General features: G+C 46.2%; 32 non-coding genes and 1 pseudogene across 32 annotated transcripts; all 33 read left to right on the top strand.

The window, feature by feature from the left end:
- Positions 1–40031: 40031 nt before the first annotated feature.
- Positions 40032–40195, top strand: LOC135016954 (U1 spliceosomal RNA). The gene has a single exon (XR_010214920.1). It is a non-coding gene; the product is annotated as a U1 spliceosomal RNA (small nuclear RNA).
- Positions 40196–40347: 152 nt separating this feature from the next.
- On the top strand, positions 40348–40510 carry LOC135016971 (U1 spliceosomal RNA). Its single transcript, XR_010214936.1, has one exon. It is a non-coding gene; the product is annotated as a U1 spliceosomal RNA (small nuclear RNA).
- Positions 40511–41156: 646 nt separating this feature from the next.
- Positions 41157–41320, top strand: LOC135016956 (U1 spliceosomal RNA). The gene has a single exon (XR_010214922.1). It is a non-coding gene; the product is annotated as a U1 spliceosomal RNA (small nuclear RNA).
- A 152-nt stretch (positions 41321–41472) lies between these two features.
- Positions 41473–41635, top strand: LOC135016934 (U1 spliceosomal RNA). Its single transcript, XR_010214903.1, has one exon. It is a non-coding gene; the product is annotated as a U1 spliceosomal RNA (small nuclear RNA).
- Positions 41636–42306: 671 nt separating this feature from the next.
- On the top strand, positions 42307–42470 carry LOC135016958 (U1 spliceosomal RNA). The gene has a single exon (XR_010214924.1). It is a non-coding gene; the product is annotated as a U1 spliceosomal RNA (small nuclear RNA).
- A 152-nt stretch (positions 42471–42622) lies between these two features.
- Positions 42623–42785, top strand: LOC135016963 (U1 spliceosomal RNA). The gene has a single exon (XR_010214929.1). It is a non-coding gene; the product is annotated as a U1 spliceosomal RNA (small nuclear RNA).
- Positions 42786–43456: 671 nt separating this feature from the next.
- LOC135016962 (U1 spliceosomal RNA) lies at positions 43457–43620 on the top strand. Its single transcript, XR_010214928.1, has one exon. It is a non-coding gene; the product is annotated as a U1 spliceosomal RNA (small nuclear RNA).
- Positions 43621–43772: 152 nt separating this feature from the next.
- On the top strand, positions 43773–43935 carry LOC135016967 (U1 spliceosomal RNA). The gene has a single exon (XR_010214932.1). It is a non-coding gene; the product is annotated as a U1 spliceosomal RNA (small nuclear RNA).
- Positions 43936–44607: 672 nt separating this feature from the next.
- On the top strand, positions 44608–44771 carry LOC135016961 (U1 spliceosomal RNA). The gene has a single exon (XR_010214927.1). It is a non-coding gene; the product is annotated as a U1 spliceosomal RNA (small nuclear RNA).
- Positions 44772–44923: 152 nt separating this feature from the next.
- On the top strand, positions 44924–45065 carry LOC135016935 (U1 spliceosomal RNA; annotated as a pseudogene).
- Positions 45066–45757: 692 nt separating this feature from the next.
- On the top strand, positions 45758–45921 carry LOC135016950 (U1 spliceosomal RNA). Its single transcript, XR_010214916.1, has one exon. It is a non-coding gene; the product is annotated as a U1 spliceosomal RNA (small nuclear RNA).
- Positions 45922–46073: 152 nt separating this feature from the next.
- Positions 46074–46236, top strand: LOC135016937 (U1 spliceosomal RNA). Its single transcript, XR_010214905.1, has one exon. It is a non-coding gene; the product is annotated as a U1 spliceosomal RNA (small nuclear RNA).
- Positions 46237–46909: 673 nt separating this feature from the next.
- Positions 46910–47073, top strand: LOC135016945 (U1 spliceosomal RNA). The gene has a single exon (XR_010214911.1). It is a non-coding gene; the product is annotated as a U1 spliceosomal RNA (small nuclear RNA).
- Positions 47074–47225: 152 nt separating this feature from the next.
- LOC135016940 (U1 spliceosomal RNA) lies at positions 47226–47388 on the top strand. Its single transcript, XR_010214908.1, has one exon. It is a non-coding gene; the product is annotated as a U1 spliceosomal RNA (small nuclear RNA).
- Positions 47389–48059: 671 nt separating this feature from the next.
- LOC135016953 (U1 spliceosomal RNA) lies at positions 48060–48223 on the top strand. Its single transcript, XR_010214919.1, has one exon. It is a non-coding gene; the product is annotated as a U1 spliceosomal RNA (small nuclear RNA).
- A 152-nt stretch (positions 48224–48375) lies between these two features.
- Positions 48376–48538, top strand: LOC135016933 (U1 spliceosomal RNA). The gene has a single exon (XR_010214902.1). It is a non-coding gene; the product is annotated as a U1 spliceosomal RNA (small nuclear RNA).
- Positions 48539–49209: 671 nt separating this feature from the next.
- LOC135016949 (U1 spliceosomal RNA) lies at positions 49210–49373 on the top strand. The gene has a single exon (XR_010214915.1). It is a non-coding gene; the product is annotated as a U1 spliceosomal RNA (small nuclear RNA).
- Positions 49374–49525: 152 nt separating this feature from the next.
- LOC135016939 (U1 spliceosomal RNA) lies at positions 49526–49688 on the top strand. Its single transcript, XR_010214907.1, has one exon. It is a non-coding gene; the product is annotated as a U1 spliceosomal RNA (small nuclear RNA).
- A 671-nt stretch (positions 49689–50359) lies between these two features.
- Positions 50360–50523, top strand: LOC135016952 (U1 spliceosomal RNA). Its single transcript, XR_010214918.1, has one exon. It is a non-coding gene; the product is annotated as a U1 spliceosomal RNA (small nuclear RNA).
- Positions 50524–50675: 152 nt separating this feature from the next.
- LOC135016932 (U1 spliceosomal RNA) lies at positions 50676–50838 on the top strand. The gene has a single exon (XR_010214901.1). It is a non-coding gene; the product is annotated as a U1 spliceosomal RNA (small nuclear RNA).
- A 671-nt stretch (positions 50839–51509) lies between these two features.
- Positions 51510–51673, top strand: LOC135016948 (U1 spliceosomal RNA). Its single transcript, XR_010214914.1, has one exon. It is a non-coding gene; the product is annotated as a U1 spliceosomal RNA (small nuclear RNA).
- A 152-nt stretch (positions 51674–51825) lies between these two features.
- Positions 51826–51988, top strand: LOC135016965 (U1 spliceosomal RNA). The gene has a single exon (XR_010214930.1). It is a non-coding gene; the product is annotated as a U1 spliceosomal RNA (small nuclear RNA).
- Positions 51989–52659: 671 nt separating this feature from the next.
- On the top strand, positions 52660–52823 carry LOC135016959 (U1 spliceosomal RNA). The gene has a single exon (XR_010214925.1). It is a non-coding gene; the product is annotated as a U1 spliceosomal RNA (small nuclear RNA).
- Positions 52824–52975: 152 nt separating this feature from the next.
- LOC135016970 (U1 spliceosomal RNA) lies at positions 52976–53138 on the top strand. Its single transcript, XR_010214935.1, has one exon. It is a non-coding gene; the product is annotated as a U1 spliceosomal RNA (small nuclear RNA).
- Positions 53139–53809: 671 nt separating this feature from the next.
- LOC135016947 (U1 spliceosomal RNA) lies at positions 53810–53973 on the top strand. The gene has a single exon (XR_010214913.1). It is a non-coding gene; the product is annotated as a U1 spliceosomal RNA (small nuclear RNA).
- Positions 53974–54125: 152 nt separating this feature from the next.
- On the top strand, positions 54126–54288 carry LOC135016969 (U1 spliceosomal RNA). The gene has a single exon (XR_010214934.1). It is a non-coding gene; the product is annotated as a U1 spliceosomal RNA (small nuclear RNA).
- Positions 54289–54961: 673 nt separating this feature from the next.
- Positions 54962–55125, top strand: LOC135016944 (U1 spliceosomal RNA). The gene has a single exon (XR_010214910.1). It is a non-coding gene; the product is annotated as a U1 spliceosomal RNA (small nuclear RNA).
- A 152-nt stretch (positions 55126–55277) lies between these two features.
- LOC135016938 (U1 spliceosomal RNA) lies at positions 55278–55440 on the top strand. Its single transcript, XR_010214906.1, has one exon. It is a non-coding gene; the product is annotated as a U1 spliceosomal RNA (small nuclear RNA).
- Positions 55441–56111: 671 nt separating this feature from the next.
- LOC135016951 (U1 spliceosomal RNA) lies at positions 56112–56275 on the top strand. The gene has a single exon (XR_010214917.1). It is a non-coding gene; the product is annotated as a U1 spliceosomal RNA (small nuclear RNA).
- A 152-nt stretch (positions 56276–56427) lies between these two features.
- Positions 56428–56590, top strand: LOC135016972 (U1 spliceosomal RNA). The gene has a single exon (XR_010214937.1). It is a non-coding gene; the product is annotated as a U1 spliceosomal RNA (small nuclear RNA).
- A 671-nt stretch (positions 56591–57261) lies between these two features.
- LOC135016946 (U1 spliceosomal RNA) lies at positions 57262–57425 on the top strand. Its single transcript, XR_010214912.1, has one exon. It is a non-coding gene; the product is annotated as a U1 spliceosomal RNA (small nuclear RNA).
- Positions 57426–57577: 152 nt separating this feature from the next.
- Positions 57578–57740, top strand: LOC135016968 (U1 spliceosomal RNA). Its single transcript, XR_010214933.1, has one exon. It is a non-coding gene; the product is annotated as a U1 spliceosomal RNA (small nuclear RNA).
- A 370-nt stretch (positions 57741–58110) lies between these two features.
- On the top strand, positions 58111–58184 carry TRNAN-AUU (transfer RNA asparagine (anticodon AUU)). The gene has a single exon. It is a non-coding gene; the product is annotated as a tRNA-Asn (tRNA).
- Positions 58185–67842: the final 9658 nt, after the last annotated feature.

Here is a 67842-nt window from a genome sequence, read left to right as displayed (position 1 = left end):
TTCTTTTTTTCATCATTCCTCAGTCTCCTCGCTTACCTTAACCTCCCATCTCAGAGCCATTTGGAAAAAGGTGCACCTTGCTCTCAGAAAAGCGGCCTTTCGAGAGAAGAAATTTTCTGACAGGCTCCGACGTCCTTGCACTTTTAAGGTGGGAGATAGGGTGTGGTTGTCGACTCGCAACATCAGGCTTCGACAATCCTCAGCTAGACTGGGACCCAAATTTATTGGGCCATTTCTTATTATTAAAAGAGTCAACCCAGTTGCCTTTCGGTTACGTTTACCAAGATCTCTCAGGATTGGAAATACGTTTCATTGTTCCCTGTTGAAACAATACGTTTCTTCCAGTAGATTTCCTCGGAAGATCTCTCAGGGTAGATCTCCAGTGGATGTACAGGGACAACAGGAGTTCTTGGTAGAGAAGGTTCTCGATTCCAAATTGTCCCGGGATCGGCTGTATTTTCTGGTTCACTGGAAAGGCTATGGTCCGGAGGAAAGGTCTTGGGTCCTGGATAAGGATCTTCATGCCCCGAGGCTCAAGAGGGCATTTTTTCGGGAATTTCCTCAGAAACCTGGCTTTAGGGGTTCCTTGACCCCTCCTCAAGGGGGGGGTACTGTTAGGCGCCGGGGTCCGCTTGATGGTCTGCGCGGCCCGGCGCCTAGCAACTAGAGATGCCGTGCATGTACAGCCGCCGGCTCCCTAGCAACGCTAGACGCCGGGCGCGCTGAGCCGCACGGACCCTAGCAACGGGGACGCCACTGGCGGACCGCGTTCCCCGTTGCTAGGCTTTAGGAAATTAAGATATTCACCTGCTCTCTGGCCGTGCAGCAAGGCAGCTGCACGGCATTTATTCTAATCAGCCATTAGCAGCTGATTGGAGGACTCCTTGTTAAATACACTCCCAGGGCTTCTCACAGATGCCGGTAATAGCTTCCTGCATGCTGCCTTTGTTTGCTGAGAGTCTGTTTCCAGTCCTGCTGTATCCGGTCATTCCAGTCCGCAGAAGTCCGGTATTCGGGAGTTGTCATCTCATCCCAAGAGGTCGTTTGGTTCCCTGGAGTCCTGACTGATCACCGTTTTATATCCAGTGGTGTTCGTGAGTTGCGGCTCTGCCGTGTGTTGCGGCTCAGCCGCTTTACCTTTTATATTTTGTGTTTGGAGCATTTGCGGAGGGTTCCGCTTCCACAAGTCCTCTCTGGTACTCGGCGGTGCCGGGTAGGAGAATTGGACAAGTGGATATTTTGGTTGTCCTTTTTCCTGGCGGTTTCTCCGCACATATTATAGTTTTGAGTTTGCTTAGCCCCTGGCCTGGTTGTTTAGTTAGAGGGCCTCTTGTTATCACCCTGTCTCGGGTTTCCCTTTGTCTCTCATTAAGACCGGGGGGCATCGAAGTTGGGCAGACATAATCCGCCCTTCAAACGCGGCTGCCAAGGGCTCAAGAAACCATAGTCTCGCAGGGGATTTCTGACAACACGGGTGAGACAACAGAGTTAGGGCGCCAGGGGCTATTTTCCTGTCCTGCTCCCTTCCCCAGCATTCCGTTCCAGTGCTCCGGTCCTTGCCATAAGATCTTCTCTGACCAGAGTGCTGGAATCATAACACATACTGGACACAGAAGAGGTTTTCTTCCAGTGGAAAGGCTATGGAGATCCAGAGTCTGGTCAAACAAATTCTGAAACCAGCAAGAGTGTTAATCCATCAATGCATTCAGTTGCTGGGGAAGATGGTTGTGGCCTACGAGGCCATTCAGTTTGGCAGGTTCCATGCCAGAGTGTTCCAGTGGGACCTGTTGGACAATTGGTCCGGATCCCACCTACACATGCACCGGAGGATAATCCTGTCTTCCAAGACCAGAATCTCACTCCATTGGTGGCTGCACAGTTCTCACCTCCTAGAGAGGCGATGGTTCGGGATCCAGGACTGGATCCTAGGGACCACAGATGCAACCCTCCGAGGCTGGGGAGCAGTCACACAGGGGGAAAACGTCCAAGGAAGATGGTCAAGTCAGGAAAGTTGTCTCCACATAAATGTTCTGGAGTTAAGGGCCATTTAATAACTGCAGACACAGTACACACTGGGACGGGTGCCCAGCATCCTCAACAGACTAAGAGAAAAGGATTTACCGGTAGGTATTAAAATCCTAGTTTCTCTAACGTCCTAGAGGATGCTGGGGACTCCGTAAGGACCATGGGGATAGACGGGCTCCACAGAGTTCATGATCTTCACTGAGGTAGCGCACAGCACTGCAGCTGTGCGCCATTGCTCCCATACACCTCACATACTCCGGTCACTGTAAGGGTGCAGGGCGCAGGGGGGCACCCTAGGCAGCAATATAAACCTCTTTTTGGCAAAAATATAACATATATACAGCTGGGCACTGTATATATGTATGAGCCCCCACCAATTTTACAGTTTAAGCGGGACAGAAGCCCGCCGCCGAGGGGGCGGGGCTTCTCCCTCAGCACTCACCAGCGCCATTTTTTCTCCACAGCACCGCTGAGAGGAAGCTCCCCGGACTCTCCCCGCTTATACCACGGTAGAGAAGAGGGTTGAAAAGAGAGGGGGGGCACATAATTCGGCGCAAATTACATACAGCAGCGCTACTGGACAAACATTAAGTTACTGTGTTATACCTGGGTTATATAGCGCTGGGGAGTGTGCTGGCATACTCTCTCTCTGTCTCTCCAAAGGGCCTTGTGGGGAAACTGTCTTCAGAACAAGTATTCCCTGTGTGTGTGGTGTGTCGGTACACGTGTGTCGACATGTCTGAGGAAGAAGGCTATATTAGAGAGGAGCGGGAGCAAATGAATGTGGTGTCTCCGCTGACACCTGATTGGATGTATATGTGGAATGTTTTAAATGCTAGTGTAAACTCATTGTACAAAAGATTAGACAAGGCTGAAGCTTTGGGACAGTCAGGGACTCAACCCATGCCTGATCCTATGTTGCAGGGACTGTCAGGGTCTCATAAGCGCCCACTATCCCAGATTGTTGACACAGATACCGACACGGATTCTGACTCCAGTGTCGATTACGATGATGCAAAGTTACAGCCAAAATTGGCAAAATCCATTCGATATATGATTATGGCAATAAAAGATGTTTTGCACATCACAGAGGAACCCCCTGTCCCTGACAAGAGGGTACATATGTACAAGGGAAAGAAGCCTGAGGTAACCTTTGAGGGGGTCACATGAGCTGAACGAGTTATGTGAAAAAGCTTGGGAATCTCCAGATAAAAGACTGCAGATTTCCAAAAGGATTCTTTTGGCGTATCCTTTTCCATCAACGGATAGGTTACGATGGAAATCCTCCCGTAGGATGGACAAAGCATTAACACGCACAGCTACAGTTGGAAAATCAAATTTTTTACCTTATGTTCCCTCACAGCATAAGAAAGCTCCGCATTATCAAATGCAGTCCTTTCGGTCACAAAGCAACAAGAAAGTGCGAGGTGCGTCCTTTCTTGCCAGAGGTAGGGGCAGAGGAATAAAGCTGCACAACACAGCTAGTTCCCAGGAACAGAAGTCCTCCCCGGCCTCTACAAAATCTACCTCATGACGCTGGGGCTCCACTGGCAGAGTCCGGCCCATGTGATGTCATGCAGCTGCTCTGACCACGCCTCCTGTTTCTCCGTTGCCGACCCCATTTTGAAACCGTGCCCCCGCACCGCTCCATCTCCGACTTGGAAATGGAGTGTTGTTGACCCCCCTCCCCCCCCCCCTTCACCGATTCACAGGCAGAGGTGATCGCATTATCTGCGGGGTGCCGCAGAAAATGCAGGCGGATGCGTATGCTCTTAGCAGTTTTTGCAGTTGGATTGCGATCCAACCTGAATCAGGCCCCATTACCTATCACAATGCACTGCGGGTAGTACAAAATGGGGTTAATATAGGAGAAAAAACCCCAGAGCTGTGCTCCTTAACTGTCCCTGGTGGCTAGTGGAGCGGCTGCCCAGTAATCAGTGTCCACGCCAGTGCGCACACGGCCCGCCCCCATCAGCGGCCTCGTGATCCCGGAGGGCGGTGTGTGTGTGACTGACCTTAGGAAGAAACCGGAGCCTCCGCTGCAGTGACCCAGCAACCGGGGCACGGGAGTATACTGCGCCACTGGGAGTGATGGAGCTGCAGTAAAGAGGTCTATTAGACCTAGCCTGCTGCAGCCCTTGTAGATTCTTATAAAAAAAGTTCTTCTTTTCTTGCCAAAATTAATAGCTAAGAATAGGCTGCCTGAGGCAGCCCCCTGTTAAGTGGCCTGCTACTGAAGGCACCAACTACAAACTGAGCTCCCTGTTCATGGAAGCGAGGTTATAGAGGAGGGGGCGCTGAGCATCTTGGGAACAGTCAAAAGCTTTGAGCCTGTTGGTGCCTCAGATCAAGATCCTACTCTGGTGTACATATACAATGTGAATCCTTGTGGAGTCCAGTGTACCCCACAGAAGAAATGAATGCGTCACACCCATTGGCAGCAACATTAGAATAGCTGCTGATGGGCACAATTGAGAAAGGAAGTGGGGAAAACATTTGAATCCAGCACATATATGTAATTTGAATATGTAATTTGTACCTTCCTACTTTAAAATGTAATGGATGAACCTTACCCTTTGAGAACTATCTTCATGATCAAGAGATCTCATATGCAAGATCAGTATGTGTTGGGATAGGGCTGTGGAGGGCGGCTGCTCGGGCACACCCCTGTCAAGTTAAAGAGATTCAACTGAGGAAGCACAAGGGAACTCTCATCTGGGAACAACAACTGCAGGGAGAACACATTTTCAGACGAATGTGGGAGGGCAGAAGGCTGCCTAATACTGAAGCACCCCCAAACAACAAACCAAATGCAACAACTACTGCAAGCATTCCTGGGGGAAGGCCTGCAGCAGATGGATTTGCATATAGTGATGTCATCCAAGCAGTGGGCATAGTTGGCTGCAACCCTCGTCTGCATATGAAAAGAGAAAAGGGTCACGCAGGGCATGGCGGCCTTTGTGGGGTTGCGCTTGGATGACCCCTAAATCGCTTTATACACCCCACCCCCCATCAGTGTGGGCTCATGTTGGCCATGCCCCAGCCCCTGAAGCATTCAAGCTGATTTCTTGCAGCAGCTGGACCCAGAAACAGCTCCAGAGTTGCTCTACAAGACAAGTAAAAGGGTGTGAGCCCTGCAGCACCACCTGTAGTTTGCATACACACATATATAGGACAGCATCTCTTATATGCCCCAGGGTCAATAAAATAGTATCCTAATCTAGGGTATCCATCCCCTCAGATAAGGTATCCGTCCATGCCGCTACAGCACTACACACCCAGGCCGACGCAATTGCCGGTCTGAGTAAGGTACCTGAATGTGTATAAATGGACTTCAGGGTAATCTCCTGTTTGCGGTCAGCAGACTCTTTGAGGGTAGCCGTATACTGGGACGGGAGGGCTACCTTCTTGGATAAGCGTGTTAATGCTTTGTCCACCCTAGGGGAGGATTCCCATCGTAACCTATCCATTGATGGGAAAGGATACGCCATAAGAATCCTTTTGGAAATCTGCAGTCTTTTATCTGGAGATTCCCAAGCTTTTTCACATAACTCGTTCAGCTCGTGTGACCCCCTCAAAGGTTACCTCAGGCTTTTTCACCTTGTACATATGTACCCTCTTGTCAGGGACAGGGGGTTCCTCTCTGATGTGCAAAACATCTTTTATTGCCATAATCATATATCGAATGGATTTTGCCAATTTTGGCTGTAACTTTGCATCATCGTAATCGACACTGGAGTCAGAATCCGTGTCTGTATCTGTGTCAACAATCTGGGATAGTGGGCGCTTATGAGACCCTGACAGTCCCTGCAACATAGGATCAGGCATGGGTTGAGACCCTGACTGTCCCAAAGCTTCAGCCTTGTCTAATCTTTTGTGCAATGAGTTTACACTAGCATTTAAAACATTCCACATATCCATCCAATCAGCTGTCGGCGGAGACACCACATTCATTTGCTCCTGCTCCTCTCTAATATAGCCTTCTTCCTCAGACATGTCGACACACGTGTACCGACACACCACACACACAGGGAATGCTTTTTCTGAAGACAGTTTCCCCACAAGGCCCTTTGGAGAGACAGAGAGAGAGTATGCCAGCACACACCCCAGCGCTATATAACCCAGGAATACACAGTAACTTAATGTTTGCCCAGTAGTACTGCTGTATGTAATTTGCGCCAAATTATGTGCCCCCCCCCCTCTTTTCAACTCTCTTGTCTACCGTGGTATAAGCAGGGGAGAGTCCGGGGAGCTTCCTCTCAGCGGTGCTGTGAAGAAAAAATGGCGCTGGTGAGTGCTGAGGGAGAAGCCCCGCACCCTCGGCGGCAGGCTTCTGTCCCGCTTAAACTGTAAAATTGGCGGGGGCTCATACATATATACAGTGCCCCGCTGTATATGTGTTATATTTTTGCCAAAAAGAGGTTTATATTGCTGCCCAGGGTGCCCCCCCCCCTGCGCCCTGCACCCTTACAGTGACCGGAGTGTGTGAGGTGTATGGGAGCAATGGCGCACAGCTGCAGTGCTGTGCGTTACTTCAGTGAAGATCATGAAGTCTTCTGCCGCCTCTGAAGTCTTCTTTTCTTCTCATACTCACCCGGCTTCTATCTTCCGGCTCTGCAAGGGGGGCGGAGGCGCGGCTCTGGGACGGACGGCGAGGGTGAGATCCTGCGTACCAATCCCTCTGGAGCTAATGGTGTCCAGTAGCCTAAGAAGCAGGACCTTGCAACTCAGAGAGTAGGGCTGCTTCTCTCCCCTCAGTCCCTCGATGAGGGAGTCTGTTGCCAGCAGTGCTCCCTGAAAATTAAAAACCTAACAAAATACTTTCTGTCAGAAAGCTCAGGAGAGCTCCTGAAAAGCACCCAGTCTCCACTGGGCACAGTATCAAACTGAGGTCTGGAGGAGGGGCATAGAGGGAGGAGCCAGTGCACACCCAGAACTAAAGTCTTTCTTAAAGTACCCATGTCTCCTGCGGAGCCTATCTATCCCCATGGTCCTTACGGAGTCCCCAGCATCCTCTAGGACGTTAGAGAAAATAGGATTTTAATACCTACCGGTAAATCCTTTTCTCTTAGTCCGTAGAGGATGCTGGGCACCCGTCCCAGTGCGTACTGTGTCTGCAGTTATTAAATGGCCCTTAACTCCAGAACATTTATGTGGAGAAAACTTTCCTGACTTGACCATCTTCCTTGGATGTTTTCCCCCTGTGTGACTGCTCCCCAGCCTCGGAGGGTTGCATCCATGGTCCCTAGGATCCAGTCCTGGATCCCGAACCATCGCCCCTCTAGGAGGTGAGAACTGTGCAGCCACCAATGGAGTAAGATTCTGGTCTTGGAAGACAGGATTATCCTCCGGTGCATGTGTAGGTGGGATCCGGACCACTTGTCCAACAGGTCCCACTGGAACACTCTGGCATGGAACCTGCAAAACTGAATGGCCTCGTAGGCCGCAACCATCTTCCCCAGCAACAGAATGCATTGATGGATTAACACTCTTGCTGGTTTCAGAATTTGTTTGACCAGACTCTGGAACTCCATAGCCTTTCCACTGGAAGAAAGCCTCTTCTGTGTCCAGTATGACTCCCAGAAACAACAACCGCGTCATTGGGACCAACTGCGATTTTGGCAAGTTTAGGAGCCAACCATGTTGTTGAAGAACTGTCAGGGAGAGTAGATGTTTTGCACCAACTGGTCCCTGGATCTCGCCTTTATCAGGAGATCATCCAAGTACGGCATAATTGTGACTCCTTGCTTGCGAAGGAGAACCATCATTTCCACCATCACCCTGGTGAAAATCCTCGGAGCCGTGGACAGACCAAACGGCAACGTCTGAAATTGGTAATGACAATCCTGAATTGCAAACCTCAGGTAGCTTGATGCAGTGGCTAAATGGGAACATATAAGTAGGCATCCTTTATGTCTACCAAAACCATGAAATCTCCTTTATCCCCCGGACTGGAGATCACTACCCTGAGAGATTCCATCTTGAAATTGAATTTCTTTAGGTAGAAATAAAGGGGTCAGCGTGTTAATGTATAGATGTTGGTGTGTGTATGTCAGTGTACGTACAGATATAGGTGTGTGTGTGTGTATGTATGTATGTATATGTATAGAGGAAGGTGTGATACATACATATAACACATACATGATAGATACATACATATATCACACACACGATAGATAGATAGATAGATAGATAGAACACATACATACAAGATGGATACATACATACATACATGATAGATACATATATATACACACACATACGATAGATAGATAGATAGATAGATAGATAGATAGATAGATAGATAGATAGATAGATACATATATATATATATATATATATATATATATATATCACAAACATATATGATTCATACATATATCACACACACATACATGATACATACATGAGAAAGACCTGGGATGGTGATGAGGCCAGGGCCCCCTGCTGATGTTGCGTTGAGGAAGGCAGTGTTCCAGGGCGGATGCCAGTCGGGGAGAGCGCCGCGCAGCCCGGGAAAAATACTGCTGAGGAGCTACATCTGGAAGAGCCCCTGGGAGGGAGAGTGCCACATGCCCCATCCTGCGCGGCAGACTCTGCAGGCCTGCACATGGGAAGGGAGGTCTCTGGCCACACGTACTCACCCTTCTGCTGAAGCCCCGCTGCTGTCCCCATCAGCGCTCTCCAGCGGGGAGCGGGGCCAGGATGAACCTCAACCTGTGAGAACTATCTTCATGATCAAGAGATCTCATATGCAAGATAGGTATGTGTTGGGATAGGGCTGGGGAGGGTGGCTGCTCGGGCACACCCCCGTCAAGTTAAGGAGATTTAACTGAGGAAGCACAAGGGAACTCTCGTCTGGGGACAACAACTGCAGGGAGACCACACCTTTTCAGATGAACATGGGAGGGCGGAAGGCTGCCTAATACTGAAGCACCCTCAGACATTAAACCATATGCAACAACTATTGCAAGCATTCCTGGGGGAAGGTCTGCAGCAGACGGATTTGCATACGGTGATGTCATCCAAGCAGTGGGCCAAAGTTGGCTGGAACCCTCATCTGTATATGAAAAGAGAAAAGGGGCATGCAGGGCATGGCGGCCTTTTGCGGCGCTTGGATAACCCCAAGTTTGCATTAAACACCCCCACCCTCCTTCGGTGTGGGGCTCATGTTGGCCATGCCCAAGCCCCTGAAGCATTCAAGCTGATTTCTTGCAGCAGCTGGGCACTGTAACAGCTTCAGAGCTGCTCTACAAGACAAGTAAAAGGGTGTGGGCCCTGCAGCACCACCTGTAGTTTGCATACACACATATATAGGACAGCATCTCTTATATGCCCCAGGGTCAATAAAATAGTATCCTTGTCTAGGCTATCCATCCCCTCAGATAAGGTATTTGTCCATGCCGCTACAGCACTACACACCCAGGCCGACGCAATTGCCGGTCTGAGTAAGGTACCTGAATGTGTATAAATGGACTTCAGGGTAATCTCCTGTTTGCGGTCAGCACACTCTTTGAGGGTAGCCGTATCCTGGGACGGGAGGGCTACCTTCTTGGATAAGCGTGTTAATGCTTTGTCCACCCTAGGGGAGGATTCCCATCGTAACCTATCCGTTGATGGGAAAGGATACGCCATAAGAATCCTTTTGGAAATCTGCAGTCTTTTATCTGGAGATTCCCAAGCTTTTTCACATAACTCGTTCAGCTCGTGTGAGGGGGGAAAGGTTACCTCAGGCTTCTTTCCCTTGTACATATGTACCCTCTTGTCAGCGACAGGGGGTTCCTCTGTGATGTGCAAAACATCTTTTATTGCCATAATCATAAATCGAATGGATTTTGCCAATTTTGGCTGTAACTTTGCTTCATCGTAATCGACACTGGAGTCAGAATCCGTGTCGGTATCTGTGTCAACAATCTGGGATAGTGGGCGCTTATGAGACCCTGACAGTCCCTGCAACATAGGATCAGGCATGGGTTGAAACCCTGACTGTCCCAAAGCTTCTGCCTTGTCTAATCTTTTGTGCAATGAGTTTACACTAGCATTTAAAACATTCCACATATCCATCCAATCAGCTGTCGGCGGAGACACCACATTCATTTGCTCCCGCTCCTCTCTAATATAGCCTTCTTCCTCAGACATGTCGACACACGTGTACCGACACACTTCACACACAGGGAATGCTTTTTCTGAAGACAGTTTCCCCACAAGGCCCTTTGGAGAGACAGAGAGAGAGTATGCCAGCACACCCCCCAGCGCTATATAACCCAGGAATAAAACAGTAACTTAATGTTTGCCCAGTAGTGCTGCTGTATGTAATTTGCGAATTATGTGCCCCCCCCCCCCCCCCTCTTTTCAACCCTCTTGTCTAACGTGGTATAAGCAGGGTAGAGTCCGGGGAGCTTCCTCTCAGCGGTGCTGTGGAGAAAAAATGGCGCTGGTGAGTGCTGAGGGAGAAGCCCCGCCCCCTCGGAGGCGGGCTTCTGTCCCGCTTAAACTGTAAAATTGGTGGGGGCTTATACATATATAAAGTGCCCAGCTGTATATATGTTATATTTTTGCGAAAGAGGTTTATATTGCTGCCCAGGGCGCCCCCCCTGCGCCCTGCACCCTTACAGTGACCGGAGTATGTGAGGTGTATGGGAGCAAAGGCGCACAGCTGCAGTGCTGTGCGTTACCTCAGTGAAGATCATGAAGTCTTCTGCCGCCTCTGAAGTCTTCTTTTCTTCTCATACTCACCCGGCTTCTATCTTCCGGCTCTGCGAGGGGGACGGCGGCGCGGCTCTGGGACGGACGGCGAGGGTGAGATCCTGCGTACCAATCCCACTGGAGCTAATGGAGTCCAGTAGCCTAAGAAGCAGGACCTTGCAACTCAGAGAGTAGGGCTGCTTCTCTCCCCTCAGTCCCTCGATGAGGGAGTCTGTTGCCAGCAGTGCTCCCTGAAAATGAAAAACCTAACAAAATACTTTCTGTCAGAAAGCTCAGGAGAGCTCCTGAAAAGCACCCAGTCTCCACTGGGTACAGTATCAAACTGAGGTCTGGAGGAGGGGCATAGAGGGAGGAGCCAGTGCACACCCAGAACTAAAGTCTTTCTTAAAGTGCCCATGTCTCCTGCGGAGCCCGTCTATCCCCATGGTCCTTACGGAGTCCCCAGCATCCTCTAGGACGTTAGAGAAAATAGGATTTTAATACCTACCGGTAAATCCTTTTCTCTTAGTCCGTAGAGGATGCTGGGCACCCGTCCCAGTGCGTACTGTGTCTGCAGTTATTAAATGGCCCTTAACTCCAGAACATTTATGTGGAGATGAAAACATCCAAGGAAGACTTGACCATCTTCCTTGGATGTTTTCCCCCTGTGTGACTGCTCTCCAGCCTCAGAGGGTTGCATCCGTGGTCCCTAGGATCCCGTCCTGGATCCCGAACCATCGCCCCTCTAGGTGGTGAGAACTGTGCAGCCACCAATGGAGTGAGATTCTGGTCTTGGAAGACAGGATTATCCTCCGGTGCATGTGTAGGTGGGATCCGGACCACTTGTCCAACAGGTCCCACTGGAACACTCTGGCATGGAACCTGCCAAACTGAATGGCCTCGTAGGCCGCAACCATCTTCCCCAGCAACTGAATGCAATGATGGATTAACACTCTTGCTGGTTTCAGAATTTGTTTGACCAGACTCTGGATCTCCAGAGCCTTTCCACTAGAAGAAAACCTCTTCTGTGTCCAGTATCACTCCCAAAAACAACAACCGCGTCATTGGGACCAACTGCGATTTTGGCAAGTTTAGGAGCCAACCATGTTGTTGAAGAACTGTCAGGGAGAGTAGATGTTTTGCACCAACTGGTCCCTGGATCTCGCCTTTATCAGGAGATCATCCAAGTACGGGATAATTGTGACTCCTTGCTTGCGAAGGAGAACCATCATTTCCGCCATCACCCTGGTGAAAATCCTCGGAGCCGTGGACAGACCAAACGGCAACGTCTGAAATTGGTAATGACAATCCTGAATTGCAAACCTCAGGTAGCTTGATGCAGTGGCTAAATGGGAACATATAAGTAGGCATCCTTTATGTCTACCAAAACCATGAAATCTCCTTTATCCCCCGGACTGGAGATCACTACCCTGAGAGATTCCATCTTGAAATTGAATTTCTTTATGTAGAAATTAAGGGATTTCAGATTTAAGATTGGTCTGACTGAGCCGTCCGGCTTCGGGACCACGAAGAGGCTTGAATAAAAACCTTCTCCCTGCAAACTAAGGCTGATTTGAACAATCGGTGAGGGGGAACGTCTTGAAACCCCAGTTTGTACCCTTGGGACACTATTTGTAAAACCCACGAGTCCAGGTCCGAATGAATCCAGAACTGACTGAAGAGTTTTAGACGTGCCCCCCACTGGTGCGGGCTCCTGCAAGAGAGCCCCAGCGTCATGCAGTGGATTTGGCAAAAGCAGAGGACGATCTCTGCTCCTGCGATCTTGAAGAGGCTACAGACCTCTTCCCTCTTTTCCTTCCTCTACCTGCAAAGAAAGGGGAATCTTAACTTCTTGCATATCTATTGGGCCGAAATGACTGCGTCAGATAATGATGCGTCTTCATCCGTTGAGAGGGAACATAGGGCAAGAAGGATGACTTACCTGCGGGAGCTGCCGAGATCAAATTAACTAGGCCGTCGCCAAACAAGGCTTCACCTTCATAGGGAAGAGACTCCCTTTCTTCTTGGAGTCAGCATCAGCATTCCCTTGGTGAATCCACAATGCCCTCCTATCCGAGACTGCCATGAAATTGGCCCGTGAGCACTTGTGCCCGGTGTAGGATTTTTAAATATGTGTAGTTTACTGTATGCAAAGGTTTAAAACCTTTTAGGAACTGAGATCTAAGGTGTATTACATGTAGTTTAAAAAAAACAAAAAAGGTTTATTTTATGGCAGTAGTTTCCAAACTGGGGTTCTTGCACTGGTAGCATAGTTTGGTGGTCCAGGACCAATTAAAATTATTTATACTTTATTAAATTGGCAAAACCATTCCCTCACAACATAACTGAACCTGAGGATGACATGCTATAAACACAATTTACTTAATTTTATATTTTTTTCTGAATTTCTCAATAAAAAAAACTTTGGCCTAGGGGTGCCGTGAAACAAATTTTGATACTCTAGAGCAGGGGTGTCAAACCCATGGGCCGCATGCCGCCCCCAATGCATCCTTTTGTGGCCCACAGGCCGGGGTCTGACAGGGGTCCTTTTGTGGCCCGATCACCTTGCTTAGAGCGAGGGCAGGAGAGTGCAGCCAGAGTCTTTGCTTTCTATGTGCGGCACCATCTTCCCGAAGAGATCACCGGGAAGATAGTGCCCCTTCCACTGGCTACAGCACAGGTATACTGGGGTGGGGTAGCAAACTGGGGGCCCCAATGGGCCCCTCCAGCAGTCCCTCTACCAAAACACGTCTTTTGGTGGTTTTGCGGTGTTGTTATAACTACATGGTGACGATACTGTAGCACAGAGATTTTCAACCATTTACAACTCACGTCACACAGAACAAGATTTAAATATTGACAAGGCACACTGAAATATAATGGTGATGCATGGTGCAGTATCGTGTCCTAGGATGTCATGTCGCAGCTTCTCCATAGGTAACGCCTGAACAGGCCCGGTGACAGGGGGGACAAAGGGGACACTTGTTCAGGGCTCCAAGTATTAAGAACAGAAATAATGGGGCCACAGTGCCAATATTGCTTTTTAAAGTGTATCCACCAACTGCTCAATTTAAGCAGGAAAACAATTAACAGGCCAACTAAACCCTCCCCCCTCCTTTTACCCCATCACTTTGTCCAGTCCCTGTGGTCCATACTGTATTGCCATTATTATGCATGTTGCTGTGCTGGCCCTTTTCTGAATGTCCCTGCCACCGCCACCGAAGAGCTGGATAGCCCAGTATGAAAACCACCTGCCGGCCTCACTGACGGTCCGAGTCAAAGGCTCCATTTTTTTTTTAAAGATCCCTCTGCCAAGTTAAGGGGGGGTTGAGGGGGCCCCAGAGATATCAGTGTACTGGGCCCCGAGATTTCTGTTGCTGGCCCTGACCCTCAGGGGCGTATCTACCCCTTGGCCAGGATGGCACTTGCCAGGGGCACCATCCAGCTGTGCCAACCGTGGCTAAGGGATAGAGTTCTGCAGTCTCGGCGTGGGACTGACCAATTAGACGGTGAGGGAAGGATACTGAAATTGTCCCAACCTTGTTACAGTTTGAAACGCCCCTCAACTGCTGTCCACTGCTTCACTCCTAGCTCTGCCCCTTTGAAATTATTAATCCCTACCCCCCGGTAGGCGGAGTTCTCCAGGCCCATACTCAGGAGTCACCACTGCTGTACATTATGTGCCGGTTGTAGAGGCAGAGCGGGGAACATCAGAGAACGCCACAAATTACACAGTGGGCAAGGAGATGGCTGGAGACAGCTGCACAGCCATGCCTTGCAAGTTCGAGAGAGCTGTTGAATTTCAGCACTTCAAGTCAGAGCCTGCCCCCTGCTGCCCAAGCAGTCCGTGACAGTTAGTGTCGAGGAGGGAGGGATTTGTGCATGTGTGCTATCAGTGTGTGTGTGGGGGGGTGGAGGATGTGTGTGACTGTGAGGGAGCTGTCAGTGTCAGTGGGGAGAGGAGCAGGAGGGAGTTGTCAGTGTGTGGAAGTGATGAGAGTTGTCAGTATTGGGGAAATGTGTGTGTGTGTGTACTAGATTTTGGAGTGTGTGTTTGTGAGAGGTTTCAGTTGGGGAATTAGAGTTCATACAGTAATTAAATGTTTTCATATTGAGAACTACATCTCCCAGCATATACAGTGTGCTGGGGATGCTAACAAGCTTTATTTAAAAGTCTAAAAACATTGCTTTTATGACTGCAATGGTTAAAAAGGGAGAGCTATAAATCAATTTATCAGTGAATGATCGCAGTTTGAGCTGTTACATTTTACTGAACCACCTATCCCTCCACACTCACTACCTGTCCTCAGGATACATTTACCATCCCGGCAGACGGTATACCGGCGGTCATTTGACCGATGTTGGAATTCTGACACCACTTGGGAGACTGGTGCCGGCACACAGACAGCCAACATCCCGAAGGCGAGTATTGGAGGGAGGGTTAGGACCGGGGGAGGGGGTGTTAGGGAAGGCACTAGGAGGGGGGGGGGTTAGTCCTAGCTGCCACCCCCTGAGGGTTAGCCCTATCCGCCACCCCCCCAGAGGGTTAGGATTAGGTATCATGTGACTGCTGGAATCCCGAGCGCCGGATGCCATACCCAACCCCCTTTACTTTTTCAGGCATTTCTATCTCTCCTCTCCCTATGGTGTTCCGATTGCCCACTTTCCCTTGTGCTTTTCTCTCTCTCTCTCTCTCCTTTGTTTAGAGCATCAGTTTCTGTAGTCCACTTTATCCTTATTTTTTCCAGTGTTTCACTATCTCTCTGATGTAATGAGGATGTATGGTCTAGAGGGATCAGTAATGCATTGTACTGTATAGAGGCGTCAGGGATGTAGCGTAGGGTATAGAGGCGTCAGGGATGTAGCGTAGGTTATAGAGGCATCAGGAATGTAGCGTAGGGAATAGAGGCATCAGGGATGTAGCGTAGGGTATAGAGGCGTCAGGGATGTAGCATAGGGAATAGAGGCGTCAGGGATGTAGCGTAGGGAATAGAGGCGTCAGGGATGTAGCGTAGGGAATAGAGGCGTCAGGGATTTAGCTTAGGGAATATAGGCATCAGGGATGTACTAGCAGGTATATAGAGGTCAGTGTACTGTATAGAGGGGTCAGTAATGCAGTGATGGTTATAGAAAGGTCAGTGATGTAGTGTAGGGTATAGAGGGGTCAGTTATGTAGTGTGGGGTAAAGAGGGGTCAGTAAAGATACTAAGCTGAAGTACTTAGAACACTTCTTGAATTAAGACACAACCTGCAAGAAAAAGTATGCAATATGGGTGAAAAGGCAAATGTCAGAGGTCTGATACAAGTGACCAGCTCCACACCTTGCACCACATAGCGTTATGTTAAACTGGGATATGTTCTTTTTTGGTGTGTGTGTGTGTGTGTGTGTGTGTGTGTGTATGTGTGTGTGTGTGTGTGGGGGGGGGGGGGTGCCAAAGGAAATTTTTGCCATTGGCTCCTTTGGTCTAGAACCAGCCCTGATCACAAAATATTTTTGTCTGAGCAGACTGGACACTGATCAGCGTTGGCTCATTCTCAGCCCCCCGCCCAGCCTCTGTTGCCAACAGACTGCTATTAGCTAGTTAACCTTCTGCCTTCCCTATCTATGACACAGACTGCTGCTAATGCTACCAGAATGTTCCCAGTGGCTTCACACCAACAGTGAATCCCAGCCGATGATGTAGGGCAGCGTGTGGGGGAGGGGGTCAGTTGCTGTGGCTCCAACATGGTAACCGCCAATGGACTGCAATGCTTTATCAAAAGGGGGGGCGCCAGTCCCTTACTTTGCCAGGGGCGCTTGGACCCCTAGCTACACCTCTGTTGACCCTAACCGATACCCCTAAACTAACCATAATTCCTGCAGTAAAAATCCATGTTTCTATGTATATAGGGGGTCATTCCGAGTTGATCGCTTGCTGCCGTTGTTCGCTGCGTAGCAATCAGTTGAAAAAAAATGGCTAATCTGTGCATGCGCATGCTCCGTAATGTGCATGCGCATCGTACGGGTACAAAGTCCATTGTGGTTTTGCCGCCATTTTCACACGTGCATTGAGATTGATAGGGAGAGGACGTGGCTGGCGTCCTCTCCTTTTAGACTAGAGTACTAGAGAGAGACACAAATTTTGGGGAGCATATTATTAGGAGGAGTACTACTTGCTGCTGATAGTGTGACCAGTGACCACCAGTTTAATTAATCCGTTCTCTGCCTGAAGAAAAACGATACACAGTGTGACACAGTCACATACCATATCTGTGCTCAGCCCAGTGTGCTGCATTATATGTAATACTGTATATCATTATCTGACTGTGCTGAGTGCTCACTGCTCACACAGCTTAATTGTGGGGGAGACTGGGGAGCAGTTATAGCAGGAGTACATATTTTAAGTACAGTGCACACTTTTGCTGCCAGAGTGCCACTGCCAGTGTGACTGACCAGTGACCACTGACCACCAGTATTGTGATTGTCTGCTGACCACCAGTATATTGTGATTGTCTGCCTGAAAAAGTTAAACACTCGTCGTGTGGTGTTTTTATAAACGCATTCTGCAGACAGTGTCCAGCAGGTCCGTCATTACATAATATATACCTGTCCGGCTGCAGTACTAGTGTGATATATATATATATATATATTTTAATTTTATCTCATTATCATCCAGTCTATATTAGCAGCAGACACAGTACGGTAGTCCACGGCTGTAGCTACTAGTGTGATATATAATATATATATTTTAATTTTATCTCATTATCATCCAGTCTATATTAGCAGCAGACACAGTACGGTAGTCCACGGCTGTAGCTACCTCTGTGTCGGCAGTCGCTCGTCCATCCATAATTGTATACCACCTACCCGTGGGTTTTTTTTTTCTATCTTCTTGATACTAGTAGCTTACTTTAGGAGTCTGCAGTGCTGACAGACAGTGTCCAGCAGGTCCGTCATTACATAATATATACCTGTCCGGCTGCAGTACTAGTGTGATATATATATATATTTTAATTTTATCTCATTATCATCCAGTCTATATTAGCAGCAGACACAGTACGGTAGTCCACGGCTGTAGTTACCTCTGTGTCGGCAGTCGCTCGTCCATCCATAATTGTATACCACCTACCCGTGGTTTTTTTTTTTTCTATCTTCTTGATACTAGTAGCTTACTTTAGGAGTCTGCAGTGCTGAGTCTGACAGACAGTGTCCAGCAGGTCCGTCATTACATAATATATACCTGTCCGGCTGCAGTACTAGTGTGATATATAATATATATATATTTTAATTTTATCTCATTATCATCCAGTCTATATTAGCAGCAGACACAGTACGGTAGTCCACGGGTGTAGCTACCTCTGTGTCGGCAGTCGCTCGTCCATCCATAATTGTATACCACCTACCCGTGGTTTTTTTTTCTCTATCTTCTTGATACTAGTAGCTTACTTTAGGAGTCTGCAGTGCTGACAGACAGTGTCCAGCAGGTCCGTCATTACATAATATATACCTGTCCGGCTGCAGTACTAGTGTGATATATATATATATATATATTTTAATTTTATCTCATTATCATCCAGTCTATATTAGCAGCAGACACAGTACGGTAGTCCACGGCTGTAGCTACCTCTGTGTCGGCAGTCGCTCGTCCATCCATAATTGTATACCATCTACCCGTGGTTTTTTTTTTTCTATCTTCTTGATACTAGTAGCTTACTTTAGGAGTCTGCAGTGCTGACAGACAGTGTCCAGCAGGTCCGTCATTACATAATATATACCTGTCCGGCTGCAGTACTAGTGTGATATATATATATATATATATTTTAATTTTATCTCATTATCATCCAGTCTATATTAGCAGCAGACACAGTACGGTAGTCCACGGCTGTAGCTACCTCTGTGTCGGCAGTCGCTCGTCCATCCATAATTGTATACCACCTACCCGTGGTTTTTTTTTTCTATCTTCTTGATACTAGTAGCTTACTTTAGGAGTCTGCAGTGCTGACAGACAGTGTCCAGCAGGTCCGTCATTACATAATATATACCTGTCCGGCTGCAGTACTAGTGTGATATATATATATATTTTAATTTTATCTCATTATCATCCAGTCTATATTAGCAGCAGACACAGTACGGTAGTCCACGGCTGTAGTTACCTCTGTGTCGGCAGTCGCTCGTCCATCCATAATTGTATATCACCTACCCGTGTTTTTTTTTTTTTCTATCTTCTTGATACTAGTAGCTTACTTTAGGAGTCTGCAGTGCTGACAGACAGTGTCCAGCAGGTCCGTCATTACATAATATATACCTGTCCGGCTGCAGTACTAGTGTGATATATATATATATATATATTTTAATTTTATCTCATTATCATCCAGTCTATATTAGCAGCAGACACAGTACGGTAGTCCACGGCTGTAGCTACCTCTGTGTCGGCAGTCGCTCGTCATCCATAAGTATACTAGTATCCATCCATCTCCATTGTTTACCTGAGGTGCCTTTTAGTTGTGCCTATTAAAATATGGAGAACAAAAATGTTGAGGTTCCAAAAATAGGGAAAGATCAAGATCGACTTCCACCTCGTGCTGAAGCTGCTGCCACTAGTCATGGCTGAGACGATGAAATGCCAGCAACGTTGTCTGCCAAGGCCGATGCCCAATGTCATAGTACAGAGCATGTAAAATCCAAAACACCAAATATCAGTAAAAAAAGGACTCAAAAATCTAAAATAAAATTGTCGGAGGAGAAGCGTAAACTTGCCAATATGCCATTTACCACACGGAGTGGCAAGGAACGGCTGAGGCCCTGGCCTATGTTCATGGCTAGTGGTTCAGCTTCACATGAGGATGGAAGCACTCAGCCTCTCGCTAGAAAAATGAAAAGACTCAAGCTGGCAAAAGCACAGCAAAGAACTGTGCGTTCTTCGAAATCCCAAATCCACAAGGAGAGTCCAATTGTGTCGGTTGCGATACCTGACCTTCCCAACACTGGACGTGAAGAGCATGCGCCTTCCACCATTTGCACGCCCCCTGCAAGTGCTGGAAGGAGCACCCGCAGTCCATTTCCTGATAGTCAGATTGAAGATGTCAGTGTTGAAGTACACCAGGATGAGGAGGATATGGGTGTTGCTGGCGCTGGGGAGGAAATTGACCAGGAGGATTCTGATGGTGAGGTGGTTTGTTTAAGTCAGGCACCCGGGGAGACACCTGTTGTCCGTGGGAGGAATATGGCCATTGACATGCCTGGTGAAAATACCAAAAAAATGAGCTCTTCGGTGTGGAAGTATTTCAACAGAAATGCGGACAACAGGTGTCAAGCCGTGTGTTGCCTTTGTCAAGCTGTAATAAGTAGGGGTAAGGACGTTAACCACCTCGGAACATCCTCCCTTATACGTCACCTGCAGCACATTCATAATAAGTCAGTGACAAGTTCAAAAACTTTGGGCGACAGCGGAAGCAGTCCACTGACCAGTAAATCCCTTCCTCTTGTAACCAAGCTCACGCAAACCACCCCACCAACTCCGTCAGTGTCAATTTCCTCCTTCCCCAGGAATGCCAATAGTCCTGCAGGCCATGTCACTGGCAATTCTGACGAGTCCTCTCCTGCCTGGGATTCCTCCGATGCATCCTTGCGTGTAACGCCTACTGCTGCTGGCGCTGCTGTTGTTGCTGCTGGGAGTCGATGGTCATCCCAGAGGGGAAGTCGTAAGCCCACTTTTACTACTTCCACCAAGCAATTGACTGTCCAACAGTCCTTTGCGAGGAAGATGAAATATCACAGTAGTCATCCTGTTGCAAAGCGGATAACTGAGGCCTTGACAACTATGTTGGTGTTAGACGTGCGTCCGGTATCCGCCGTTAGTTCACAGGGAACTAGACAATTTCTTGAGGTAGTGTGCCCCCGTTACCAAATACCATCTAGGTTCCACTTCTCTAGGCAGGCGATACCGAGAATGTACACGGACGTCAGAAAAAGACTCACCAGTGTCCTAAAAAATGCAGTTGTACCCAATGTCCACTTAACCACGGACATGTGGACAAGTGGAGCAGGGCAGGGTCAGGACTATATGACTGTGACAGCCCACTGGGTAGATGTATGGACTCCCGCCGCAAGAACAGCAGCGGCGGCACCAGTAGCAGCATCTCGCAAACGCCAACTCCTAGGCAGGCTACGCTTTGTATCACCGGTTTCCAGAATACGCACACAGCTGAAAACCTCTTACGGCAACTGAGGAAGATCATCGCGGAATGGCTTACCCCAATTGGACTCTCCTGTGGATTTGTGGCATCGGACAACGCCAGCAATATTGTGTGTGCATTAAATATGGGCAAATTCCAGCACGTCCCATGTTTTGCACATACCTTGAATTTGGTGGTGCAGAATTATTTAAAAAACGAGAGGGGCGTGCAAGAGATGCTGTCGGTGGCCAGAAGAATTGCGGGACACTTTCGGCGTACAGGCACCACGTACAGAAGACTGGAGCAACACCAAAAACGCCTGAACCTGCCCTGCCATCATCTGAAGCAAGAAGTGGTAACGAGGTGGAATTCAACCCTATATATGCTTCAGAGGTTGGAGGAGCAGCAAAAGGCCATTCAAGCCTATACAATTGAGCACGATATAGGAGGTGGAATGCACCTGTCTCAAGCGCAGTGGAGAATGATTTCAACGTTGTGCAAGGTTCTGCTGCCCTTTGAACTTGCCACACGTGAAGTCAGTTCAGACACTGCCAGCCTGAGTCAGGTCATTCCCCTCATCAGGCTTTTGCAGAAGAAGCTGGAGACATTGAAGGAGGAGCTAACACAGAGCGATTCCGCTAGGCATGTGGGACTTGTGGATGGAGCCCTTAATTCGCTTAACAAGGATTCACGGGTGGTCAATCCGTTGAAATCAGAGCACTACATTTTGGCCACCGTGCTCGATCCTAGATTTAAAACCTACCTTGGATCTCTCTTTCCGGCACACACAAGTCTGCTGGGGTTCAAAGACCTGCTGGTGAGAAAATTGTCAAGTCAAGCGGAACGCGACCTGTCAACATCTCCTCCTTCACATTCTCCCGCAACTGGGGGTGCGAGGAAAAGGCTCAGAATTCCGAGCCCACCCGCTGGCGGTGATGCAGGGCAGTCTGGAGCGACTGCTGATGCTGACATCTGGTCCGTACTGAAGGACCTGACAACGATTACGGAGTCGGACATGTCGTCTACTGGCACTGCATATGATTCTCTCCCCATTGAAAGAATGGTGGAGGATTATATGAGTGACCGCATCCAAGTAGGCACGTCAGACAGTCCGTACTTATACTGGCAGGAAAAAGAGGCAATTTGGAGGCCCTTGCACAAACTGGCTTTATTCTACCTAAGTTGCCCTCCCACAAGTGTGTACTCCGAAAGAGTGTTTAGTGCCGCCGCTCACCTTGTCAGCAATCGGCGTACGAGGTTACTTCCAGAAAATGTGGAGAAGATGATGTTCATTAAAATGAATTATAATCAATTCCTCCGTGGAGACATTGACCAGCAGCAATTGCCTCCACAAAGTACACAGGGAGCTGAGATGGTGGATTCCAGTGGGGACGAATTGATAATCTGTGAGGAGGGGGATGTACACGGTGATATATCGGAGGATGATGATGAGGTGGACATCTTGCCTCTGTAGAGCCAGTTTGTGCAAGGAGAGATTAATTGCTTCTTTTTTGGTGGGGGTCCAAACCAACCCGTCATTTCAGTCACAGTCGTGTGGCAGACCCTGTCACTGAAATGATTGGTTGGTTAAAGTGTGCATGTCCTGTTTATACAACATAAGGGTGGGTGGGAGGGCCCAAGGACAATTCCATCTTGCACCTCTTTTTTCTTTCATTTTTCTTTGCGTCATGTGCTGTTTGGGGAGTATTTTTTTGAAGGGCCATCCTGCGTGACACTGCAGTGCCACTCCTAGATGGGCCAGGTGTTTGTGTCGGCCACTAGGGTCGCTTATCTTACTCACACAGCTACCTCATTGCGCCTCTTTTTTTCTTTGCGTCATGTGCTGTTTGGGTAATGTTTTTTGGAAGGGCCATCCTGCGTGACACTGCAGTGCCACTCCTAGATGGGCCAGGTGTTTGTGTCGGCCACTAGGGTCGCTTATCTTACTCACACAGCTACCTCATTGCGCCTCTTTTTTTCTTTGCGTCATGTGCTGTTTGGGGAGTGTTTTTTGGAAGGGCCATCCTGCGTGACACTGCAGTGACACTCCTAGATGGGCCAGGTGTTTGTGTCGGCCGCTAGGGTCGCTTAGCTTACTCACACAGCTACCTCATTGCGCCTCTTTTTTTCTTTGCGTCATGTGCTGTTTGGGGAGTGTTTTTTGGAAGGGCCATCCTGCGTGACACTGCAGTGCCACTCCTAGATGGGCCAGGTGTTTGTGTCGGCCACTAGGGTCGCTTAGCTTAGTCATCCAGCGACCTCGGTGCAAATTTTAGGACTAAAAATAATATTGTGAGGTGTGAGGCGTTCAGAATAGACTGAAAATGAGTGGAAATTATGGTTTTTGAGGTTAATAATACTTTGGGATCAAAATGACCCCCAAATTCTATGATTTAAGCTGTTTTTTAGTGTTTTTTGAAAAAAACACCCGAATCCAAAACACACCCGAATCCGACAAAAAAAATTCGGTGAGGTTTTGCCAAAACGCGGTCGAACCCAAAACACGGCCGCGGAACCGAACCCAAAACCAAAACACAAAACCCGAAAAATTTCAAGTGCACATCTCTAATAGAGGGGTCAGTAATGCAGTGATGGTTATAGAAAGGTCAGTGATGTAGTGTAGGGTATAGAGGGGTCAGTTATGTAGTGTGGGGTAAAGAGGGGTCAGTAAAGATACTAAGCTGAAGTACTTAGAACACTTCTTGAATTAAGACACAACCTGCAAGACAAAAGTATGCAATATGGGTGAAAAGGCAAATGTCAGAGGTCTGATACAAGTGACCAGCTCCACACCTTGCACCACATAGCGTTATGTTAAACTGGGATATGTTCTTTTTTGTGTGTGTGTGTGTGTGTGTGTGTGTGTGTGTATGTGTGTGTGTGTGTGGGGGGGGGGGGGGGGGTGCCAAAGGAAATTTTTGCCATTGGCTCCTTTGGTCTAGAACCAGCCCTGATCACAAAATATTTTTGTCTGAGCAGACTGGACACTGATCAGCGTTGGCTCATTCTCAGCCCCCCGCCCAGCCTCTGCTGCCAACAGACTGCTATTAGCTAGTTAACCTTCTGCCTTCCCTATCTATGACACAGACTGCTGCTAATGCTACCAGAATGTTCCCAGTGGCTTCACACCAACAGTGAATCCCAGCCGATGATGTAGGGCAGCGTGTGGGGGAGGGGGTCAGTTGCTGTGGCTCCAACATGGTAACCGCCAATGGACTGCAATGCTTTATCGAAAGGGGGGGCGCCAGTCCCTTACTTTGCCAGGGGCGCTTGGACCCCTAGCTACACCTCTGTTGACCCTAACCGATACCCCTAAACTAACCATAATTCCTGCAGTAAAAATCCATGTTTCTATGTATATAGGGGGTCATTCCGAGTTGATCGCTTGCTGCCGTTGTTCGCTGCGTAGCAATCAGTTGAAAAAAAATGGCTAATCTGTGCATGCGCATGCTCCGTAATGTGCATGCGCATCGTACGGGTACAAAGTCCATTGTGGTTTTGCACTAGTTCTAGCGATTATTCCAATCACAGAACAGGCCACAAGGAGATTGACAGAAAGAGGGCGTTTCTGGGTGTCAACTGACCGTTTTCAGGGAGTGCTTGGAAAAATGCAGGCGTGGCAGAAGAAATGCAGACGTGGCTGGGCATTCGCTGGATGGGTGTGTGACATCAAAAGCCGTCCCTCGGTTGTTAGAATCAACGCACACGAAGTGTAACTACAGTGCTGGTCTTATTTTGAAACGATTTTGCAGGCGCTCTGCTACTCAAGTATTCGCACTTCTCCAAAGTGAATATACACTCTCCAGTGGGCAGCGACAATGCGTTTGCATGGCTGCTAAAAACTGCTAGCGAGCAATCAACTCAGAATGACCCCCATAGTGTATTGCAAGAAAATATCTGTAAATCCAATGGTACCGTAAGTGCGGTATATACTCGCACTTCTTTGCGGGGTGAGAACATCTCCCCTAAGTGAAGTCAGCCCTATGAATAGAGTTTGTGTGATCCCTGTGCAGCAGTCACAGAAAGGGTTCATCTCTGCAGTTTGTCACTCAAATTACATTGCTGCATTTTTTCTAGAAGTGGATCTGAGAGCTGTTACCCGCAGACCAGCTACAATAATTATCCTGGGTACTCACTAGACCAGTGGTTCTCAAACTGCACCCTGGGGTGCCTCAGGACACTTGCAGGGGTGCCTTGGATTGGTGGTCCAGGACCAATTCAAAATATTTATAGTTAGTGTTATAGGCAAAACCAGTGCTGTTGGCTGGCAATCATAACATATGTGCACAAGCAGAAGCAAATCCTGTCCCCTACCAAAGGGCCAGTGCTAGGGTGTTTGGCGCCTCCCTGCAAACTATTAATTTGGGCCCTCTCTCCAATACTTAATAAAGGGACAGTGCGCTCCTTAAAAAAAGAAGGTGTGGTATCACAAGGAAGGGGCATGGCCACACAATAGCACCCCAAATCAAAATACGCCACACAGTAGCACTATCTTATTGTCATTACACCGCATGTAATAATAATAATAATAATACCCACAGTCGCAGTGCCCTTTATACACATAACCACCATATCAGTGCAGCTTACACACATAATGCCAACAGTAGCAGTGCCCCTTCTACACATGCCCACGGTGGCAATCCTTTACATGGCAAATATCAACCTGGTTTTGCCATGTAAAGGATTGCCACTTTAAAAACAAACAATCAAAAAAAAAAAAAACAACAGGAAAAAACACAAAATCTCTCACTTTCTGATTCTCACACCCTATTACATTCCTCCCTATATATTTAAATGTTTCTATTACTGTATGTTCCCTCTTCCCTTCTCCAAACTATACACATCAACATTTTTTAGTATTTCCAGGTAAGTTTTGTGATGTAGGCCATGCACAATTTTAGTTGCCCTAATGTATTTACAGCCTTCTGGAGATATGGCTTCTGGAACTGAACACAGGATTCTAAATGTGGCTGTACCAAGGACCTATACAGTGGCATTACAGGTTGAGTATCCCTTATCCAAAATGCTTGGGACCAGAGGAATTTTGGATATCAGATTTTTCTGTATTTTGGAATAATTGCATACCATAACGAGATATTATGGTGATGGGACCTAAATCTAAGCACAGAAGGCATTTATGTTTCATATACACCTTATACACACAGCCTGAAGGTCATTTTAGCCAATATTTTTTATAACTTTGTGCATTAAACAAAGTGTGTGTACATTCACAGAATTCATTTATGTTTCATATACACCTTATACACACAGTCTGAAGTTCATTTAATACAATATTTTTAATAACTTTGAGTATTAAACAAAGTTTGTGTACACTGAGCCATCAAAACACAAAGGTTTCACTATCTCAGTCTCACTCAAAAAAGTCCGTATTTCGGAATATTCCGTATTTCTGAATATTTGGATATGGGATACTCAACCTGTATTACTTTTTTCTGCTACTGGTTCTTTAACCTATGCAAACAAGCATCTGACTTGCCTTTCCTATTGCTTTGTTACATTGCTCACCTGAAATAGTAATACTTAGATAGCTTTCCTCTTGCCATTATAATGCCCTTAATATTATAGTTAGCCTTTGCATTTTTGAGACGTGTATGATTTTGCATTTTTTGGCATTAAATGTTGCCATGTTCTTGACCATTCCTCTAGTCCAGGGGCGGAACTGCCAGAGACAACGGAGTCAGTTGCCGCCGGGCTCCAGCCCTAAAGGGGCTTCCTCCATTGCCCCCCGGCTGTTACGTGCCCTTCCTACTAAATAGACAAAGGCGCTACCAGCAGGGTCTCGCAGTTTGTACATTCCATGCCGTAACACCCTTCTTTCCACCTTCACAATGAAGCTATTGGTACTTTGCAAAAAAAAAATTATTAGCATTGCAACTCAGCAGATCAATGCAGTGTGCAGCCACACACTCCATATATCTGCTCAGCCACAAAGCTGATTATTTCTTCACAAAGTACAAGGTGAGCTCCAAATAGAATTCTCTAGCTTAGATTATACCTTTCTATGCAAGGGTAAATAGCTCAATTGTTTGACTGCAATGCCACAGGAAATGGTTTGGATCCAAGACAGTGTGACTGAATAATAAAGAAACCTTAAGATGAGTTCATGAATGTTGTATAAGTATTAGTGAGAGAATGGGTCAGGAGCATGCTAGGCTGCAAAAAATAAGGTAGGCTGCAAGTGAAAGTAATGATCTCCTATATATTTTCCCAGATCTGTCACTCTGTGTGGCTAACTCTGGGGGAAGTCACAGCAATGGGCGGAGACGGCATCTGCAGGACGATACACCAGTGCCAGCAGCAGACCGTAACAAAGTGACAGATCAGGGAGAATATATAGGAGGTAGGGAGGTGGCCATGGTACATGGCTGGCCAAGGGACACTAGCTCATGTACCCCTTTACCACTGAGGCTGGCCACCAAGGATGGACCTGTCACCAGTGCACATGCAATAACCTCTTCTGCTGCCCTCTTTGCAACTCAGATTGCCCAGTGCTCCCCTTCGCTAACAGTCCACAAAGTTTCCCCATCTCACGATCTGCCTCCTCACCCCCACTTTCATCTCTACAGCACACGCGCATATCATACAAGATCCCATCATGCGTACGTAGGTCTGAAATGCAAGAGGGAGGTTGGGGGGAGATTGGCATGCGCCAGAAACACCACACAGCTCACTGTGACCACAGTGGAGAGGCGCTGCAACAGAACAATACACCAACCTCGGAGCAAGGAACTGCGTCGGTCAGGAGGAGAACTATTTCAATAGCATAAAAAGGTTAATGCGTCCCACCCTATGGACACCAGACTCATCAAGTCACTGTTGCCAGAGTCTCATACAATGACTCTGAACCTCTAAGCACACTATTTGACTGTCCACACCCTGCTGTGCCTAATACCCATCTCCTCCACCACCCTCAACACTGACCCACACATCATTCACCCACAAAGATACAATAAAGGTAGTTTGGATAAATTAGCTAAATGAAATGGATTTAACCAATTTATCTAAATGACCATTTTTGGATGTTTTCCAGTGTTTGTGAGCAAATGGTCAATTGTCATTTGCTGCCACATATTAGCATAATTTTGTTTCAACTAGAAAAAAAAAATTGGACAGATAATCTAAGTGTGGATCCAGTTTAAAGGTCCGTATTCACGGCCCGATTTTGGGGAGAGATGTGTGCTGAGCGAACTGCTCAGCACACATCTCTGCCCCCGCTCAGCACAGCGTGATGTGTGCTGAGCGTACGGGGGGTGGGGGGGGGGGGGCGCCCTGTGTAGGGCATTCTGTGTGTATCCAGTTTTCCAGGTGTGAGCATGATACAACTACTGACTTGCGAGTAACTATACAGCAGCTCCATACCTTGTGACTTGAAGAAACACCAGTTAACCCCGGGAATGCTGCAGTCAAAGCAACAATTCCTCTTCTTACATTCCGCTGCACTTATTGTGGGGTAGCCGCAATCCCTTCTGCTGTACGGTTCCACATTACATTGTTTCTTGTCACTTCCTGTTGATGCAGTAAGGAAACATCCAGGAATTACAGCAGCTTAGTTTTTTTTTTTTTAACTGGGGCAATTTAGCTAGATCACAGGGCAATTTAGCTCCTTTGGTCCTTTTTTAGGACAAGTTAATCAGACAGTTGAGCAAACTGAAAAACAGCTAACAGGAAATTTCCACTTAAATGGTATTTTCTAATCTTATCTGACCATGACTAAAAATAAAGGATACACAAGATAAACTCTTAGAGCCATGGACCTTATCCATGTTTAAGCTCCATCAAATCTGTAATCAATAGCACTACATGCTCCCACTTTACCACTGTACTATATACTCTACCTGTGTTTTTAAGGTAAAAACACCATTTAACCCCAGTGACACTTGAATTAAAGCAGCAGCCTCTGGAATAGCATTCCTTAGCATTAATCCCAGGAAATCTGCAATCTTCACGCTCTTTGATAGCCATGCTACATTGCTGTTTACTTGGATGGAGCAGAGAGCACAACATCAGGACATAGGAAATATTACAATGCATGATAAGAAAGGTGTGAGCTCTACAGCAAGGCCTCTAACCCTTTGCCAGTGCCAAATACATAGGGCTTAACTCAGATCTGATCACAGCAGCAAATTTATTAGCTAAAACCATGTATACTGCAGGGGGGGGGGGTGTATAATATGTGCAGAGAGAGTTAGATTTTGGTGCGGTGTGTTCAAACTGAAATCTAAATTGCAGTGTAAAAACAAAACAGCCAGTATTTACCCTGCACACAAACAATATAACCCACCTAAATCTCTCTGCAAATGTTATATCTGCCCCCCCCCCAACCCTGCAGTGCACATGGTTTTGCCCACTAGCTAACAAATTTGCTGCATCTGGGAATTACAGCAGCTTAATATTTCTTTTTACAGAAGGTTCAGCAAATTAAATTATTTAGTGAAATACTGTAATCATAACAGTTACAGGGATATTGTAGGTAGATTTATTGTCAGTGGATAAATGTAAAAATTAAACCCTTAGGCATAGTTCCAAAATGCTGTCATTGCAATCCAGATTTTAAGGATATCATGCTTGAGCACAGGTGACTTAATTAGAACTTCGGTCAATGTGAATTAACCATTGGACTCAACCATGGTTATCCTTAAAACCCAGGGGTCTATTTAAGATCGATCTTAATCGATGTTGGGCTTCCAGGTTGAAAAAAAAACACACATTTACTAACATTTTAAAATTTATATAAAAAATCATCTGTTCGTAAATGCAGTGCACATGGTTTTGCCCAACTGCTAACAAAAATCCTGCTGCGATCAACTCAGAATTACCCCCCATGGCCCTCATTCCGAGTTGTTCGCTCGCAAGCTGCTTTTAGCAGCATTGCACACGCTAAGCTGCCGCCTACTGGGAGTGAATCTTAGCATCTTAAAATTGCGAACGAAAGATTTGCAATATTGCGATAAGACATCTCTGTGCAGTTTCTGAGTAGCTCGAGACTTACTCTGCCAGTGCGATCAGTTCAGTGCTTGTCGTTCCTGGTTTGACGTCACAAACACACCCAGCGTTCGCCCAGACACTCCTCCGTTTCTCCAGCCACTCCCGCGTTTTTCCCAGAAACGGTAGCATTTTTTCCCACACGCCCCTAAAACGGCCTGTTTCCGCCCAGAAACACCCACTTCCTGTCAATCACATTACGATCACCAGAACGATGAAAAAACCGTGAGTAATATTCCTAACTGCACAGCAAATTTACTTGGCGCAGTCGCAGTGTGAACATTGCGCATGCGCATTAAGCGGAAAATCGCTGCGATGCGAAGAAAATTACCGAGCGAACAACTCGGAATGACCACCTATGTGCACTGCAGGGAAGGCAGATTTAACATGTGCAGAGAGAGTTAGATTTGGGTGTGGTGTGTTCAATCTGCAATCTAATTTGCAGTGTAAAAATAAAGCAGTTAGTATTTACCCTGCACAGAAACAAAATAACTCACCCAAATCTAACTCTTTCTGCACATGTTATATCTGCCTCCCCTGCAGTACACATGGTTTTGCCCAACTGCTAACAAAATTCCTGCTGCGATCAACTTGGAATTACCCCCATCGATTGATGTTTTCACACTGCTCGTGTATATAAGACATAGGGCCTAATTCAGTTTGGATCGTAATACGCGTTCCAACCGCAAAAACTATGAAGAGGATGGGGGCATATACGCAGGGTCCATCCTGTGCGTGTGCCTACATTTTCTCCGGGTGCCCCGCAGAAAATGCGAATGCCTCTGCCTGTCAATCAGTAGAGGGCGTACCTTTGCAGGTATATCGCGATCATGAGCCATGTCTCCCATTTTTGTAATTATAGGTGCTCTGTGAGCTGCTGGCCATGCCCCAGCCCCTCTGTCTCCCGTGAATAGAGATTGAGGCTTATTCAGACCAGATCGCTTCAATTTATTTTCACCCAGCGGGCAATCTGGTTTGCACTGCACATGCGTATGCGCCACAATGCGTAAGTGCGACGGTCCGGAGATCACAAGAAGATTGACAAGAAGAGGGTGTTTGTGTGGGTGGCAACTGAATGTTTCTAGGGAGTGTCCGGAAAAACACTGGAGGGACCCGGCGTTTTGTGGGAGGATTTGTGACGTCACCTCAATGGCTGAGTAAGTGCTGAGCTGTGCAGCTCTTGTGCACATGTGATCACACACCTGCACAGCAAATTTTCCCTTCCGCTGTAGGCGACAACTACCTGATTACAGGGATGCAAAAAACACACCCTAGCGATCAGGTCTGAATTACCCACAATGTGCATATTTGCAGAGCAACAAGCTACAGGGAGCCTTCCACCCCCCCCCCCCTTTCCCATGGGAAGGGGGGGGGGTTGTTTGGGTTAGCTGGACATTCCCCAAAAAAGTGACTGTCCTGCAAAAATTGGGATAGTTGGGAGGTATGTTCAAATACATTTATTGTTTTGCATGCAGGGTAAATACTGGCTTCTTTGACATTTAGCCACAAATGCTGCACAGCTGAATTACAGTATTACACTGCAATTAACAGTTATGCTAGGACATTCCCCCTCCCAAATCTACCTCTCTCTGCATGTTACATCTGTCCCACAGTGGCGTGCGGTGAGGTCAGTGGCTAGTGAGGCACTACAGCCATAATGTCCGCCGAATCCTGCCGATGACCCTTAGCCAATGCCCGCTACTGCCTCTGAGCCGATACCCGCTGCCACCGCCAATAGCTTACAAACTCGCCCACAATCAACTGACCCAGCCCTCCACCACTAATTTCTATCTCAGTCCGATGCCGCCAATGCCCGCTGCCTGCCTGCTCATTGTTCTCGTTATATATTATAAATTTTTAAAGAAAAAAAAAATGAGTGTTTGGGACTGGGAAGGGTGAGGGAGGAGGACATGAATGCAATTTTGTTGTCCAGGGCTTCCATTAACTTAAAGGAGAAGGGTCTGAATGGGTTAAAAAAAATGCGTGAGGCCCCCCCTCCTTAGTATAACCAGCCTCGGGCTCTTTGAGCCGGTCCTGGTTATTTAAATACTGGGGGAAAAATTGGACAGGGGTTCCCCGTATTTAGACAACCAGCACCGGGCTCTTAGACCGGTCCAGGTTCCAAAAATACGTGGGACAATAGATGTAGGGGTCCCCCATATTTTTAAAACCAGCACCGGGCTCCACTAGCCAGAGAGATAATGCCACAGCCGGGGGACACTTTTATGTAGGTCCCTGCGGCCCTGGCATTACCCCTCCAACTAGTCACCCCTGGCCGGGGTTCCCTGGAGGAGTGGGGACCCCTTAAATCAAGAGGTTCCTCCCCTCGAGGCACCCAAGGGCCAGGGGTGAAGCCCGAGGCTGTCCCCAGCACCCCTGGGTGGTGGGTGCCGGGCTGATAGCCATGTGTGTAAAAAAAGAATATTGTTTTTTCGTTGTGGAACTACAAGGCCCAGCAAGCCTCCCCCGCTTGCTGGTACTTGGAGAACCTCAAGTACCAGCAGGCGGGGAAATAACGGGCTTGCTGGTACCTGTAGTTCTACAACAACAAAAAATACCCAAATAAAAACACAAACACACACAGCGTGACAGTAAAATTATTGAGACAGGCTGTAGCATGTGGGTGCATGTAACCCTATAAAAGTGATGGATTGGGTGACTATTACAATACCCACTGTTGCTGTCTGAAAAATGATGGATTTATAGATTGCTCTGCCGAGACATGTTTTTTTCTAAAATGCACCACAGGTATGGATGGATAGTATACTTGACGACACAGAGGTAGGTAGAGCAGTGGCCTACTGTACCGTACTGCTATGTATTATATTATTTATTATTATTATTATCCTTTATTTATATGGCGCCACAAGGGTTCCGCAGTGCCCAATTACAGAGTACATAAACAAATAATCAAACAGGAAAACAGCAACTTACAGTTGACGACAATATAGGACAAGTACAGGGTAAATAAACATAGCTACATCAGCAGATGACACTGGAATAAGTATCAGGTGGCAGAAGATTGCTGGATTTGGTGCAGCTGAAGATTATTAAAGTAAGAAAAGAGTAAGCACATGAGGGAAGAGGGCCCTGCTCGTGAGAGCTTACATTCTAAAAGGGAGGGGTAGACAGACAGGGTGAGACAGATGGGGTACATAGAGAGCATGGAACAGAGGTTTAGGATGAGATTTGGCTGGGTTTGGTGAAGAAGTGGGTCTTGAGAGCCCGTTTGAAGTTTTGTAGAGAGGTGGAGAGTCTGAGGGGGAGAGGTAGGGAATTCCAGAAAAGTGGTGCAGCACGTGAAAAATCTTGGAGGTAGGAGTGGGAGGAAGTAATCCGTAGGCAGGAGAGTCGGTGTGCATTAGCAGAGCGAAGAGGACGGGTGGGAGTGTAAAGCGAGATAAGATCAGAGATGTAGATGGGAGAGGAGTGGGTGAGGGCTTTGTAAGCAAGTGTGAGAAGCTTGAAATGGATTCTGAAAGGGAAGGGGAACCAGTGAAGGACTAGTAAGAGAGGAGAGGTGGACGTAGTGCGTTTGGTGAGGAAAATGAGCCGGGCAGCAGCATTGAGGATAGATTGGAGTGGAGAGAGGTATTTGTCAGGAATGCCAGTCAGGAAGAGATTACAGCAGTCCAGTCTGGAGATGACCAGTGAGTGGATAAGAGTCTTAGTAGCATCCTGGGTCAGAAAGGGTCTGATCCTGGAAATATTTTTTAGATGAAAACGGCAGGTTTGTGAGAGGTGCTGAATGTGTGGTTTGAAGGAGAGGGAGGAGTCAAGGATTACTCCAAGACAGCGCGCTTGGGGGGTAGAGGAGATAGTAGTGCCATCAATAGATAATGAGATTGTAGGAGGTGAGATTATGCGGGAGGGAGGGAAGATGATCAGCTCGGTCTTAGACATGTTAAGTTTAAGAAAGCGCTGGGACATCCAGGAAGAGATAGCAGAGAGACAGTTGGAGATACGAGTGAGGAGAGTAGGGGAGAGGTCTGGAGAGGAAAGATAGATTTGAGTGTCATCAGCATAGAGATGATATTGGAAACCAAAAGAACTAATGAGCTTACCTAGTGAGGACGTATAGAGAGAGAAGAGAAGAGGACCAAGGACAGAACCTTGGGGTACCCCTACAGTTAGTGGAAGTGAGGGGGAGGTGGAGTCATGAGAGGAGACAGAGAATGAACGGTCAGAAAGGTAGGACGACAACCAAGAGAGGGCAGTGTTACGCAAACCAATGGAGTGAAGGATTTGCAGTAGGAGAGGATGGTCCACAGTGTCAAAAGCAGCAGAGAGATCAAGTAGAATAAGTAGAGAGTAGTGTCCCTTAGATTTAGCAGCATGGAGGTCATTGCATACTTTTGTAAGGGCAGTTTCAGTGGAGTGGAGAGGACGGAAGCCAGACTGGAATGGGTCAAGCAGTGAGTGTGAGGAAAGAAAGGAAGTAAGGCGGTTGTAGACAATACGCTCAAGGAGTTTGGAGGCAAAAGGGAGGAGAGAGATGGGTCGGTAGTTGGAGATAGTGTTTGGATCAAGGGTAGGTTTTTTAAGAATAGGAGAGATGAGAGCGTGCTTGAAGGCAGAGGGGACAGTGCCTGATGAGAGGGAGAGATTGAGAAGGTGGGAAAGATGGGAACAAGCAGAAGAAGAGAGGTGGCAAAGGAGGCGGGAGGGGATAGGGTCAAGTGGGGAGGTGGTGAGGGGACAGGAACGAATGAGGGCCATGACTTCCTCTCCAGATGCATGGGAGAAAGATGACAGAGTTGGTGCGAGGGATGGGGAGGGTTGGTAAGGGATGGGAGAAGGCTGGTTACTGATAGTCTGGTGTGATGTGATGTCCTGACGTATGGAGTCAATTTTGGATGTGAAGTAAGTGGCAAAGTCAAGAGCAGAGAGTGAGGAAGGGAGACGAGGTGGAGGTGGGCAGAGGAGTGAGTTGAGAGTGGCAAAGAGGCGCCGGGGGTTGGAAGACTGGGAGGAGATGAGGTTCTTGAAGTATGACTGTTTAGCAAGAGAAAGGGCAGCACTGAAGGATGAGAGCATAAGTTTGAAATGGAGGAAGTCTGCCTTAGAGCGTGATTTCCTCCAGTGTCGCTCAGCAGTACATGAGCATTTTTGCAGATATCTGGTGCATTTGGTGTGCCAGGGTTGAGGTGTTAATTTGCAAGGGTGAATAGTGGTTGGTGGAGCAACAGAGTCAAGAGCAGAAGTAAGGGAAGCATTGTATGTGGAAGTGGCTTGTTCAGGGCATGAGAGAGAGAGAATAGGAGAGAGAAGTGAGTCAAACAGGGAGGAAAGGAATGTGGTGTCAATAGCTTCAATGTTACGCTTAGTGATGGTAGCCTTAGGAGGTAGAGATGGGGAAGTCGAGAGAGATAGGTTGAAGGAGAGCAGGTGGTGGTCAGAGAGGGGAAATGGGGAGTTGGAAAAATCAGAAATATCACAGCGGTGAGTGAAGACCAGATCCAGTGAGCTCCCATTCACATGGGAGGGTGAGGAGGTCCACTGGGAGAGACCAAGTGAAGAGGTGAGGTTAAGGAGTTTAGAGGCAGGGGATTGTGTGGGGATGTCAATAGGGATGTTGAAATCGCCTAGGATAATGGTGGGAATGTCAGAAGAGAGGAAGTGAGGAAGCCAGGAAGCAAAGTTGTCGATGAATTTGGAAGCAGTGCCAGGGGGCCGGTAAATGACAGCTACTCTAAGATGGACTGGTTGGAAGAGGCATATGGTGTGGACCTCAAATGTAGAGAATATAAGGGATGGTTCTGGTGGTATGAGTTGGTAGGAGTAACTAGAAGGTAAAAGGACCCCAACACCACCCCCATGGCGACCCCCAGGTCGGGGTGTGTGTGTGAATGTAAGGCCCCCAGCAGAGAGAGCAGCAGCAGAAGTAGTGTCAGAGGGCATAATCCAAGTTTCAGTAATGGCTAGTAGGTGTAGGGAGTTGGAAATGAAAAGGTCATGAGTGGGGACCAGTTTGTTACAAACAGATCTGGCATTCCAGAGGGCACAGGATAGGGGGTATGAGTTTGTGGGAGAGATGTGAATTAGATTTTCAGGGTTGCTGTAGCGATGAGGTGGGATTAACTTTGAGGGCAGGGATGATGAGAGAGTAGTGATGGTACGGGTGCCTGAGCTAGGAGGGGAAACTGCAGGAGGTGGGCAGGGAGGGAGGTCAGTGTGATGTGGATGGGGGTGTGGGGAGGTGACAGGGAAGGGAGAGAGGGAGCAGGGCTGAGTTGTGGGGTAGCAGGACCATGGGGCAGAGGTGAATGAAAGTGGGGTAACAGGAAAGGTGGGGGAAGGAAACAGAGGGATGGAGGGGAGACAGAGGAGGGGAGAGAGGAGGAGGTGGAGGAGACTAGTGGGGAAGGATAAAGATACATTATTAGGTAGACACTGAGTGATGTGGGGAGTATAAGAAAACCTTGACATAGTGTTAAGTAGGTAAATAGGTTGAAGTAGTGGAAGTAGGAGAGGAGACTGTAAGGCAATCCGAGCAGAAGAATTGCAGAAATGCAGGTGAGAAAAGCAGTGTAGGCTCAAGGGGTGTAGATTTAGTATGAAATGAGTCAAAAGCGTAGATAAAGTGGGTGCAGAAATGTATTTGGAGTGTAAGAAATGAAAGGATTGTGAGAGGTTTAAGAAGCAATGGTAATTATGTTAGATGTTTTAAGTGTTTGCAGGTAAAATTGCATTGGTGCAGCTGTGCTTAAAAAACAAAATTACAATAATACAGATACAGGCATTTGTAGGTGAAATGGATGGTTTATGAAATGTCCAAGTAAGGTAGTTCTGTGCTATGTAATCAGATGCAACAATCAGGAGGTGAGTGATCTGAGGAGTAAGTGACTCACATTTGTTATTAGTTCTTCAGTTTTCTTTGTTTTGTTAGATTGGTGTGCTTCTGTTTTCCTTCTTTTTCACTTCGATTGAACGCTGATTGAACACTGCTGTTATGTGTCAATTTTATCACGCTTTGATAAAAATGCACGCTTAGATCAATAAATGCACAGCCTACACCATTGGACTTAAGTAGAAGACTATTACAAGTGAAACCAATAATTGAAATCTGTAACCACACCCCACCCCCTCAAATGCCAGGCAATAAATTACCTTAAAAACAACAACCAGGCATTCCACAAAGATTAAACTGGGTCTATATCATTCAAAACTTTAAAAAAGTACTTAAAAATCACATACTATGCGATAATGTTTCAATTTGCATTACCCAGCAGAATTAGCTTTGCATATATAGATATAGTGCAGCAGAATATATTGGTGGTTGTAGTCAATTGTAATTACCTGTAGGTGACAAGAAGAGAAGAAACGTCAATTCACAATCGATATCAGCTGAAGATAAATTAACGCTGATTGAACGCTGCTGTTATGTGTCAATTTTATCACGCTTTGATAAAAATGCACGCTTGGATCAATAAATGCACAGCCAAACGGCTTTGCACAGCCTACACCATTGGACTTAAGTAGAAGACTATTACAAGTGAAACCAATAATTGAAATCTGTAACCACACCCCACCCCCTCAAATGCCAGGCAATAAATTACCTTAAAAACAACAACCAGGCATTCCACAAAGATTAAACTGGGTCTATATCATTCAAAACTTTAAAAAAGTACTTAAAAATCACATACTATGCAATAATGTTTCAATTTGCATTACCCAGCAGAATTAGCTTTGCATATATAGATATAGTGCAGCAGAATATATTGGTGGTTGTAGTCAATTGTAATTACTCAGCAGAATTAGCTTTTCATATATAGATATAGTGCAGCAGAATATATTGGTGGTTGTAGTCAATTGTAATTACCCAGCAGAATTAGCTTTGCAAATATAGATATAGTGCAGCAGAATATATTGGTGGTTGTAGTCAATTGTAATTACCCAGCAGAATTAGCTTTGCATATATATAGTGCAGCAGAATATATTGGTGGTTGTAGTAAATTGTAATTACCCAGCAGCAGCTCTACTGCACTCAACATCACCAGTGCTCACAATATATATAATGCTATATACTATGCCATAGTGGTGCTTACTATATAACACCCCCTACTGCGTTCCCCCTGGCAATGAGCATGACACCCAGAGAGTGAAACCCCTGGCAATGAGCATGACACCCAGCACGTGAAACTCTTGGCATTGAGCAGTTTTTGTAAAAGTAATTAGAAGCTTTACTGTAGGGCATAGTGTATCACAGATATTGTGGTGAGTGACATAATATGTTCCAAAGGGCATTAATGTGTGGGGCTTACCCTGCACAGAAACAAAATAACTCACCCAAATCTAACTCTTTCTGCACATGTTATATCTGCCTCCCCTGCAGTACACATGGTTTTGCCCAACTGCTAACAAAATTCCTGCTGCGATCAACTTGGAATTACCCCCATCGATTGATGTTTTCACACTGCTCGTGTATATAAGACATAGGGCCTAAATCAGTTTGGATCGTAATACGCGTTCCAACCGCAAAAACTATGAAGAGGATGGGGGCATATACGCAGGGTCCATCCTGTGCATGTGCCTACATTTTCTCCGGGTGCCCCGCAGAAAATACGAATGCCTCTGCCTGTCAATCAGTAGAGGGCGTACCTTCGCAGGTATATCGCGATCATGAGCCATGTCTCCCATTTTTGTCATTATAGGTGCTCTGTGAGCTGCTGGCCATGCCCCAGCCCCTCTGTCTCCCGTGAATAGAGATTGAGGCTTATTCAGACCAGATCGCTTCAATTTATTTTCACCCAGCGGGCAATCTGGTTTGCATTGCACATGCGTATGCGCCACAATGCGTAAGTGCGACGGCCCGGAGATCACAAGAAGATTGACAAGAAGAGGGTGTTTGTGTGGGTGGCAACTGAATGTGTCTAGGGAGTGTCCGGAAAAACACTGGAGGGACCCGGCGTTTTGTGGGAGGATTTGTGACGTCACCTCAATGGCTGAGTAAGTGCTGAGCTGTGCAGCTCTTGTGCACATGTGATCACACACCTGCACAGCAAATTTTCCCTTCCGCTGTAGGCGACAACTACCTGATTACAGGGATGCAAAAAACACACCCTAGCGATCGGGTCTGAATTACCCACAATGTGCATATTTGCAGAGCAACAAGCTACAGGGAGCCTTCCACCCCCCATCCACCCCCTTCCCCATGGGAAAGGGGGGGGGGGGGGGTGTTTGGGTTAGCTGGACATTCCCCAAAAAAGTGACTGTCCTGCAAAAATTGGGATAGTTGGGAGGTATGTTCAAATACATTTATTGTTTTGCATGCAGGGTAAATACTGGCTTCTTTGACATTTAGCCACAAATGCTGCACAGCTGAATTACAGTATTACACTGCAATTAACAGTTATGCTAGGACATTCCCCCTCCCAAATCTACCTCTCTCTGCATGTTACATCTGTCCCACAGTGGCGTGCGGTGAGGTCAGTGGCTAGTGAGGCACTACAGCCATAATGTCCGCCGAATCCTGCCCATGACCCTTAGCCAATGCCCGCTACTGCCTCTGAGCCGATACCCGCTGCCACCGCCAATGGCTTACAAACTCGCCCACAATCAACTGACCCAGCCCTCCGCACTATCCTGACTTCTCCCGTCTGCTTACTTTGTGCTTTCCAATGCACAATGCAAACTACAGGTAGTACTGCAGGGCCCACACCCTTTTACTTGCCTTACAGAGCAGCTCTGGGTCTGTTACAGTGCCCAGCTGCTGCAAGAAATCAGCTTGAATGCTTCAGGGGCTGGGGCATAGCCAACATGAGCCCCACACCGAAGGAGGGTGGAGGTGTTTAATGCGAACTAGGGGTCATCCAAGCGCCGCAAAAGGCCGCCATGCCCTGCACGCCCCTTTTCTCTTTTCATATGCAGACGAGAGTTGAAGCCAACTTTGACCCACTGCTTGGATGGCATTACCATATGCAAATCAATCTGCTGCAGGCCTTCCCCCAGGAATGCTTGCACTAGTTGTTGCATTTGGTTTGTTGTTTGGGGGTGCTTCAGTATTAGGCAGCCTTCTGCCCTCCCATGTTCATCTGAAAATATGTGTTCTCCCTGCAGTTGTTGTCCCCAGATGAGAGTTCCCTTGTGCTGCCTCAGTTGAATCTCCTTTACTTGACAGAGATGTGCCTGAGCAGCGGCCCTCCCCAGCCCTATCTCAAATCATACTTATTTTGCATAGGAGATACCATGGTCATGAAGATTGTTTTCCCAGGGTGAGGTTCATTCATTGCATTCTGGGTATGCTGACCCCTGTGATTTCCCCAAATGTGGGAAACTCGACTGCATTATTTGTGGTAGTGGGGGACTGTGTTTGTGCTTTCCTCTGGTCAGCTCTGGTAAAAGTCAGATTTCTTTGTCTCAGATCTTCCTCTAGCCTTGTTCTTCTTTCGAGAGTTCCCTTGTGCTGCCTCAGTTGGATCTCCTTCACTTGACAGGGGGGTGCACGAGCAGCGACCCTCCCCAGCTCTAGCCCAACTCCTATTTACCTGCCAGGTGAGATACTATGATCAGGAAGGTGCTTCTCCCAGGGCAAGGCTCACCCATTGCACTCTGGGTGTGCTGCTCCTGCGATTTCCCCAAATGTGGGACACTTGACTGCATAATTTGTGTTTCCTCTGGTCGGCTCTCATATAATTCAGATCTCTTTGTCTCAGGTCTTTCTCCATCCTAGTTTGCTGTCTGTTTCCACTTCTCTTTTCTTGAGCCGCTCCCTTCTATGCAGTTGCGCACTATCCTGACCTCTCCCGTCTGCTTACTTTGTGCCTTCCAACGCACAATGCATACTACAGGTAGTGCTGCAGGGCCCACACCCTTTTACATGCTTTACAGAGCAACTCTGGAGCTGTTACAGTGCCCAGCTGCTGCAAGAAATCATCTTGAATGCTTCAGGGGCTGGGGCATAGCCAACATGAGCCCCACACCGAAGGAGGGGTCATCCAAGCGCCACAAAAGGACACCATGCCCTGCACATCCCTTTTTTCTTTTCATATGCAGACGAGGGTTGAAGCCAACTTTGACCCACTGCTTGGATGACATCACCATATGCAAATCCATCTGCTGCAGGCCTTCCCCCAGGAATGCTTGCACTAGTTGTTGCATTTGGTTTGTTGTTTGGGGGTGCTTCAGTATTAGGCAGCCTTCTGCCCTCCCATGTTCATCTGAAAATATGTGTTCTCCCTGCAGTTGTTGTCCCCAGATGAGAGTTCCCTTGTGCTGCCTCAGTTGAATCTCCTTTACTTGACAGAGATGTGCCTGAGCAGCGGCCCTCCCCAGCCCTATCCCAAATCATACTTATTTTGCATAGGAGATACCATGGTCATGAAGATTGTTCTCCCAGGGTGAGGTTCATTCATTGCATTCTGGGTATGCTGACCCCTGTGATTTCCCCAAATGTGGGAAACTCGACTGCATTATTTGTGGTAGTGGGGGACTGTGTTTGTGCTTTCTTCTGGTCAACTCTGGTAAAAATCAGATTTCTTTGTCTCAGATCTTCCTCTAGCCTTGTTCCTCTTTCGAGAGTTCCCTTGTGCTGCCTCAGTTGGATCTCCTTCACTTGACAGGGGGGTACCCGAGCAGCGACCCTCCCCAGCTCTAGCCCAACTCCTACTTACCTGCCAGGTGAGATACTATGATCATGTAGGTGCTTCTCCCAGGGCAAGGCTCACCCATTGCACTCTGGGTGTGCTGCCCCTGTGATTTCCCCAAATGTGGGAAACTTGACTGCATAATTTGTGTTTCCCCTGGTCGTCTCTCGTATAATTCAGATCTCTTTGTCTCAGGTCTCTCTCCAGCCTAGTTTGCTGTCTGTTTCCACTTCTCTTTTCTTGAGCCGCTCCCTTCTATGCCCTTGCGCACTATCCTGACTTCTCCCGTCTGTTTACTTTGTGCCTTCCAACACACAATGCAAACTACAGGTAGTGCTGCAGGGCCCACACCCTTTTACTTGCCTCACAGAGCAGCTCTGGAGCTGTTACAGTACCCAGCTGCTGCAAGAAATCAGCTTGAATGCTTCAGGGGCTGGGGCATTGCCAACATGAGCCCCACACCGAAGGAGGGTGGGGGTGTTTAATGCGAACTAAGGGTCACCCAAGCGCCGCAAAAGGCCGCCATGCCCTGCACGCCCCTTTTCTCTTTTCATATGCAGACGAGGGTTGAAGCCAACTTTGACCCACTGCTTGGATGGCATTACCATATGCAAATCAATCTGCTGCAGGCCTTCCCCCAGGAATGCTTGCACTAGTTGTTGCATTTGGTTTGTTGTTTGGGGGTGCTTCAGTATTAGGCAGCCTTCTGCCCTCCCATGTTCATCTGAAAATATGTGTTCTCCCTGCAGTTGTTGTCCCCAGATGAGAGTTCCCTTGTGCTGCCTCAGTTGAATCTCCTTTACTTGACAGAGATGTGCCTGAGCAGCGGCCCTCCCCAGCCCTATCCCAAATCATACTTATTTTGCATAGGAGATACCATGGTCATGAAGATTGTTCTCCCAGGGTGAGGTTCATTCATTGCATTCTGGGTATGCTGACCCCTGTGATTTCCCCAAATGTGGGAAACTTGACTGCATTATTTGTGGTAGTGGGGGACTGTGTTTGTGCTTTCCTCTGCTCAGCTCTGGTAAAAGTCAGATTTCTTTGTCTCAGATCTTCCTCTAGCCTTGTTCTTCTTTCGAGAGTTCCCTTGTGCTGCCTCAGTTGGATCTCCTTCACTTGACAGGGGGGTGCCCGAGCAGCGACCCTCCCCAGCTCTAGCCCAACTCCTACTTACCTGCCAGGTGAGATACTATGATCAGGAAGGTGCTTCTCCCAAGGCAAGGCTCACCCATTGCACTCTGGGTGTGCTGCTCCTGCGATTTCCCCAAATGTGGGAAACTTGACTGCATAATTTGTGTTTCCTCTGGTCGGCTCTCGTATAATTCAGATCTCTTTGTCTCAGGTCTTTCTCCAGCCTAGTTTGCTGTCTGTTTCCACTTCTCTTTTCTTGAGCCGCTCCCTTCTATGCCCTTGCGCACTATCCTGACCTCTCCCGTCTGCTTACTTTGTGCCTTCCAACGCACAATGCATACTACAGGTAGTGCTGCAGGGCCCACACCCTTTTACATGCTTTACAGAACAGCTCTGGAGCTGTTACAGTGCCCAGCTGCTGCAAGAAATCATCTTGAATGCTTCACGGGCTGGGGCATAGCCAACATGAGCCCCACACCGAAGGAGGGTGGAGATGTTTAATGCGAATTAAGGGTCATCCAAGCGCCACAAAAGGACGCCATGCCCAGCACATCCCTTTTTTCTTTTCATATGCAGACGAGGGTTGAAGCCAACTTTGACCCACTGCTTGGATGACATCACCATATGCAAATCCATCTGCTGCAGGCCTTCCCCCAGGAATGCTTGTACTAGTTGTTGCATTTGGTTTGTTGTTTGGGGGTGCTTCAGTATTAGGCAGCCTTCTGCCCTCCCATGTTCATCTGAAAATATGTGTTCTCCCTGCAGTTGTTGTCCCCAGATGAGAGTTCCCTTGTGCTGCCTCAGTTGAATCGCCTTTACTTGACAGAGATGTGCCTGAGCAGCGGCCCTCCCCAGCCCTATCCGAAATCATACTTATTTTGCATAGGAGATATCATGGTCATGAAGATTGTTCTCCCAGGGTGAGGTTCATTCATTGCATTCTGGGTATGATGACCCCTGTGATTTCCCCAAATGTGGAAAACTCGACTGCATTATTTGTGGTAGAGGGGGACTGTGTTTGTGCTTTCCTCTGGTCAGCTCTGGTAAAAGTCAGATTTCTTTGTCTCAGATCTTCCTCTAGCCTTGTTCTTCTTTCGAGAGTTCCCTTGTGCTGCCTCAGTTGGATCTCCTTCACTTGACAGGGGGGTGCCCGAGCAGCGACCCTCCCCAGCTCTAGCCCAACTCCTACTTACCTGCCAGGTGAGATACTATGATCAGGAAGGTGCTTCTCCCAGGGCAAGGCTCACCCATTGCACTCTGGGTGTGCTGCTCCTGCGATTTCCCCAAATGTGGGACACTTGACTGCATAATTTGTGTTTCCTCTGGTCGGCTCTCGTATAATTCAGATCTCTTTGTCTCAGGTCTCTCTCCAGCCTAGTTTGCTGTCTGTTTCCACTTCTCTTTTCTTGAACCGCTCCCTTCTATGCCCTTGCGCACTATCCTGACTACTCCCGTCTGCTTACTTTGTGCCTTCCAACGCACAATGCGAACTACAGGTAGTGCTGCAGGGCCCACACCCTTTTAGTTGCCTTACAGAGCAGCTCTGGAGCTGTTTACAGTGCCCAGCTGCTGCAAGAAATCAGCTTGAATGCTTCAGGTGCTGGGGCATAGCCAACATGAGCCCCACACCGAAGGAGGGTGGAGGTGTTTAATGCGAATTAGGGGTCATGCAAGCGCCGCAAAAGGCCGCCATGCCCTGCACATCCCTTTTTTCTTTTCATATGCAGACGAGGGTTGAAGCCAACTTTGACCCACTGCTTGGATGACATCACCATATGCAAATCCATCTGCTGCAGGCCTTCCCCCAGGAATGCTTGCACTAGTTGTTGCATTTGGTTTGTTGTTTGGGGGTGCTTCAGTATTAGGCAGCCTTCTGCCCTCCCATGTTCATCTGAAAATATGTGTTCTCCCTGCAGTTGTTGTCCCCAGATGAGAGTTCCCTTGTGCTGCCTCAGTTGAATCGCCTTTACTTGACAGAGATGTGCCTGAGCAGCGGCCCTCCCCAGCCCTATCCCAAATCATACTTATTTTGCATAGGAGATATCATGGTCATGAAGATTGTTCTCCCAGGGTGAGGTTCATTCATTGCATTCTGGGTATGATGACCCCTGTGATTTCCCCAAATGTGGGAAACTCGACTGCATTATTTGTGGTAGTGGGGGACTGTGTTTGTGCTTTCCTCTGGTCAGCTCTGGTAAAAGTCAGATTTCTTTGTCTCAGATCTTCCTCTAGCCTTGTTCTTCTTTCGAGAGTTCCCTTGTGCTGCCTCAGTTGGATCTCCTTCACTTGACAGGGGGGTGCCCGAGCAGCGACCCTCCCCAGCTCTAGCCCAACTCCTACTTACCTGCCAGGTGAGATACTATGATCATGTAGGTGCTTCTCCCAGGGCAAGGCTCACCCATTGCACTCTGGGTGTGCTGCCCCTTTGATTTCCCCAAATGTGGGAAACTTGACTGCATAATTTGTGTTTCCCCTGGTCGGCTCTCATATAATTCAGATCTCTTTGTCTCAGGTCTCTCTCCAGCCTAGTTTGCTGTCTGTTTCCACTTCTCTTTTCTTGAGCCGCTCCCTTCTATGCCCTTGCGCACTATCCTGACTTCTCCCGTCTGCTTACTTTGTGCCTTCCAACGCACAATGCGAACTACAGGTAGTGCTGCAGGGCCCACACCCTTTTACTTGACTTACAGAGCAACTCTGGAGCTGTTACAGTGCCCAGCTGCTGCAAGAAATCAGCTTGAATGCTTCAGGGGCTGGGGCATAGCCAACATGAGCCCCACACCGAATGAGGGTGGAGGTGTTTAATGCGAACTAGGGGTCATCCAAGCGCCGCAAAAGGCCGCCATGCCCTGCACGCCCCTTTTCTCTTTTCATATGCAGATGAGGGTTGAAGCCAACTTTGACCCACTGCTTGGATGACATCACCATATGCAAATCCATCTGCTGCAGGCCTTCCCCCAGGAATGCTTGTACTAGTTGTTGCATTTGGTTTGTTGTTTGGGGGTGCTTCAGTATTAGGCAGCCTTCTGCCCTCCCATGTTCATCTGAAAATATGTGTTCTCCCTGCAGTTGTTGTCCCCAGATGAGAGTTCCCTTGTGCTGCCTCAGTTGAATCTCCTTTACTTGACAGAGATGTGCCTGAGCAGCGGCCCTCACCAGCCCTATCCCAAATCATACTTATTTTGCATAGGAGATACCATGGTCATGAAGATTGTTCTCCCAGGGTGAGGTTCATTCATTGCATTCTGGGTATGCTGACCCCTGTGATTTCCCCAAATGTGGGAAACTCGACTGCATTATTTGTGGTAGTGGGGGACTGTGTTTGTGCTTTCCTCTGGTCAGCTCTGGTAAAAGTCAGATTTCTTTGTCTCAGATCTTCCTCTAGCCTTGTTCCTCTTTCAAGAGTTCCCTTGTGCTGCCTCAGTTGGATCTCCTTCACTTGACAGGGGGGTGCCCGAGCAGCGACCCTCCCCAGCTCTAGCCCAACTCCTACTTACCTGCCAGGTGAGATTCTATGATCATGAAGGTGCTACTCCCATGGCAAGGCTCACCCATTGCACTCTGGGTGTGCTGCTCCTGCAATTTCCCCAAATGTGGGACACTTGACTGCATAATTTGTGTTTCCCCTGGTCGGCTCTCGTATAATTCAGATCTCTTTGTCTCAGGTCTCTCTCCAGTATAGTTTGCTGTCTGTTTCCACTTCTCTTTTCTTGAGCCGCTCCCTTCTATGCCCTTGCGCACTATCCTGACTTCTCCCGTCTGCTTACTTTGTGCCTTCCAATGCACAATGCAAACTACAGGTAGTGCTGCAGGGCCCACACCCTTTTACTTGCCTTACAGAGCAGCTCTGGAGCTGTTACAGTGCCCAGCTGCTGCAAGAAATCAGCTTGAATGCTTCAGGGGCTGGGGCATAGCCAACATGAGCCCCACACCGAAGGAGGGTGGAGGTGTTTAATGCGAACTAGAGGTCATCCAAGCGCCGCAAAAGGCCGCCATGCCCTGCACGCCCCTTTTCTCTTTTTTGATATGCAGACGAGGGTTGAAGCCAACTTTGACCCACTGCTTGGATGGCATTACCATATGCAAATCAATCTGCTGCAGGCCTTCCCCCAGGAATGCTTGCACTAGTTGTTGCATTTGGTTTGTTGTTTGGGGGTGCTTCAGTATTAGGCAGCCTTCTGCCCTCCCATGTTCATCTGAAAATATGTGTTCTCCCTGCAGTTGTTGTCCCCAGATGAGAGTTCCCTTGTGCTGCCTCAGTTGAATCTCCTTTACTTGACAGAGATGTGCCTGAGCAGCGGCCCTCCCCAGCCCTATCCCAAATCATACTTATTTTGCATAGGAGATACCATGGTCATGAAGATTGTTCTCCCAGGGTGAGGTTCATTCATTGCATTCTGGGTATGCTGACCCCTGTGATTTCCCCAAATGTGGGAAACTCAACTGCATTATTTGTGGTAGTGGGGGACTGTGTTTGTGCTTTCCTCTGGTCAGCTCTGGTAAAAGTCAGATTTCTTTGTCTCAGATCTTCCTCTAGCCTTGTTCTTCTTTCGAGAGTTCCCTTGTGCTGCCTCAGTTGGATCTCCTTCACTTGACAGGGGGGTGCACGAGCAGCGACCCTCCCCAGCTCTAGCCCAACTCCTATTTACCTGCCAGGTGAGATACTATGATCAGGAAGGTGCTTCTCCCAGGGCAAGGCTCACCCATTGCACTCTGGGTGTGCTGCTCCTGCGATTTCCCCAAATGTGGGACACTTGACGGCATAATTTGTGTTTCCTCTGGTCGGCTCTCATATAATTCAGATCTCTTTGTCTCAGGTCTTTCTCCAGCCTAGTTTGCTGTCTGTTTCCACTTCTCTTTTCTTGAGCCGCTCCCTTCTATGCCCTTGCGCACTATCCTGACCTCTCCCGTCTGCTTACTCTGTGCCTTCCAACGCACAATGCATACTACAGGTAGTGCTGCAGGGCCCACACCCTTTTACATGCTTTACAGAGCAGCTCTGGAGCTGTTACAGTGCCCAGCTGCTGCAAGAAATCATCTTGAATGCTTCAGTGGCTGGGGCATAGCCAACATGAGCCCCACACCGAAGGAGGGTGGAGATGTTTAATGCGAATTAGGGGTCATCCAAGCGCCACAAAAGGACGCCATGCCCTGCACATCCCTTTTTTCTTTTCATATGCAGACGAGGGTTGAAGCCAACTTTGACCCACTGCTTGGATGACATCACCATATGCAAAACCATCTGCTGCAGGCCTTCCCCCAGGAATGCTTGCACTAGTTGTTGCATTTGGTTTGTTGTTTGGGGGTGCTTCAGTATTAGGCAGCCTTCTGCCCTCCCATGTTCATCTGAAAATATGTGTTCTCCCTGCAGTTGTTGTCCCCAGATGAGAGTTCCCTTGTGCTGCCTCAGTTGAATCTCCTTTACTTGACAGAGATGTGCCTGAGCAGCGGCCCTCCCCAGCCCTATCCCAAATCATACTTATTTTGCATAGGAGATACCATGGTCATGAAGATTGTTCTCCCAGGGTGAGGTTCATTCATTGCATTCTGGGTATGCTGACCCCTGTGATTTCCCCAAATGTGGGAAACTCAACTGCATTATTTGTGGTAGTGGGGGACTGTGTTTGTGCTTTCTTCTGGTCAACTCTGGTAAAAATCAGATTTCTTTGTCTCAGATCTTCCTCTAGCCTTGTTCCTCTTTCGAGAGTTCCCTTGTGCTGCCTCAGTTGGATCTCCTTCACTTGACAGGGGGGTACCCGAGCAGCGACCCTTCGCAGCTCTAGCCCAACTCCTACTTACCTGCCAGGTGAGATACTATGATCATGTAGGTGCTTCTCCCAGGGCAAGGCTCACCCATTGCACTCTGGGTGTGCTGCCCCTGTGATTTCCCCAAATGTGGGAAACTTGACTGCATAATTTGTGTTTCCCCTGGTCGGCTCTCGTATAATTCAGATCTCTTTGTCTCAGGTCTCTCTCCAGCCTAGTTTGCTGTCTGTTTCCACTTCTCTTTTCTTGAGCCGCTCCCTTCTATGCCCTTGCGCACTATCCTGACTTCTCCCGTCTGCTTACTTTGTGCCTTCCAACACACAATGCAAACTACAGGTAGTGCTGCAGGGCCCACACCCTTTTACTTGCCTCACAGAGCAGCTCTGGAGCTGTTACAGTGCCCAGCTGCTGCAAGAAATCAGCTTGAATGCTTCAGGGGCTGGGACATTGCCAACATGAGCCCCACACCGAAGGAGGGTGGGGGTGTTTAATGCGAACTAAGGGTCACCCAAGCGCCGCAAAAGGCCGCCATGCCCTGCACGCCCCTTTTCTCTTTTCATATGCAGACGAGGGTTGAAGCCAACTTTGACCCACTGCTTGGATGGCATTACCATATGCAAATCAATCTGCTGCAGGCCTTCCCCCAGGAATGCTTGCACTAGTTGTTGCATTTGGTTTGTTGTTTGGGGGTGCTTCAGTATTAGGCAGCCTTCTGCCCTCCCATGTTCATCTGAAAATATGTGTTCTCCCTGCAGTTGTTGTCCCCAGATGAGAGTTCCCTTGTGCTGCCTCAGTTGAATCTCCTTTACTTGACAGAGATGTGCCTGAGCAGCGGCCCTCCCCAGCCCTATCCCAAATCATACTTATTTTGCATAGGAGATACCATGGTCATGAAGATTGTTCTCCCAGGGTGAGGTTCATTCATTGCATTCTGGGTATGCTGACCCCTGTGATTTCCCCAAATGTGGGAAACTCGACTGCATTATTTGTGGTAGTGGGGGACTGTGTTTGTGCTTTCCTCTGGTCAGCTCTGGTAAAAGTCAGATTTCTTTGTCTCAGATCTTCCTCTAGCCTTGTTCTTCTTTCGAGAGTTCCCTTGTGCTGCCTCAGTTGGATCTCCTTCACTTGACAGGGGGGTGCACGAGCAGCGACCCTCCCCAGCTCTAGCCCAACTCCTATTTACCTGCCAGGTGAGATACTATGATCAGGAAGGTGCTTCTCCCAGGGCAAGGCTCACCCATTGCACTCTGGGTGTGCTGCTCCTGCGATTTCCCCAAATGTGGGACACTTGACGGCATAATTTGTGTTTCCTCTGGTCGGCTCTCATATAATTCAGATCTCTTTGTCTCAGGTCTTTCTCCAGCCTAGTTTGCTGTCTGTTTCCACTTCTCTTTTCTTGAGCCGCTCCCTTCTATGCCCTTGCGCACTATCCTGACCTCTCCCGTCTGCTTACTCTGTGCCTTCCAACGCACAATGCATACTACAGGTAGTGCTGCAGGGCCCACACCCTTTTACATGCTTTACAGAGCAGCTCTGGAGCTGTTACAGTGCCCAGCTGCTGCAAGAAATCATCTTGAATGCTTCAGTGGCTGGGGCATAGCCAACATGAGCCCCACACCGAAGGAGGGTGGAGATGTTTAATGCGAATTAGGGGTCATCCAAGCGCCACAAAAGGACGCCATGCCCTGCACATCCCTTTTTTCTTTTCATATGCAGACGAGGGTTGAAGCCAACTTTGACCCACTGCTTGGATGACATCACCATATGCAAAACCATCTGCTGCAGGCCTTCCCCCAGGAATGCTTGCACTAGTTGTTGCATTTGGTTTGTTGTTTGGGGGTGCTTCAGTATTAGGCAGCCTTCTGCCCTCCCATGTTCATCTGAAAATATGTGTTCTCCCTGCAGTTGTTGTCCCCAGATGAGAGTTCCCTTGTGCTGCCTCAGTTGAATCTCCTTTACTTGACAGAGATGTGCCTGAGCAGCGGCCCTCCCCAGCCCTATCCCAAATCATACTTATTTTGCATAGGAGATACCATGGTCATGAAGATTGTTCTCCCAGGGTGAGGTTCATTCATTGCATTCTGGGTATGCTGACCCCTGTGATTTCCCCAAATGTGGGAAACTCAACTGCATTATTTGTGGTAGTGGGGGACTGTGTTTGTGCTTTCTTCTGGTCAACTCTGGTAAAAATCAGATTTCTTTGTCTCAGATCTTCCTCTAGCCTTGTTCCTCTTTCGAGAGTTCCCTTGTGCTGCCTCAGTTGGATCTCCTTCACTTGACAGGGGGGTACCCGAGCAGCGACCCTTCGCAGCTCTAGCCCAACTCCTACTTACCTGCCAGGTGAGATACTATGATCATGTAGGTGCTTCTCCCAGGGCAAGGCTCACCCATTGCACTCTGGGTGTGCTGCCCCTGTGATTTCCCCAAATGTGGGAAACTTGACTGCATAATTTGTGTTTCCCCTGGTCGGCTCTCGTATAATTCAGATCTCTTTGTCTCAGGTCTCTCTCCAGCCTAGTTTGCTGTCTGTTTCCACTTCTCTTTTCTTGAGCCGCTCCCTTCTATGCCCTTGCGCACTATCCTGACTTCTCCCGTCTGCTTACTTTGTGCCTTCCAACACACAATGCAAACTACAGGTAGTGCTGCAGGGCCCACACCCTTTTACTTGCCTCACAGAGCAGCTCTGGAGCTGTTACAGTGCCCAGCTGCTGCAAGAAATCAGCTTGAATGCTTCAGGGGCTGGGACATTGCCAACATGAGCCCCACACCGAAGGAGGGTGGGGGTGTTTAATGCGAACTAAGGGTCACCCAAGCGCCGCAAAAGGCCGCCATGCCCTGCACGCCCCTTTTCTCTTTTCATATGCAGACGAGGGTTGAAGCCAACTTTGACCCACTGCTTGGATGGCATTACCATATGCAAATCAATCTGCTGCAGGCCTTCCCCCAGGAATGCTTGCACTAGTTGTTGCATTTGGTTTGTTGTTTGGGGGTGCTTCAGTATTAGGCAGCCTTCTGCCCTCCCATGTTCATCTGAAAATATGTGTTCTCCCTGCAGTTGTTGTCCCCAGATGAGAGTTCCCTTGTGCTGCCTCAGTTGAATCTCCTTTACTTGACAGAGATGTGCCTGAGCAGCGGCCCTCCCCAGCCCTATCCCAAATCATACTTATTTTGCATAGGAGATACCATGGTCATGAAGATTGTTCTCCCAGGGTGAGGTTCATTCATTGCATTCTGGGTATGCTGACCCCTGTGATTTCCCCAAATGTGGGAAACTCGACTGCATTATTTGTGGTAGTGGGGGACTGTGTTTGTGCTTTCCTCTGCTCAGCTCTGGTAAAAGTCAGATTTCTTTGTCTCAGATCTTCCTCTAGCCTTGTTCTTCTTTCGAGAGTTCCCTTGTGCTGCCTCAGTTGGATCTCCTTCACTTGACAGGGGGGTGCCCGAGCAGCGACCCTCCCCAGCTCTAGCCCAACTCCTACTTACCTGCCAGGTGAGATACTATGATCAGGAAGGTGCTTCTCCCAGGGCAAGGCTCACCCATTGCACTCTGGGTGTGCCGCTCCTGCGATTTCCCCAAATGTGGGAAACTTGACTGCATAATTTGTGTTTCCTCTGGTCGGCTCTCGTATAATTCAGATCTCTTTGTCTCAGGTCTCTCTCCAGCCTAGTTTGCTGTCTGTTTCCACTTCTCTTTTCTTGAGCCGCTCCCTTCTATGCCCTTGCGCACTATCCTGACCTCTCCCGTCTGCTTACTTTGTGCCTTCCAACGCACAATGCATACTACAGGTAGTGCTGCAGGGCCCACACCCTTTTACATGCTTTACAGAACAGCTCTGGAGCTGTTACAGTGCCCAGCTGCTGCAAGAAATCATCTTGAATGCTTCAGGGGCTGGGGCATAGCCAACATGAGCCCCACACCGAAGGAGGGTGGAGATGTTTAATGTGAATTAGGGGTCATCCAAGCGCCACAAAAGGACGCCATGCCCTGCACATCCCTTTTTTCTTTTCATATGCAGACGAGGGTTGAAGCCAACTTTGACCCACTGCTTGGATGACATCACCATATGCAAATCCATCTGCTGTAGGCCTTCCCCCAGGAATGCTTGTACTAGTTGTTGCATTTGGTTTGTTGTTTGGGGGTGCTTCAGTATTAGGCAGCCTTCTGCCCTCCCATGTTCATCTGAAAATATGTGTTCTCCCAGCAGTTGTTGTCCCCAGATGAGAGTTCCCTTGTGCTGCCTCAGTTGAATCTCCTTTACTTGACAGAGATGTGCCTGAGCAGCGGCCCTCCCCAGCTCTATCCCAAATCATACTTATTTTGCATAGGAGATACCATGGTCATGAAGATTGTTCTCCCAGGGTGAGGTTCATTCATTGCATTCTGGGTATGCTGACTCCTATGATTTCCCCAAATGTGGGAAACTCGACTGCATTATTTGTGGTAGTGGGGGACTGTGTTTGTGCTTTCCTCTGGTCAGCTCTGGTAAAAGTCAGATTTATTTGTCTCAGATCTTCCTCTAGCCTTGTTCTTCTTTCGAGAGTTCCCTTGTGCTGCCTCAGTTGGATCTCCTTCACTTGACAGGGGGGTGCCCTAGCATCAACCCTCCCCAGCTCAAGCCCAACTCCTACTTACCTGCCAAGTGAGATACTATGATCATGAAGGTGCTTCTCCCAGGGCAAGGCTCACCCATTGCACTCTGGGTGTGCTGCTCCTGCGATTTCCCCAAATGTGGGAAACTTGACTGCATAATTTGTGTTTCCCCTGGTCAGCTCTCGTATAATTCAGATCTGTTTGTCTCAGGTCTCTCTCCAGCCTAGTTTGCTGTCTGTTTCAACTTCTCTTTTCTTGAGCCGCTCCCTTCTATGCCCTTGCGCATTATCTTGACTTCTCCCATCTGCTTACTTTGTGCCTTCCAATGCACAATGCGAACTACAGGTAGTGCTGCAGGGCCCACACCCTTTTACTTGCCTTACAGAGCAGCTCTGGAGCTATTACAGTGCCCAGCTGCTGCAAGTAATCAGCTTGAATGCTTCATGGGCTGGGGCATAGCCAACATGAGCCCCACACCGAAGTAGGGTGGAGGTGTTTAATGCGAACTAGGGGTCATCCAAGCGCCGCAAAAGGCCGCCATGCCCTGCACGTCCCTTTTCTCTTTTCATATGCAGACGAGGGTTGAAGCCAACTTTGACCCACTGCTTGGATGACATCACCATATGCAAATCCATCTGCTGCAGGCCTTCCCCCAGGAATGCTTGTACTAGTTGTTGCATTTGGTTTGTTGTTTGGGGGTGCTTCAGTATTAGGCAGCCTTCTGCCCTCCCATGTTCATCTGAAAATATGTGTTCTCCCTGCAGTTGTTGTCCCCAGATGAGAGTTCCCTTGTGCTGCCTCAGTTGAATCTCCTTTACTTGACAGAGATGTGCCTGAGCAGCGGCCCTCACCAGCCCTATCCCAAATCATACTTATTTTGCATAGGAGATACCATGGTCATGAAGATTGTTCTCCCAGGGTGAGGTTCATTCATTGCATTCTGGGTATGCTGACCCCTGTGATTTCCCCAAATGTGGGAAACTCGACTGCATTATTTGTGGTAGTGGGGGACTGTGTTTGTGCTTTCCTCTGGTCAGCTCTGGTAAAAGTCAGATTTCTTTGTCTCAGATCTTCCTCTAGCCTTGTTCCTCTTTCAAGAGTTCCCTTGTGCTGCCTCAGTTGGATCTCCTTCACTTGACAGGGGGGTGCCCGAGCAGCGACCCTCCCCAGCTCTAGTCCAACTCCTACTTACCTGCCAGGTGAGATACTATGATCATGAAGGTGCTACTCCCAGGGCAAGGCTCACCCATTGCACTCTGGGTGTGCTGCTCCTGCAATTTCCCCAAATGTGGGACACTTGACTGCATAATTTGTGTTTCCCCTGGTCGGCTCTCGTATAATTCAGATCTCTTTGTCTCAGGTCTCTCTCCAGTATAGTTTGCTGTCTGTTTCCACTTCTCTTTTCTTGAGCCGCTCCCTTCTATGCCCTTGCGCACTATCCTGACTTCTCCCGTCTGCTTACTTTGTGCCTTCCAATGCACAATGCAAACTACAGGTAGTGCTGCAGGGCCCACACCCTTTTACTTGCCTTACAGAGCAGCTCTGGAGCTGTTACAGTGCCCAGCTGCTGCAAGAAATCAGCTTGAATGCTTCAGGGGCTGGGGCATAGCCAACATGAGCCCCACACCGAAGGAGGGTGGAGGTGTTTAATGCGAACTAGAGGTCATCCAAGCGCCGCAAAAGGCCACCATGCCCTGCACGCCCCTTTTCTCTTTTTTGATATGCAGACGAGGGTTGAAGCCAACTTTGACCCACTGCTTGGATGGCATTACCATATGCAAATCAATCTGCTGCAGGCCTTCCCCCAGGAATGCTTGCACTAGTTGTTGCATTTGGTTTGTTGTTTGGGGGTGCTTCAGTATTAGGCAGCCTTCTGCCCTCCCATGTTCATCTGAAAATATGTGTTCTCCCTGCAGTTGTTGTCCCCAGATGAGAGTTCCCTTGTGCTGCCTCAGTTGAATCTCCTTTACTTGACAGAGATGTGCCTGAGCAGCGGCCCTCCCCAGCCCTATCCCAAATCATACTTATTTTGCATAGGAGATACCATGGTCATGAAGATTGTTCTCCCAGGGTGAGGTTCATTCATTGCATTCTGGGTATGCTGACCCCTGTGATTTCCCCAAATGTGGGAAACTCAACTGCATTATTTGTGGTAGTGGGGGACTGTGTTTGTGCTTTCCTCTGGTCAGCTCTGGTAAAAGTCAGATTTCTTTGTCTCAGATCTTCCTCTAGCCTTGTTCTTCTTTCGAGAGTTCCCTTGTGCTGCCTCAGTTGGATCTCCTTCACTTGACAGGGGGGTGCACGAGCAGCGACCCTCCCCAGCTCTAGCCCAACTCCTATTTACCTGCCAGGTGAGATACTATGATCAGGAAGGTGCTTCTCCCAGGGCAAGGCTCACCCATTGCACTCTGGGTGTGCTGCTCCTGCGATTTCCCCAAATGTGGGACACTTGACGGCATAATTTGTGTTTCCTCTGGTCGGCTCTCATATAATTCAGATCTCTTTGTCTCAGGCCTTTCTCCAGCCTAGTTTGCTGTCTGTTTCCACTTCTCTTTTCTTGAGCCGCTCCCTTCTATGCCCTTGCGCACTATCCTGACCTCTCCCGTCTGCTTACTTTGTGCCTTCCAACGCACAATGCATACTACAGGTAGTGCTGCAGGGCCCACACCCTTTTACATGTTTTACAGAGCAGCTCTGGAGCTGTTACAGTGCCCAGCTGCTGCAAGAAATCATCTTGAATGCTTCAGGGGCTGGGGCATAGCCAACATGAGCCCCACACCGAAGGAGGGTGGAGATGTTTAATGCGAATTAGGGGTCATCCAAGCGCCACAAAAGGACGCCATGCCCTGCACATCCCTTTTTTCTTTTCATATGCAGACGAGGGTTGAAGCCAACTTTGACCCACTGCTTGGATGACATCACCATATGCAAAACCATCTGCTGCAGGCCTTCCCCCAGGAATGCTTGCACTAGTTGTTGCATTTGGTTTGTTGTTTGGGGGTGCTTCAGTATTAGGCAGCCTTCTGCCCTCCCATGTTCATCTGAAAATATGTGTTCTCCCTGCAGTTGTTGTCCCCAGATGAGAGTTCCCTTGTGCTGCCTCAGTTGAATCTCCTTTACTTGACAGAGATGTGCCTGAGCAGCGGCCCTCCCCAGCCCTATCCCAAATCATACTTATTTTGCATAGGAGATACCATGGTCATGAAGATTGTTCTCCCAGGGTGAGGTTCATTCATTGCATTCTGGGTATGCTGACCCCTGTGATTTCCCCAAATGTGGGAAACTCAACTGCATTATTTGTGGTAGTGGGGGACTGTGTTTGTGCTTTCTTCTGGTCAACTCTGGTAAAAATCAGATTTCTTTGTCTCAGATCTTCCTCTAGCCTTGTTCCTCTTTCGAGAGTTCCCTTGTGCTGCCTCAGTTGGATCTCCTTCACTTGACAGGGGGGTACCCGAGCAGCGACCCTTCGCAGCTCTAGCCCAACTCCTACTTACCTGCCAGGTGAGATACTATGATCATGTAGGTGCTTCTCCCAGGGCAAGGCTCACCCATTGCACTCTGGGTGTGCTGCCCCTGTGATTTCCCCAAATGTGGGAAACTTGACTGCATAATTTGTGTTTCCCCTGGTCGGCTCTCGTATAATTCAGATCTCTTTGTCTCAGGTCTCTCTCCAGCCTAGTTTGCTGTCTGTTTCCACTTCTCTTTTCTTGAGCCGCTCCCTTCTATGCCCTTGCGCACTATCCTGACTTCTCCCGTCTGCTTACTTTGTGCCTTCCAACACACAATGCAAACTACAGGTAGTGCTGCAGGGCCCACACCCTTTTACTTGCCTCACAGAGCAGCTCTGGAGCTGTTACAGTGCCCAGCTGCTGCAAGAAATCAGCTTGAATGCTTCAGGGGCTGGGGCATTGCCAACATGAGCCCCACACCGAAGGAGGGTGGGGGTGTTTAATGCGAACTAAGGGTCACCCAAGCGCCGCAAAAGGCCGCCATGCCCTGCACGCCCCTTTTCTCTTTTCATATGCAGACGAGGGTTGAAGCCAACTTTGACCCACTGCTTGGATGGCATTACCATATGCAAATCAATCTGCTGCAGGCCTTCCCCCAGGAATGCTTGCACTAGTTGTTGCATTTGGTTTGTTGTTTGGGGGTGCTTCAGTATTAGGCAGCCTTCTGCCCTCCCATGTTCATCTGAAAATATGTGTTCTCCCTGCAGTTGTTGTCCCCAGATGAGAGTTCCCTTGTGCTGCCTCAGTTGAATCTCCTTTACTTGACAGAGATGTGCCTGAGCAGCGGCCCTCCCCAGCCCTATCCCAAATCATACTTATTTTGCATAGGAGATACCATGGTCATGAAGATTGTTCTCCCAGGGTGAGGTTCATTCATTGCATTCTGGGTATGCTGACCCCTGTGATTTCCCCAAATGTGGGAAACTCGACTGCATTATTTGTGGTAGTGGGGGACTGTGTTTGTGCTTTCCTCTGCTCAGCTCTGGTAAAAGTCAGATTTCTTTGTCTCAGATCTTCCTCTAGCCTTGTTCTTCTTTCGAGAGTTCCCTTGTGCTGCCTCAGTTGGATCTCCTTCACTTGACAGGGGGGTGCCCGAGCAGCGACCCTCCCCAGCTCTAGCCCAACTCCTATTTACCTGCCAGGTGAGATACTATGATCAGGAAGGTGCTTCTCCCAGGGCAAGGCTCACCCATTGCACTCTGGGTGTGCCGCTCCTGCGATTTCCCCAAATGTGGGAAACTTGACTGCATAATTTGTGTTTCCTCTGGTCGGCTCTCGTATAATTCAGATCTCTTTGTCTCAGGTCTTTCTCCAGCCTAGTTTGCTGTCTGTTTCCACTTCTCTTTTCTTGAGCCGCTCCCTTCTATGCCCTTGCGCACTATCCTGACCTCTCCCGTCTGCTTACTTTGTGCCTTCCAACGCACAATGCATACTACAGGTAGTGCTGCAGGGCCCACACCCTTTTAGTTGCCTTACAGAGCAGCTCTGGAGCTGTTACAGTGCCCAGCTGCTGCAAGAAATCAGCTTGAATGTTCTTCGTTGATTGATGGAAGAAACATCTTACAAAAACTCTCCAGATTATTGACTTTTTAAAGTTTTTCTAGGAAACGTTCTAGATGAATGCTTATTAGCCTTTGTCAGTATGAACTTTTTGCAAAGTGTCTCTGTGGCGCAATCGGTTAGTGTGTTTGGCTATTAACCAAAAGGTTGGTGGTTCAATCCCACCCAGGGATGTAATTGACCTTGTGATCAGATTTTGGCGATATTTAAGTAGACAAGTCAAAATTTCAAACCCCCGGTTATGGTGTGGGTACCTGGCCTTCCCTGATGTAATCAGAGTTAGATTTGATTCAGTGATTTTATAAAAACAGCTAGGAAGCACAATTTAGCAGTAGGTTGCAGAGAAAAAAAATATGCTGGCAGAAAAATCCAATTGAGTGATTAAACAGCTCTTCATTTTCTGGCTTTATTTTTATGCTAACAAATTTGTTCTCTGAAAAGTGTCCACAAAGCCAAGTCTCTGATTAACACCTTTGTAAGGATGGTTTTTCACCTATTACTAAATTAAACTTGCTTCATTGGAAAGGCAGCAAGATGCATCCTCATTTCAATGTCTACTGAAATTATACAGGTTGACACCAGGAAACATTAACGCCACTGCATCCTTGCTGCTTTCTCATGTGGAAGTCTGTTTAATGTGAAAACAAGGTGATATCTAATTAGCACACAGGTAAGGAATTAAGAAAATCTTTATTTAAGGGTGAAGATGTTTCTCACAAAATCGTTGCCCCAATGCATCATTGAAATTCAAGCTGGAAAGATGATTTTAATATATCACTTGTACATTTTGTATTGCTCTTCTGGTGACAATGTAGTTTGTTTTTGTCAATTACCATTTTAATAATAGGGTAAAGAAAATTAAGTGGATTTTTGAAAGAAAACAATACTGTCAATATACTATTAAAACAAATTAAAATGGTAAAAGTTATTGTACTTTAAGTAAAAATAAAAGAGCAAAAATATCAATCCCAGTTTTGGATTACTTTAATTAACAAAAAAAAATGCATATAGCAAAGGATAGTTTCAATCTGCCTACCTCTGGGTTATGGGCCCAGCATGCTTCCATTGCAGTACTCTGCTGCACATGTAAGTGCAAGAGATCCTGAAGCACTCACTCATCATGGGAAAGTACCAATGTGTTTCTTCGTTGGTTGATGGAAGAAACATCTTACAAAAACTCTCCAGATTATTGACTTTTTAAAGTTTTTCTAGGAAACGTTCTAGATTAATGCTTATTAGCCTTTGTCAGTATGTACTTTTGCAAAGTGTCTCTGTGGTGCAATTGGTTAGTGTGTAAGGCTGTTAACCAAAAGGTTGGTGGTTCAATCCCACCCAGGAATGTAATTGTCCTTGTGATCAGATTTTGGTGATATTTAAGTAGACAAGTCAAAATTTCAAACCCCCTCTTATTGTGTAGGGTACCTGGCCTTCTCTGATGTAATCAGAGTTAGATTTGATTCAGTGATTTTATAAAAAACAGCTAGGAAGCACAATTTAGCAGTGGGTTGCAGATAAAAAAAATATGCTGGCAAAAAAATACAATTGAGTGATTAAACAGCTCTTCATTTTCTGGTTTATTTTTATGCTAACAAATTTGTTCTCTGAAAAGTGTCCACAAAGCCAAGTCTCTGATTAACACCTTTGTAGGGATGGTTTTTCACCTATTACTAAATTAAACTTGCTTCATTGGAAAGGCAGCAAGATGCATCCTCATTTCAATGTCTACTGAAATAATACAGGTTGACACCAGGAAACATTAACGCCACTGCATCCTTGCTGCTTTCTCATGTGGAAGTCTGTTTAATGTGAAAACAAGGTGATATCTAATTAGCACACAGGTAAGGAATTAAGAAAATCTTTATTTAAGGGTGAAGATGTTTCTCACAAAATCGTTGCCCCAATGCATCATTGAAATTCAAGCTGGAAAGATGATTTTAATATATCACTTGTACATTTTGTATTGCTCTTCTGGTGACAATGTAGTTTGTTTTTGTCAATTACCATTTTAATAATAGGGTAAAGAAAATAAAGTGGATTTTTGAAAGAAAACAATACTGTCAATATACTATTAAAACAAATTAAAATGGTAAAAGTTATTGTACTTTAAGTAAAAATAAAAGAGCAAAAATATCAATCCCAGTTTTGGATTAGTTTAATTAACAAAAAAAATGCATATAGCAAAGGATAGTTTCAATCTGCCTATCTCTGGGTTATGGGCCCAGCATGCTTCCATTGCAGTACTCTGCTGCACATGTAAGTGCAAGAGATCCTGAAGCACTTACTCATCATGGGAAAGTACCAATGTGTTTCTTCATTGGTTGATGGAAGAAACATCTTACAAAAACTCTCCAGATTATTGACTTTTTAAAGTTTTTCTAGGAAACGTTCTTGATGAATGCTTATTAGCCTTTGTCAGTATGTACTTTTTCTCTGTGGTGCAATTGGTTAGTGTGTAAGGCTATTAACCAAAAGGTTGGTGGTTCAATCCCACCCAGGAACGTAATTGACCTTGTGATCAGATTTTGGTGATATTTAAGTAGACAAGTCAAAATTTCAAACCCCCTCTTATTGTGTAGGGTACCTGGCCTTCTCTGATGTAATCAGAGTTAGATTTGATTCAGTGATTTTATAAAAAACAGCTAGGAAGCACAATTTAGCAGTGGGTTGCAGAGAAAAAAAATATGCTGGCAAAAAAAAATCCAATTGAGTGATTAAACAGCTCTTCATTTTCTGGCTTTATTTTTATGCTAACAAATTTGTTCTCTGAAAAGTGTCCACAAAGCCAAGTCTCTGATTAACACCTGTGTAGGGATGGTTTTTCACCTATTACTAAATTAAACTTGCTTCATTGGAAAGGCAGCAAGATGCATCCTCATTTCAATGTCTACTGAAATAATACAAGTTGACACCAGGAAACATTAACGCCACTGCATCCTTGCTGCTTTCTCATGTGGAAGTCTGTTTAATGCGAAAACAAGGTGATATCTAATTAGCACACAGGTAAGGAATTAAGAAAATCTTTATTTAAGGGTGAAGATGTTTCTCACAAAATCGTTGCCCCAATGCATCATTGAAATTCAAGCTGGAAAGATGATTTTAATATATCACTTGTACATTTTGTATTGCTCTTCTGGTGACAATGTAGTTTGTTTTTGTCAATTACCATTTTAATAATAGGGTAAAGAAAATTAAGTGGATTTTTGAAAGAAAACAATACTGTCAATATACTATTAAAACAAATTAAAATGGTAAAAGTTATTGTACTTTAAGTAAAAATAAAAGAGCCAAAATATCAATCCCAGTTTTGGATTACTTTAATAAAAAAAAAAAAGCATACAGCAGAGGATAGTTTCAATCTGCCTACCTCTGGGTTATGTGCCCAGCATGCTTCCATTGCTGTACTCTGCTGCACATGTAAGTGCAAGAGATCCTGAAGCACTCACTCATCATGGGAAAGTACCAATGTGTTTCTTCGTTGGTTGATGGTAGAAACATCTTACAAAAACTCTCCAGATTATTGACTTTTTAAAGTTTTTCTAGGAAACGTTTTAGATGAATGCTTATTAGCCTTTGTCATATGCTCTTTTGCAAAGTGTCTCTGTGGCGCAATCAGTTAGTGTGTACGGCTATTAACTAAAAGGTTGGTGGTTCAATCCCACCCAGGGATGTAATTGATCTTGTTATCAGATTTTGGTGATCTTTAAGTAGACAAGTCAAAATTTCAAACCCCCTCTTATGGTGTAGGGTACCTGGCCTTCTCTGATGTAATCAGAGTTAGATTTGATTCATTGATTTTATAAAAACAGCTAGGAAGCACAATTTAGCAGTGGTTTGCAGAGAAAAAAAATATGCTGGCAGAAAAATCCAATTGAGTGATTAAACAGCTCTTCATTTTCTGGCTTTATTTTTATGCTAACAAATTTGTTCTCTGAAAAGTGTCCACAAAGCAAAGTCTCTGATTAACACCTTTGTAAGGATGGTTTTTCACCTATTACTAAATTAAACTTGCTTCATTGGAAAGGCAGCAAGATGCATCCTCATTTCAATGTCTACTGAAATAATACAAGTTGACACCAGGAAACATTAACGCCACTGCATCCTTGCTGCTTTCTCATGTGGAAGTCTGTTTAATGCGAAAACAAGGTGATATCTAATTATCACACAGGTAAGGAATTAAGAAAATCTTTATTTAAGGGTGAAGATGTTTCTCACAAAATCGTTGCCCCAATGCATCATTGAAATTCAAGCTGGAAAGATGATTTTAATATATCACTTGTACATTTTGTATTGCTCTTCTGGTGACAATGTAGTTTGTTTTTGTCAATTACCATTTTAATAATAGGGTAAAGAAAATTAAGTGGATTTTTGAAAGAAAACAATACTGTCAATATACTATTAAAACAAATTAAAATGGTAAAAGTTATTGTACTTTAAGTAAAAATAAAAGAGCCAAAATATCAATCCCAGTTTTGGATTACTTTAATTAACAAAAAAAAAGCATATAGCAAAGGATAGTTTCAATCTGCCTACCTCTGGGTTATGGGCCCAGCATGCTTCCATTGCTGTACTCTGCTGCACATGTAAGTGCAAGAGATCCTGAAGCACTCACTCATCATGGGAAAGTACCAATGTGTTTCTTCGTTGGTTGATGGAAGAAACATCTTACAAAAACTCTCCAGATTATTGACTTTTTAAAGTTTTTCTAGGAAACGTTCTAGATGAATGCTTATTAGCCTTTGTCAGTATTTACTTCTGCAAAGTGTCTCTGTGGCGCAATCAGTTAGTGTGTACAGCTACTAACCAAAAGGTTGGTGGTTCAATCACACCCAGGGACGTAATTGACCTTGTGATCAGATTTTGGTGATCTTTAAGTAGACAAGTCAAAATTTCAAACCCCCTGTTATGGTGTAGGGTACCTGGCCTTCTCTGATGTAATCAGAGTTAGATTTGATTCAGTGATTTTATTAAAACAGCTAGGAAGCACAATTTAGCAGTGGGTTGCAGAGAAAAAGAAATATGCTGGCAAAAAAATCCAATTGAGTGATTAAACAGCTCTTCATTTTCTGGCTTTATTTTTATGCTAACAAATTTGTTCTCTGAAAAGTGTCCACAAAGCCAAGTCTCTGATTAACACCTTTGTAGGGATGGTTTTTCACCTATTACTAAATTAAACTTGCTTCATTGGAAAGGCAGCAAGATGCATCCTCATTTCAATGTCTACTGAAATAATACAGGTTGACACCAGGAAACATTAACGCCACTGCATCCTTGCTGCTTTATCATGTGGAAGTCTGTTTAATGTGAAAACAAGGTGATATCTAATTAGCACACAGGTAAGGAATTAAGAAAATCTTTAAGGGTGAAGATGTTTCTCACAAAATCGTTGCCCCAATGCATCATTGAAATTCAAGCTGGAAAGATGATTTTAATATATCACTTGTACATTTTGTATTGCTCTTCTGGTGACAATGTAGTTTGTTTTTGTCAATTACCATTTTAATAATAGGGTAAAGAAAATTAAGTGGATTTTTGAAAGAAAACAATACTGTCAATATACTATTAAAACAAATTAAAATGGTAAAAGTTATTGTACTTTAAGTAAAAATAAAAGAGCAAAAATATCAATCCCAGTTTTGGATTACTTTAATTAACAAAAAAAAATGCATATAGCAAAGGATAGTTTCAATCTGCCTACCTCTGGGTTATGGGCCCAGCATGCTTCCATTGCAGTACTCTGCTGCACATGTAAGTGCAAGAGATCCTGAAGCACTCACTCATAATGGGAAAGTACCAATGTGTTTCTTCGTTGGTTGATGGAAGAAACATCTTACAAAAACTCTCCAGATTATTGACTTTTTAAAGTTTTTCTAGGAAACGTTCTAGATGAATGCTTATTAGCCTTTGTCAGAATGTACTTTTGCAAAGTGTCTCTGTGGTGCAATTGGTTAGTGTGTAAGACTATTAACCAAAAGGTTGGTGGTTCAATCCCACCCAGGAATGTAATTGACCTTGTGATCAGATTTTGGTGATATTTAAGTAGACAAGTCAAAATTTCAAACCCCCTCTTATTGTGTAGGGTACCTGGCCTTCTCTGATGTAATCAGAGTTAGATTTGATTCAGTGATTTTATAAAAAAAACAGCTAGGAAGCACAATTTAGCAGTGGGTTGCAGATAAAAAAAATATGCTGGCAAAAAAATACAATTGAGTGATTAAACAGCTCTTCATTTTCTGGCTTTATTTTTATGCTAACAAATTTGTTCTCTGAAATGTGTCCACAAAGCCAAGTCTCTGATTAACACCTTTGTAGGGATGGTTTTTCACCTATTACTAAATTAAACTTGCTTCATTGGAAAGGCAACAAGATGCATCCTCATTTCAATGTCTACTGAAATAATACAGGTTGACACCAGGAAACATTAACGCCACTGCATCCTTGCTGCTTTCTCATGTGGAAGTCTGTTTAATGTGAAAACAAGGTGATATCTAATTAGCACACAGGTAAGGAATTAAGAAAATCTTTATTTAAGGGTGAAGATGTTTCTCACAAAATCGTTGCCCCAATGCATCATTGAAATTCAAGCTGGAAAGATGATTTTAATATATCACTTGTACATTTTGTATTGCTCTTCTGGTGACAATGTAGTTTGTTTTTGTCAATTACCATTTTAATAATAGGGTAAAGAAAATTAAGTGGATTTTTGAAAGAAAACAATACTGTCAATATACTATCAAAACAAATTAAAATGGTAAAAGTTATTGTACTTTAAGTAAAAATAAAAGAGCCAAAATATCAATCCCAGTTTTGGATTACTTTAATTAACAAAAAAAAAATGCATATAGCAAAGGATAGTTTCAATCTGCCTACCTCTGGGTTATGGGCCCAGCATGCTTCCATTGCAGTACTCTGCTGCACATGTAAGTGCAAGAGATCCTGAAGCACTCACTCATCATGGGAAAGTACCAATGTGTTTCTTTGTTGGTTGATGGAAGAAACATCTTACAAAAACTCTCCAGATTATTGACTTTTTAAAGTTTTTCTAGGAAACGTTCTAGATGAATGCTTATTAGCCTTTGTCAGTATGTACTTTTGCAAAGTGTCTCTGTGGCGCAATTGGTTAGTGTGTTAGGCTATTAACCAAAAGGTTGGTGGTTCAATCCCACCCAGGGACGTAATTGACCTTGTGATCAGATTTTGGTGATATTTAAGTAGACAAGTCAAAATTTCAAACCCCCTCTTATTGTGTAGGGTACCTGGCCTTCTCTGATGTTATTAGATTTGATTCAGTGATTTTATTAAAAAACAGCTAGGAAGCACAATTTAGCAGTGGGTTGCAGAGAAAAAAAATATGCTGGCAAAAAAATCCAATTGAGTGATTAAACAGCTCTTCATTTTCTGGTTTATTTTTATGCTAACAAATTTGTTCTCTGAAAAGTGTCCACAAAGCCAAGTCTCTGATTAACACCTTTGTAGGGATGGTTTTTCACCTATTACTAAATTAAACTTGCTTCATTGGAAAGGCAGCAAGATGCATCCTCATTTCAATGTCTACTGAAATAATACAGGTTGACACCAGGAAACATTAACGCCACTGCATCCTTGCTGCTTTCTCATGTGGAAGTCTGTTTAATGTGAAAACAAGGTGATATCTAATTAGCACACAGGTAAGGAATTAAGAAAATCTTTATTTAAGGGTGAAGATGTTTCTCACAAAATCGTTGCCCCAATGCATCATTGAAATTCAAGCTGGAAAGATGATTTTAATATATCACTTGTACATTTTGTATTGCTCTTCTGGTGACAATGTAGTTTGTTTTTGTCAATTACCATTTTAATAATAGGGTAAAGAAAATGAAGTGGATTTTTGAAAGAAAACAATACTGTCAATATACTATTAAAACAAATTAAAATGGTAAAAGTTATTGTACTTTAAGTAAAAATAAAAGAGCAAAAATATCAATCCCAGTTTTGGATTACTTTAATTAACAAAAAAAATGCATATAGCAAAGGATAGTTTCAATCTGCCTATCTCTGGGTTATGGGCCCAGCATGCTTCCATTGCAGTACTCTGCTGCACATGTAAGTGCAAGAGATCCTGAAGCACTCACTCATCATGGGAAAGTACCAATGTGTTTCTTCATTGGTTGATGGAAGAAACATCTTACAAAAACTCTCCAGATTATTGACTTTTTAAAGTTTTTCTAGGAAACGTTCTTGATGAATGCTTATTAGCCTTTGTCAGTATGTACTTTTTGCAAAGTGTCTCTGTGGTGCAATTGGTTAGTGTGTAAGGCTATTAACCAAAAGGTTGGTGGTTCAATCCCACCCAGGAACGTAATTGACCTTGTGATCAGATTTTGGTGATATTTAAGTAGACAAGTCAAAATTTCAAACCCCCTCTTATTGTTTAGGGTACCTGGCCTTCTCTGATGTAATCAGAGTTAGATTTGATTCAGTGATTTTATAAAAAAACAGCTAGGAAGCACAATTTAGCAGTGGGTTGCAGAGAAAAAAAATATGCTGGCAAAAAAAAATCCAATTGAGTGATTAAACAGCTCTTCATTTTCTGGCTTTATTTTTATGCTAACAAATTTGTTCTCTGAAAAGTGTCCACAAAGCCAAGTCTCTGATTAACACCTTTGTAGGGATGGTTTTTCACCTATTACTAAATTAAACTTGCTTCATTGGAAAGGCAGCAAGATGCATCCTCATTTCAATGTCTACTGAAATAATACAAGTTGACACCAGGAAACATTAACGCCACTGCATCCTTGCTGCTTTCTCATGTGGAAGTCTGTTTAATGCGAAAACAAGGTGATAACTAATTAGCACACAGGTAAGGAATTAAGAAAATCTTTATTTAAGGGTGAAGATGTTTCTCACAAAATCGTTGCCCCAATGCATCATTGAAATTCAAGCTGGAAAGATGATTTTAATATATCACTTGTACATTTTGTATTGCTCTTCTGGTGACAATGTAGTTTGTTTTTGTCAATTACCATTTTAATAATAGGGTAAAGAAAATTAAGTGGATTTTTGAAAGAAAACAATACTGTCAATATACTATTAAAACAAATTAAAATGGTAAAAGTTATTGTACTTTAAGTAAAAATAAAAGAGCCAAAATATCAATCCCAGTTTTGGATTACTTTAATTAAAAAAAAAAAGCATACAGCAGAGGATAGTTTCAATCTGCCTACCTCTGGGTTATGAGCCCAGCATGCTTCCATTGCTGTACTCTGCTGCACATGTAAGTGCAAGAGATCCTGAAGCACTCACTCATCATGGGAAAGTACCAATGTGTTTCTTCGTTGGTTGATGGAAGAAACATCTTACAAAAACTCTCCAGATTATTGACTTTTTAAAGTTTTTCTAGGAAACGTTTTAGATGAATGCTTATTAGCCTTTGTCAGTATGCCTTTTCGCAAAGTGTCTCTGTGGCGCAATCAGTTAGTGTGTACGGCTATTAACTAAAAGGTTGGTGGTTCAATCCCACCCAGGGATGTAATTGATCTTGTTATCAGATTTTGGTGATCTTTAAGTAGACAAGTCAAAATTTCAAACCCCTTCTTATGGTGTAGGGTACCTAGCCTTCTCTGATGTAATCAGAGTTAGATTTGATTCATTGATTTTATAAAAACAGCTAGGAAGCACAATTTAGCAGTGGTTTGCAGAGAAAAAAAATATGCTGGCAGAAAAATCCAATTGAGTGATTAAACAGCTCTTCATTTTCTGGCTTTATTTTTATGCTAACAAATTTGTTCTCTGAAAAGTGTCCACAAAGCCAAGTCTCTGATTAACTCCTTTGTAAGGATGGTTTTTCACCTATTAC

This window comes from Pseudophryne corroboree, unplaced genomic scaffold (assembly GCF_028390025.1).
Source record: "Pseudophryne corroboree isolate aPseCor3 unplaced genomic scaffold, aPseCor3.hap2 scaffold_306, whole genome shotgun sequence".
NCBI classification, from domain to species: domain Eukaryota; kingdom Metazoa; phylum Chordata; class Amphibia; order Anura; family Myobatrachidae; genus Pseudophryne; species Pseudophryne corroboree.
Note: the sequence above shows the minus strand (reverse complement) of the source record. Positions and strands in the feature narration are given on the sequence as shown.